The sequence below is a fragment of the Cavia porcellus genome, unplaced genomic scaffold (assembly GCF_034190915.1).
Source record: "Cavia porcellus strain 051 isolate PalLab524CR breed Dunkin Hartley unplaced genomic scaffold, mCavPor4.1 scaffold_17, whole genome shotgun sequence".
Lineage (NCBI taxonomy): Eukaryota > Metazoa > Chordata > Mammalia > Rodentia > Caviidae > Cavia > Cavia porcellus.
In genome coordinates, this window is record NW_026947500.1 from 55,068,368 (window position 1) to 55,140,456 (window position 72,089).

The 72,089-nt window shown below is 38.0% G+C and overlaps 2 protein-coding genes across 5 annotated transcripts in view; both read right to left on the minus strand.

The window, feature by feature from the left end:
- Window positions 1–28,998: 28,998 nt before the first annotated feature.
- On the minus strand, window positions 28,999–41,334 carry LOC100716146 (membrane-spanning 4-domains subfamily A member 6D-like). 4 transcript variants are annotated; one of them, XM_063228171.1, is made up of 8 exons: window positions 41,138–41,296; window positions 40,555–40,645; window positions 40,291–40,459; window positions 38,986–39,120; window positions 33,304–33,360; window positions 30,724–30,930; window positions 29,975–30,076; window positions 28,999–29,233 (listed from the first exon to the last, which is right to left on the minus strand). In XM_063228171.1, exons 3-8 carry the CDS (start codon window positions 40,438–40,440, stop codon window positions 29,138–29,140), a joined length of 747 nt encoding a protein of 248 aa, XP_063084241.1. In that variant the 5' UTR covers window positions 40,441–40,459; window positions 40,555–40,645; window positions 41,138–41,296; the 3' UTR covers window positions 28,999–29,137. The 4 variants fall into 4 exon arrangements, with proteins under 4 accessions (XP_063084241.1, XP_013003856.1, XP_013003855.1 ...); XM_013148402.3 differs by lacking the exon at window positions 41,138–41,296 and adding an exon at window positions 40,767–40,920; XM_013148401.3 differs by lacking the exon at window positions 40,555–40,645 and having other exon boundaries at window positions 41,138–41,334.
- Window positions 41,335–60,266: 18,932 nt separating this feature from the next.
- The window catches only part of LOC100716433 (membrane-spanning 4-domains subfamily A member 4A), a 20,930-nt gene continuing 9,107 nt past the window's right edge, over window positions 60,267–72,089 (minus strand). Inside the window, exons 4-9 of the mRNA XM_063229095.1 lie at window positions 70,560–70,688; window positions 67,936–67,991; window positions 67,764–67,782; window positions 66,586–66,741; window positions 62,403–62,504; window positions 60,267–60,918 (exon numbers count right to left, since the gene is read on the minus strand). Of these exons, the coding sequence (XP_063085165.1) occupies window positions 60,823–60,918; window positions 62,403–62,504; window positions 66,586–66,741; window positions 67,764–67,782; window positions 67,936–67,991; window positions 70,560–70,688 (558 nt within the window). The 3' untranslated portion in view covers window positions 60,267–60,822. The remainder of the gene's footprint in view (window positions 60,919–62,402; window positions 62,505–66,585; window positions 66,742–67,763; window positions 67,783–67,935; window positions 67,992–70,559; window positions 70,689–72,089) is intronic.

Consider the following 72,089-nt stretch of genomic DNA (forward strand, 5'->3'; position numbering starts at 1 on the left):
GAGTGCCACTTCCCCCCTGACCTCAGACCCTGCTCTTCTGCTGTCCTGACTCCAGAGCAGAAATTCAGTATGCAGCATTCATGAGCTGGAGATGGTTTCAGGCTGCATTGGTAGTGAGTCTCTCTCTCTCTCTCTCTCTCTGTCTCTCTCTCTCTGTCTCTCTCTCTCTCTCTCTCTCTCTCTCTCTCTCTCTCTCTATATATATATATATATATATATATATATATATATATCTTTCATTATTATTATTTTTGCTATTGTTGTGGTACCAGGAATAGAATTCTGAAACTTCTGCTTAGCAGGCAGGTGCTGCTCTGTCGAGCTATGTCTCCCACAGTCTTCTGTATTGAAAGACATGGACCTTCATGTATAAACCCTGAGTTAATGTTACCTTTTCTAACCTCATGGTGATGGAGAGAGTTTTCATGTCACCTTCAGTTCTCTTTTTACCTCAACTGCCAAAACTCAGATATTGTTCTTCATACTTCATTTTTGCTTCATTTCAAAGTTCATTGTATTTTCCAGATGTTTGTCATAGCATTACAATATAGCTTAGTAACAAAATAGACAGATATAAAATTGATAATATTTCCATACATCCACTAAATATTAATCTTCTTTTAGAGAAATTCATGCTTTTTATTCTGAGTTAAGTGATCAGAATAGAAAATATCATTTTTGTTTTTGTCAATCAGCGTAATAAATTCAGGAAGAAAAGTCATGCACATATATGGCCTGGGTTTATATTATGAAATGAACTGCATGCAAATCCAGAAAAATGCATTTACTTTGAAATATTCCTCCACACAGAATCACCCTGGATGTTCTTTTCTTGTCCTCATCACTGACAGTCTCCCACTCTGTGCTCCCATCCCCTACATTCCCAGTTTTCTCTCCTGAAGAGCATAGGTGCTATTAATTTTTAAAATGTAGCTTTGTTGCACATGTTTCTATAACATTACAATTAGGAACTTCCTGTTAAGAATAATAAAGTTGTGAAAAATATAATTCCAGAGCACAATCATTGTACTCTTTGATCGAAATTCCTGTTGTGAGATAAAAGTGGAAAGTAAATTTGTGATAAAATGGGTGTAGAATATGAAACGCACTTGCTAACAGACATGGGGACCATTGGAAAGGTACTCTGAGTTTTTGCACATTCAGGACAGAATAAAATACTTAGGCAGAACTTTTTAAAAATAACTTTTGGGAATGCTGATGTGATGCAAGTTGGTATTTTTGTTTGTTACACTGTATAGTAGATGTAATAAGAATAACATTAATATATGATAATTAGGTTCTTTCTTGAGTCAGTAATACACATATCATGTTTTAATCATGTTTATTTGTCCATCTTCCCTTTGCCTTTCCTTTTCCTCAAACTCCAGATCCACTTTCAATTTCTGCGAAGTTTACATTCTAGTTTTCTATCAGCTATATTTTATATAGTGCATTTTATACAGCTTTACCATTTCGCATTATTATAATATTTAGTCTGAAAGTGGAAAGTCAGGTAAATAAAAATGATGCAATACCCAGAGAAAATGATGACTTTCTCAAATAACAATACCTAGAGTTTTTATGGCACTAATCTAGTCACAAAATTTCTTGCCAGTTAACAACTCCAGAAAATGTAAATGTGTAAATGTTTGGCATGGAGGAACATGGACTCTTATGGTGTAACAAAATGCCATGAATATAAACAACAGGAGAGACACATACCTCTGTCTACAAACATCACTCTCTCTTAACCGATCTGTCCAGGGCCAGGAAACTTCACTGCACTGTTGTCCACTTAAGACCCTGTCTGAAGGAGCTACCCAAAAACACCATCTCACCTGGTCCTCATTTGGGCCCCATATAAACTGTGGGAAGTGGATCTTCAATGCAAATTACTTTTACTTTGTAAGAGGAGTCTACAGCTGTTTAAGGAGATAAGGACACTTTATCTAAAGTGATACCTTCTCAGCCCAGAATTCTTACACATGGGTTCCTGTGATGTGGAAAGGCTGATCCCACTGGCAGAAATACCTTTTTTAATCTCTACTTCTCAGATGGCTACATTTTTAAACAAAATTGTCAAAACACTTACATACACATTTCTTTCTTTAAGGAAAAATTTCATTTCTTGTTTTCATAGTGCCATGGAACAGTATAAAAGGCACAGGCCTTGCGTTCTTGGACTTATTTTGAATGACAGATTCAAGCTTCATTAGTTCATATGGAAGCCTCATTTAGAGACAATACGTTGTATTATTCTGATAGATAGAAGGGATGTCTGTATTCTTTCTTTTTTCATCTTTCTTCTTTAATTCTAATTTGTGTATTTTCTTATAACTAGTCTTCAGTGCTTTTACTCTTTTCTTGCCAAGTTCTATTTGAAAAATGATCACATAAAAGCAATACATAGTATTTCTGATGTTACCCAGGAAATACCGAGCACCGAAGTGATCTGCTATTTGCTCTTTTATATCTAAAAGTCTGCCATCTAAAATCATAAATCAGGGCTGAGGATTTAGCTCAGTGGCGTAAGTGTTTGCCTGCCAAGCAAGAGGTCATGAGTTCAATTCCGGGTACAAAAAACAAAACAAAAAACAACCAAAAATCTTAAGAGTAAAAATCACAAATGTGTTTTAGAGGCTCTTCAATTGTTATTGATTTAAACTCTAACCTGCAAAGGAATAGAAACATGTCTTCCCTATTCTGAATTTTCTACAATACTACAATCCAGGGTTGGCATGGTAAAAACAACTGTAAGTGCTTTTAATTATCATTCTATGAGTCATAATAATTTTATAAAGGGCTTTTTCACAGGGATAAATGTATTATTCAATCATGGTTTCTCTCTAGTTCTGTACTAGTTCTGTCACTAAGTAGTGATACTGTCTATCCATTTCCTACTTCAAACCTATCAAAGGGAGTCATCTTCCCTTTTCAAGTTGCATAATTTTTAGTGTCTTCTTATTTAATGTACAGGTTACCTGTGAAAGAATCTGTTTTGTCAGTTGGTTCTTTGTATGCATAATCATGAAGGCTGTGTTTTTCTTCTTTCTTCCATTAATGCATAGCCTAGAGAGATTTTCTTTTTATATTTTCAAAAAGTAAAATACTCTGTTGCATCTATAAGATTTATAGATATGTCTTATTGTTGTGTGTATCCTGAGAGAAAGTTATTGGCTCACATTTGCTCAGGTAAATGTTTTCCCTTTTCTGAAGGTCCATCTTTATGGTTTATATATTTTGCTTATAAGGTATATTATCTTTGAAAGCTATAATCCTACTTAGAAAGTCACAGTTTTGAATGCCAAATTATTTTGAACTCCTTTCTCATTCTTAGGAGAAACCTAAGTTCTTTTTTCTGCTGTGCCCATAGAACTTTTCAATCAAGCTTTCATTTATGAAAATGTGTGATATAAATAAATGCTTCATCAGTTTAAAATAAACCCTAATTTAGGGAGAATAAATTGGATTATTGTTATAAATATTGGTTTCTGTATTGTTACTTTATCCATAATAATGTCCCACATTATTCTCAAATGAAAACAGAAGTGATCTGCTCTGTAGCCCTACTTCTAAAACTATACTCTGGTAGCATTAGGGGAAACTTACAAACACTACATCTTCTCCTCTGGAGTGAATGCAGAAATATATTAAACTCTTCACTATGATGTTTTTTTGTTATTCTTCATAGTTACACAGGGCTACCATCATAAGTGATGGGGGATTTTATGACCTTTTTTTTGGCATTTTTCCTCTTTTTTGCAAGGTATAATAATTTGAAAAAGGGCTTTATCTTAGGTAAAAAACAAGATACTCTTAACCTCTCTTTTTGTATTTATGAGACAAGTTCTATTTCCACCTTGTTTAGTTAGGTCTAAAATTACCCCAATGCCTCACGTGTTTGGAAGGTGCATGGTTTTGGACTGCTGTATTCATCAACAGACTCACATGTGAATGGGTTCCTAGCCCAGTGTGTGGTTAGTATGCACGGCCTGATTGGAGGTGGTCCCCAGGTTGTCAGCTGACCAGGTGTCCTGCTGTTTACAGCTCCTGCTATCTCTACTTCAGGCAGCCATGAGTTGAGGCATGCTTCTGTGTTGTGCCTTTTTTGCCATGCTATTTCTGCCTATTTCTGCTATTTCTGCCAGGACACTGTCCATGGCAGCAAATTGTGAGCCCCCCCCCCAAAAAAAAACCCAACTTCTCCTTTGAGTTGCCCCTGTTGTGTATTTTGTCTGAGCAATCGGAAAGTAGGTCATAAACCATGTCTAATCCAAATGTATCAAGACAAATAATCTGACATTGACCATTGTAGAAGTTTCAGGATATTTTTAATTTGGTGATATGTATTTAATAAAAAAAACACTAAATTATTTCAAATCTTCCTTTCTCTTCCTTAGTATATTGACACAATGCATACTTGAGTTTCCATGGAATAATGTGATCTTATTCAATTTAGCAGGAATATAATATTTGTTTAATGAAATAAACATAAATTAATTTAAAATATAACGCATAGAGAATTTCTTAAGGGTAACCAATGCAAATAAACTTGTAGGCTTATAGACAGTAAGACCTGAAGAACTGACTCAGAAAGAATCTCATGTTTCTTTTCTTAAACAAGCTCTATATTAAAAGTTTTTACTCCTGACTTATTAACTAAATCCATAGTATTAGCTATTATAACTCAGTGCTCATTCCACTCAGAATCCCATTTAAATTGGATATTTGTATGAATAATGTAATATGAAAGAAAATGTATCACAATAGTGAATGAATAACTGGAACATGAGGAATAATTGTAGATATGAGAATCTTAACCCTAAGTACATTGTAACCTAATCTATTATGGAGAAGTTCTCTATAAATTAAAAATGAATAAATTCATATAGCATATTTTCTTGCATGCCTAAGGAATAATTTATAAATAAACTATTGGGAAAAGGCAATTATCAAATATGTGGAAATTAATGAGAAATTCTGCAAGAAAAGACATGGAATAAAGAAAGGTTCCTGGAAAATTAAGAAATTTCTTGATAAAATAAAAAAAAAGAAAACAGGATAAATAACATTTTGTGATTGTGCTATCAATTTATAGTTACCAGTAAGTATTTACTTGTAAAAGAATTACTGAAATAAATGACCCTTACCTTTAAGAATTTAGAAAAATTAACTAGTTAATTCAATGTAATTTAAAAAGGACATTATGAGGGTAAAGTCATAAGTAATATAATAAATTAACAAGAGAGTTCTACGTAAATACAAGACTGGGAAATTATCCTAAAAATGTTTATAACAGGACCTTAGTTCACAAAATAAGCTAAACCTTTTCTTGTGTTCATTTTTCAAGTTTCATTTGGTGGCTATCATAATTTTTCTGTAATACACAAATGTTATAACTTGCACTACATTATGTTTCTATTGTATTTTATAAATAGATAACACTGGTTCTTTTTCACATATTCACATATGTTTTAACTTATATTCATAGTTTGGGTTTTAAAAATATTTAAACTTTTATCCTTTTACAGTGTAATTCTGCAATTGTATATTACTCCTTTAAAAAGTATTCAATGGCTTCCCATTTCTCTTACTTAGTTCTGCCTATAATTAGAAATTATTTTTTATCTCTTTATTCTTAGAAAGTGTTGTTTTCATGGAGTTCTTCACCAGTGGATCATCATTTATTCACAGAAAAGAAATGACTGAATAAGCTCAACACATGTAGGGGAACTTCATTGTATACACTCATGCACATTGATTCCCCAATAACAGCATCTACTATGGTGAATTAAGATGAATAGCAGATCAATACATGGTATTTCAAATACCCAGGTTGCTGTGTCTCCTTATACTGTAAGATCCCTAACTTTTCCATTTCTTTCTCTTTCTTATAAAATTTAAACTCAGTCCTTGAGCTGCTCATCTACTGTCCAATGTAAACTCATATACGTGACTCCCAAGCAATAGGGAATCCTCACATCAATTAACAACATGAAACAGTAATTTGAAGGCATGTTCTTCATCTCTTCAATAAACACAAAAGGTATCTGTGAAGTGGCAAAGAACATTTCTTGCCCTCTACATAAAATACACATACTCAAGGCAAGATTATTACCTATTTAGAGAAAAAACAAAATAGCAAAGCAGAGTGAAGATGCCTCAAACAGCATGAGGGCAAACTTCAGGAGCATGGGAAATGCCACTGTGAGTCACGAGGTAGAGAAAAACTAGAGAGCTGTGAAGAGATGCTTTCAGCCACAGAAACACTGTTTATGTGATAAGATAGATAAAACATATCTATGCTTTACTCATGGACCAACACTGTGGTAGTGAATATTCCACTCTGTCCTATACATGTCACTTCTCTATGGCTACATTGTAATATGCAGTCCTACCCTCTTGAAATATCAGAACAGTGAAATGATTATCTCATTATCCAGCTTGTTTCCTGTTATAACCATTATCACAGATGGCTGCTTAGCTCCAAAGTCAGCATCACTGAGGCTTCTGAATCCGAGACTATGTGAGAATCCATTTATAATATATAGTAGTAAATTCCCATCCTGGGGCAGTGTACCTACTCAAATTGGAACAAAAAATAATCACTGTGAAAAGCAGCTGGATTTTCCAAATAATTGATCTGAATGGAACTGAAGCCTTGAATTGTCTTCTTACTTTAAGGTAGAGTAGAATAAAAAATTATTAAATACATTACTGAGTACCAATTTTTTTTTACCTATATAGAGGTTTTATTTAGCTTCATATGATGTGCTCAAAAATTAAAATTTTGTCAGGAATTGAGATGCTTCCTGCTTTGCCTTTGTTACTGAGAAATGCTTTTTCTATTCTAGCTTTCTTCTGTTTCCAAATGAATTTTATGAATGTTTTCCCTTGATCTGTAAGGCATGTCAATGGTATTTTGATTGAAATTGCATTAAATCTGTTTAACAGTTTTGGAAGTATGGTCATTTTCACAATGTTGGTTCTTCCTAATCAAAAGCAAAGGATATTTTTTCATTTTCAGCTTCATTCTGCTTTGCTATTTTGTTTTTTCTCTAGATAGGTAAGAATATTGCCCTGAGTAAGTATATTTTATCTAGAGGGAAAAGAATGATCTCAAAGTTATCAATATGTTATCAACTAGTGATAATTACTTTATATTTTTTAATGTTATTTTTTGAAATTCTGTATCATTTCTACCCTTTTATCTGTTTTGCTTTTTTAAATAAAAAATTAAAATCTTGTTTTATAAGTGAATTTATTCATCCAGTATTTGGCCATTTTTATATGCAAGTCATATAGTTACTATATATATATGAATAAATGTCAAGAAATTGCATATGTGGATCTGGAAATCCTTGCAGATATGATACATGCAGGGAGTAAACTTATCATTCCTGCAAATTCAAATGAAATTGAACTATGCATTATTGTGAATCTCAATGCACCAGAATGCTTGCAGTTTATGGTAGAAGGGATGCAGTCTGCAAGAGAAAAGAGAACTGAATCCTGACTCGTGCATTCTGGCAACTGGGACATTGCTGCACTGATATGGATGTGCATGCAGCCTCTTAAAACAGAAATAGAATTGAAATTTGTAAAAAAATGAAGGCAAAAATTCTATAAACTATGTGCATATGTACACTTGTAAGCTTAAAACAGACAAATGATATGTGCGTGCTGGAAAGAAATAATTTTGGGATCTAACAACAGAGTCAAACCTGAGAAGTGTGTCATTTGTTTAGGATATTCAGGGTGATGCGTGTCTTATCTTTTTGATTTTTAAATTACAGGAAAACTTATCAGTTTGTTGTGCCATGTGTATGCAATCACAATGGTCAGAGTTCTTGGTGTGACATACTGTATAAAAATAAAAGGCAATTAATTTCCCTGGAAATACATTGTCGGTACTCATGTTTACTAAGATCAAAAGTTTCCCAATGTTCTTCCTCACACTCTGTGCTCATAAGCAATGTGTGAAAGCCTTTCTTAGGATTACATTCACGTTTAAAGTAGTAGAGGAGCAAATATTATTTATATTTACTTAAAATGAGTGCTATGCAAAACTATATGTAGGGCAATACAGGGTGAAATTGTATTATAGAAAGCTCATAATAAGATCGACTTGGAAATAACTATCGCTCACAGAACAGTCGGCCTCATGCCACATATCATGTGGAGCATCTAGAGTAGGATAAAGTGTCTCTCAGGTAAGAAGCATAAGTGTAAATCTTACATAAATTTACTGTGCTGAATGAGGTGCTTCTGGTAATTCAGAGATCCCTTGTAAGGGAAATTCTCTTCAGATTAATGCCTAAATTAATCTTTTGCATTACCAAAATGACAATGTTCAGAAATCACACACACACGTGTGTGTATGTGTGTGTGCATATATATATATATATATATATATATATATATATAATTTTTGTATGTATGTATAAAGCATCAGTAGACTATCACAAGTGAGTTTCCTTGACCACGGAACACTATCAGTTCATCCCTTGAGCTAACCCAGAAACAGTTTAGGGGAATAGAAAACCACCTCATAAAAATGGTCTGTAAAATGCTTACCCCTATGATATACATTGCTGATTACTCATGGTATTTTGCACAGGACATAGCTCAGAAGGATGACTGGGGTCTAGGTCTTGAATGTCCACAGTGATATCACTCATAGTATTGCTTTGCACAACCTGCAATTTGTTTGAAGCCTGAAGATATGTTTTCCTGGAAAATCAGATCAAAGGACGAGTCTCTAATTCAATGCAATATTTCCATGCATGAAAATACCAAAGTAAATTTAGGTTCTACAAGTGCTAGAAAATAGGCAGCACACATTTTTTTCTGTAATGATTGTGGAAATTCAGAGATTAGTAAGTATTCATCATTGTCCCTTGCCCACTTAACAACTTTACACCCATTATGCTATCACAAAATCTAAGCAAGAAATATCTTATTACCCTAATACAAATCCAGTGATTCTATTGTGAATTCAAGAGTCCTGCATATACAGTGTCCTGAAATGATGATGAGAATTAGCAGGATGGAGCTGAAAATGAAAAATTCCAATCATTAATCCTAGTATTCCAGGGAACCCCGGCCTAGGCCGGCTTCCTGTGGGTCAAGCAAGTCCAGCAGAGGTGGGGAACTCTCTTTTTCACCTGGGGGGGGCAGGCTCCAACTCCCTGTTGGTCCAGTAAGACCAGCAGAGGCAGGGAACACCACCCTAGGCCAGTGAACTGTTTTCTTTGCCTGGGGCCCAGGATCCAGCTTCCTGTGGAAATCAGTGAGTAAGGAGGGGGCAGGGAATTCTGTCCCAGCCTGGCTGACCTCTCTACCTCAATTTGAACAAAACTTGAAATTCAAAAATATAGGAAAATGACAAAACGAAACACCAAAATGCAGTCTCAAACAGCCAACCCATCCCAAGAAAGCCTAGGAGCCATGTGCATAGAAGAAAATATATGCCACATACCTGAAATACCTGAAATAATAGTAACTGAAATAAAGAAGCGACTATGGGAAGCCTTAAAGGAAATCAAACTATAAATAATCTCTCAGGTAAAAGAAGAAACGATAAAAGAAATGAAGGAGATGCTGAACATATCTAAAGAATACACAGTTAAAAAATTTGAGGAGGTAAACAAAAAGATAGAACCCCTGGATGAACAATATAAGAAACAAACAGAATATATAAAGCAGATGCAAAGAGATATACAGGCAATCAAAAACTCCATTGAAAGTTGTAAAAACTGACTCAATGAATGTGAAGATAGAATTTCAGACCTTGAAGGCAAGATTGCCGTGAGCAAACAGGAAAGGAAAGATCTTTTAAAAATCACAAGAAATCAGGAAATAACAATTCAACACCTGTAAAATGACACAAAGAGGAACAACATAAGGTTAATAGGGATAAATGAAAAAGAAGGGAACAACATAAAGGATGTCAAGAGGATATTTAGAGAAGTAATAGCTGAAAATTTCCCAAACATGAGATTGGAAACTGATATCAAGATCAATGAAGTATATAGAACTCCAAATAGCCATAACCAAAATAAAACTACATACACACACATAGGAATCGCCATCCCAGAAACTGAACAAAAGAATAGAATATTAAAAGCTGTCAGAGAGAAAAGACAGATCACCTATAAAGGAAAACCTATTAGAATCACAGCAGACTTCTCAGCACAAACAATAAAGTCAAGAAGAGCATGGAGTGAAGTATTTTAGATCCTAAGGAAAATGATTTCCAACCTAGGCTGATGAATCCTGCAAAACTGTCCTTCAAAATGGATGGAGAAATAAGATACTTCCATGACAAAGAACAGATGAAAAACTACATGATCACCAAGGCAGCCCTGCAAAGAATACTGAAAGACAGCTTAGATGCATCTAGGAAAAAACCACTAATCAAAGCAGACAATTAAATGGAACTGAAGGACAAAGATGCAACAGCAGAAAGATAACGTGTTAACAATAAACCAATATATAACAGTTATAACCATTAATGTAAATGGTCTCAATACACCAATTAAAAGAAACAAACTGGCAGAATGGATCAAGAAACAAAATCCAACCATATGTTCTCTACAAGCAACCCATCTAACCCAAAAGGATACCCATAGACTGAAAGTCAAAGGATGGAAAACAATACTTCATGAAACAGGAACACCCCCCCCAAAAAAAAAAGCTGGGGTGGCTATTCTGTTTGCAGACAATGTGAACTTCAAGTCAGTACTGATCAGAAGAGATAAAGAAGGTCACTGCATACTGGTAAGGGGAAAACTCCAAGAGGAAGAGATAACTATCTTAAATATATATATACACCAAATTCCAGAGCACCCAGTTATAAAAAACAAGTACTAACAGAAATGAAAAATCAAGTTAACAGTGACACAGTTATCACAGGTGATCTTAACACACCATTGACACCAATAGACAGATTAACCACACAGAAAATCAGCAAAGAAATAAAAGAACTGAATTGCACCTGTGAACAAATGGACTTAACAGACATATACAGAGTATTCCACCCAACAACAACAGAATATACATTCTTCTCAGCAGTGCATGGGTCATTTTCTAAAGTAGACCATATATTAATTCACAAAATATACTTAAATAGGTGCAAAAGTGTTGAAATCGTCCCTTGCATGCTATCGGACCATAGCGCTATGAAATCAGAAATGAATGATAAAAGATACTACAAAATTCCCACCAACACATGGAAACTGAATAACACACTTTTGAGTAATCAGTGGGTAACAGAGAAATTCAAAGAAGAAATTAAACACTACCTACAAGAAAATGAAAACACAAATACAACTTACCGGAATCTGTGGGATGCAATGAAAGCTGTCCTCAGAGGAAAATTTATTGCACTGAGTTCACACATCAGGAAAACAGAACGAATACAAATAAACAACCTGATGTTACACCTCAAACATCTAGAAAAAGAAGAGCAAGTCAATCCCAAAGCCAAAAGAAGAGATTATAAAAATCAGAGCAGAAATCAAGGCAATAGAGACCAAAAAACCAAAAAAATCAATGAATCAAAGAGTTGGTTCTTTGAAAGAATAAATAAAACTGATAAGCCCCTAGCCAACCTTATTTAAAAGGGAAGAAAAAGCTCAAATTCATGCAATACAGAATGAAAGAGGAGAAATTACTATGGACCCTACAGAAATACAGAAGATCATCAACACCTATTTCGAAAACCTCTACTCTCAAAGGTTTGATAACTCAGAGGAAATGGAAAGATTCCTAGAAGCATACAAAGTACCAAAGCTAGGTCATGAAGATGTAAAACTACTGAATAACCCAATTTCTATTAATGAAATGAAAAATGTAATTAAATCCTTACCTACAAAGAAGAGCCCAGTCCCAGATGGATTCACTGCAGAATTCTACAAGAAATACAAAGAAGACCTAATGCTGACATTCCTCAAACTATTCAATGAAATTGAAAGGGAAGCAATCCTTCCTAAGTCATTCCTGGAAGCAAATATTACTCTAGTACCAAAACCTGAGAAAGACCCAACTAAAAAAGAGATGGCCCCTCATGAACACAGACACAAAAATCCTCAATAAAATATTGGCAAATAGGATGCAGCAAATCATCAAGAATATCATACACCATGACCAAATGGAATTCATCCCATGCATGCAGGGATGGTTCAATATACATAAATCAATAAATGTAATACACCTTATCAATAGAGCCAAAAGTAAGAAGCACATTATCATTTCTTTAGATGCAGAAAAAGCTTTTGATAAGATCCAACATTCGTTCATGATAAGAACCCTGCAGAAAATTGGAATAGATGGTCTTTACCTCAATATAATAAAGGCCATTTATGACAGACAAACAGCCAATATCATACTAAATGGCCAAAAATTGAAGGCCTTTACTTTAAAATCAGGCACAAGACAAGGATGTCCCTTATCACCACTCCTGTTTAATATAGTACTGGAAATACTAGCCAGAGCAATTAGACAAGAGAGAGAAATATAAGGCCAAAAGAAAAGAAAAAAGTTAAGCTATCATTATTTGCAGATGACATGATACTCTATATAGAAGATCTGCAAAACTCCATTGAAAGACTGCTAGATATAATCAATAAATTTAGTAATGTAGCTGGCTATAAAATCAATACTCAAAAATCAATAGCATTCCTATACACTAACAACAAAGTCACAGAAAGAGAAACAAGAGAGCCACAACCTTCACACTAGCAACCAAAAAAATGAAATATCTAGGAATTCCTCTCACGAAAGAAGTAAAACACCTTTACAGGGAAAATTATAATACACTGAAAATGAAATTGAAGATGATCTCAGAAAATAGAAACACATGCCTGGCTCATGGATAGGAAGAATAAATATTGTGAAAATGGCCAGTCTCCCAAAGCTTTTTTACAGATTCAATGCAATCCCGATAAAAATACCATCAGCATACCTCAGAGAACTCGAGAAATCCCTCCTAAATTCATCTGGAGTGAGAAGAGACTTAGAATAGCAAGGACAGTTCTAAGCAGCAAAGGCAAGGCAGGAGGTATCACAATCCCTGACTTGAAATTATACTACAAAACAACCGTAGTAAAATCAACATGGTACTGGAATCAAAACAGAGCTGAAGATCAGTGGAATCGATTAGAAGATTCAGCCACAACTACAAACACACTCAACCACCTTATCTTTGATAAAGAGGCCAACCATTTCCACTGGGAGAATGACAGTCTCTTTAATAAATAGTGTTGGAAAAACTGGCTCTCCATATGTTGAAAACTAAAAGTAGACCCATGCCTATAACCAAGTACTAAAATAAAATCTAAATGGGTCAAATATATAAATATTAAAACAGAAACAATAAATCTATTGAAAGAGAAATTGGGTAAAAACCTTGAAGATATAGCAGTAGGTAGAGAATTCATTAACAGGACTCAAACCGCATGGAAATACTTCCCAGAATCAATAACTGGGATCACCTCTTATCAAAAAGTTTCCTCACATCAAAAGAAGTCTCCAGCATGGTGAGAAGAAAACCCACAAACTGGGAAAAAATTTTAGTGAACTGCCCCCCACACAAAGGACTTCTGTCTAAAACATATAAGAATTTAAAAAAAATCAGAACCCCAAAATTCAAAGACCAATCCAAAAATGGGCATCTGAGATGAATAAACAATTCTCAGATGAAGAAATACAAATGGCAAATAAATATATGAAAAAATGTTCATCATCATTGGTCATTAGAGAAATGCAAATTAAAACCACACTGAGATTTCATCTCACTCCTGAAAGAATAGCCAAGATCAAGAAAACCACCAACAACAAATGCTGGAGAGGCTGTGGAGAAAAAGGAACTCTCCTGCACTGTTGGTGGCAGTGTAGACTAGTGCAACCATTGTGGAGGTCGGTCTGGAGATTTCTCAGAAAAGTAGGACTAGAAGCCCCATTTGACCCAGCTATACCACTTTTAGGCATACTCCCAGAAGAACTGAAAGCATCATACCACAGTGATATATGTGCACCCATATTTATAGCACCACAATTTGTAATAGCCAGATCTTGGAAACAACCTAAGTGTCCATCAACTGAAGAATGGATAAAAAGTTGTGGTATTTTTATACAATGGAGTACTACTCAGCTATAAAGAATGACTGCATTAAGACATTTATAAATAAATGGATGCAGCCTGAGACCATACTCATAAGTGAAATAAATCAAACTCACATGTATAAATACTGAATAGTTTCCCTAGTGTAAGAAATGATAAGAATACATAGAAGTATGTGGTAATCATGATTCCCAGTCATATTGGCCTGAAGCCATTATAATGTTTTCACTCATTAACCGCAATATTTTAACCTGGGTTGTTCAATTTTAGTATCTATGATAGCACGAATAGCTATTTTATAGAAAGCAACACAACATAAAAGCTAGTGCTGATTTAATATTATATTGTTTTGAAGTTCCATCAAGCTGTAGTACATCTGTTTCCACTGATTTTAACATGTTGTATCTTACTATATTTCACTATATGCTATAGTATAAACAAAATTCTTTATAGGCAAAGTGATAATATAGAAACCATTGTTTGTTTTCTGTTAGCAGGTTCTAAATACCCTGTAATTCTTGCATTCTCTTGAAAGGCTGTCTAGATATGCTTGATGTATGGCATGCAAAGTTACACTCAAATAATTTAAGGAAAGAGGCACTATGGTGACTACTATTATGTTAGATTATCCGGTGGTGAAACACAATGATGCTTGAATTGCCCGGTTCTGCCCTGCATTGTTCTATTACAATATCCTCTCTTATCTCAATCTCCTCCTTTTTAAATTAATTTATTTTCTTTCATTTTTAATTAAGAGAAAACTAAGTTAAAATAACGGGAAATATTATAGTAACATTTGTTGTCCTATTAACCTGACTTGAACCCCAGTATTGATCTCCCCATCTTATTCTGTCTGATTATTATATATTCTATTTTGTTTGATAGTATCAAGTTTGAGGGTTTAGGCAATCACTTTGAAGGCAATAAGATATACTATGATGCCCAATATGGATTGATTATTATCCTTTTTTTTTTTTGACATCCTGTAAGGTCCTCAGTATAGGTTTTATTGGTTTTGTTTCGTACTGCTTTGATCCATTCTATTATACCTAATGATATGGAAAACTCAATTTAAAAATAGCAAGAGGCACAATGGTAACCACTTTTGATCACCTGGTATTCTATTTTTGCAGCATGTGCTATGCCAACCCTTCTGTTCTAACTGACTCTGTTCTGCTTAGTCACATTTGGTTTTATTCTCTTCAAAAAAGTAGTAAGAACCATGAGAGTAATAAACCTTAAAAGTCTAATTGTTACTGTAAAAAAGAGAGGAAAGTAAGGTGGACTAAGGGATATAACCGCAGTTATGTTCGAGTGTGTAGGATGGAAAACCATATAACTGAGTTTTTGTTGGATCATTGAATGGAACTGTCTCCAGTTCCACTGTATGAGTGTCCACTTTATATGCTTTAATTTAGTGATATGGACAACTGTTTCTGGGCAGATAGTATGTAACCTATAAACTGTATTAACTGTGATTTCATACTGTATATATTTTTTTCTTGAAATACTGTATTATTTGTACCCTTTTACTGCATTATTTTTATGTCCTTTCTTTTTTTCTTCTCTCTTTAAATAAAAAAATCCTAGTATTCATGCAGCAGAGAGACACGAGGTGAAATAATTCATTGGATTTTGAGATATTAGACCTCTTTGATTCATCCTCACATTTAATTAAGTTCTTCCATTGTGATTTGTTTTGTTCCAGGGCTTATGCCTCTTGGGGAATTGAGGAGATGACAGTGTCATCCTCAGTCAGCTGCCCTGTGACCTGAAGGCTCCCTCACTCTGGTTTGTCCTGCTCTATGACTCCCCAACACACGTGCTGTGCACAGCCACTTAAACTCATGAGCAGCCATCTCTGCATGGGTGGGTGCCATTCCTCCCTGACCCCAGACCCTGCTCTTTGTCCTTGTGATTCCAAGCAGAAATTAAATGTGCAGTGTTCATGGGCTGGAGGTGGTTTTAGTCTCCATCGATAATGAGTCTTGTGCATTAAGAGACATGGACCTCCATGGAATTAAATGTGTGCTAGTGTTACATTTTTAAAAAAAATTTTTATTTAAAGAAAAAAACCAAAACAGTAAAATGGTACAAGTAATACAGAATTTCAAAAAAATAAGTAAGAAAATAATTAATGTAATACTTATGTATTTTTTTATTAAAGTAAGAAAATAAGTAAGAAATCACTAGTCAATATATTACATATTGTAATCTTAGAAATAGTTGTTCAAGTTACAAAATTAAAGCATACAAGGTGGACATTCAAACAATGAAATTACACACAGTTGTGTTCAATGATCCAACAAAAACTTAGTAATATGGTAATCTGTCTTACACACCTAAACACACTTGTAGTTGTATTTTTTAGAGTACTTTATTTTCCTTTCTTATTTACAATAACATTTACACATTTTGGCTTTTGTTACTCCCATAGTTCTTATTATTTTTCTTTGGAAGAGAATAAAACCAAATATGACAAAACAAAGCAGTCAGTCAAAACAAAGGATGGACATAGTACATGATGTAAAAACAGAATACAAGGTAATCAACAATGGTTACCATAATGTCTCTTGCTACCTTAAAAAGAATTGCCTATATCAGTAGGTATAATAAAATTGCACAAACCAGTACAGAACAAGACCAATAAAACCGAAACTTTGGAGATATTACAGGACTTCAGAAGAAGATAATAGTCAAAGCAGAAGGGGTGTCATAGTGAATCTTATTGCCTTCAAAATAGTTGCCTATACCCTCAAACATGATATTATCAAACAGAACAGAATAGAGTAAAATAATACAAAACAAGATGGTGGGAGCAATACAGAGCATTAAATCAAGTTAATAGGAAATCAAAAAAGTTAGTATAATATATCCTGCTAATTTTTTTGATATTTTCCTTAACTAAAAAATAATAAAAAATAAATACATAAATAATTTTTTAAATTTTAAGGAGAAAAAGAAAAAAAACAGAAAAAGGGTACAAGTTATACAGAATTTCAGAAAAAATAAACAGTAGGAGATCACTAGTTGATTACATATTGTCATCTTAGAAATAGTTGTTGAAGTTACAAAATTAAATCATATAGAGGGTACTTTCAAACAGTGAGACTGCAAACAGTTTTGTTTAATGATCCAACAAAACTCAGTAATATGGTTATCTATCTTATACACTTAAATATATATGCAGTTATATCTTTTAGAGAACTTTTTTTCCTTTATTTTGTACAATGACAATTACACATTTTAGGTTTTATTACTCCCACAGTCCTTATTACTTTCTTTTTTGAAGAAAGTAAAACCAAATGTGACATACCAGGACTGAGTCAGTCAAATCAAAAGGATGGACATAATACATAATGTAAAAACAAAATTCAAGGTGATCAACAGTGGTTACCATAATGCCTATATCATCAGTTATAATAAAATTGAACAAAATAATGAAGAATAAGACCAATAAAACCAAAACATTGGAGACATTAGAGGACTTCAAAAGAAGATAATAGTCAACCAGAATGGGAGTCACAATGAATCTTATTGTCTTCATAGTTGTTACCTATACTTTCAAACTTGGTACTATCAAGCATAACAGAATAGAGGAAAATCAGTCAAAACAAGACAGTGAGAGCAATACAGAGTTTCAAATCAAGTTAATAGGAAATCAAAGTGGGTTACTATAATATATTCTGCTATTCTTTATTTTTCCCTTAATTAAAAGGATAAAAATGAAAAAGTAGATAATAAAAAGGAGATTGAGATAAAAAAGAGGGCATAACAACAAAACAGCGCATGTCAAAACATAGCCATTTAAGCAAAATAGTGTTCACCACAAAATAATCTCGACATAATAGTAGTTACCATAGTGTCTCTTCCCTTAAAATCTTTGGGTATAACTTCGTATACTGTAGCGTCAAACATATCAAGACAATGTAAAACCATTCAAAAGAATGACAGTATTACAGGGTACTTAGAATCAACTCACAGAAAATGAACAATGGTTTCTGTATAATATCCTTGTCTATAAATTTTTGGTTTATATTATCACATATAATAAAATACAATAAGATACAATACGTTAAAACCGATGGAGACAGAAGAACAAAAGCTTGATGGGACTTCAAAACAAGAGTGTATTAAATCAGCACTATCTATTATGATGTCTTGTTTTCTCCAAAATGGCTGTTCCTACCATCCAACCTTCTCTGCCTCATTTCTGTTGAGCTCTTTTTCTGTCATTAGTTGTCAGTTTGTCCTCTTCATTTGGAGCAATGAAGCTTTCTGCTCCATTCATTGTGGCCTCTCTGCCACTGTTTCTGGAATCTTGGTATTTTTCATTTTTAGAATATCCTGCAGTAATCTCTGTAGAGTTGAATTGGTGGTTGCAAATTCCCCTAGTTCCTCTTTATCCTGGAAGCACCTTGTTTTTCCATCAATTTCTAGGGAGAGTTGTGCAGAATATATCAATCTTGGCTGGAGGTAATTGTCTTTCAATGCTTGAATTATATCACCACACGCTCTTCGTGATTTGATGGTTTGTGCGGAAAAGTCTGCTGTAATTCTGATGGGTGTTCCCTTGTAAGTGATCTGTTTCTTGTCTTTGACGGCTTTTAATATTCTGTTCTTTTATTGGAATTCTGGAACTTTGATTATTATATGCCTGGGTGTAGCTCTGTTTGGGTTGTAGGTGGCTGGGGTCCTGTATGCCTCATACATCTGAGTATCTTAACCTTTTGCTAAATTAGGAAAATTCCCCTGGATTATTTCTGTGAATAGCTTTTGTAGTCCATTTGTTTGAGTCCCTACTTCTTCTTTTATGTTCTTAATTCTTAAGTTATAGATCCTCTTATCATCTTCTAGTCTTTGTATTATTGCTGTTTGTTTTCTTGCTATTTTAAAGAAGTTTTTCCTTTCATGCTCCCACCTTACAAATCTGCCCTCCAATTCAGATAATCTATCCTTAGTTTCTTTCAAGCTGTTAGGCCAGCTTTCAATAGAGTTTTTAGTTTCCTGGTAATCTCTTTGAACCTGCTTCATGTATTCTATGTTTTCTCTATTTTCTCCATCAAACAATTCTCCCCTTTTTTCTGTTCTTCCATTCCACCATCTGTTTTTTCTTGGGTGGTACTTAGCATTTCTCTAACTTTCTACTTATTTCTTGCTTTATTTCATTAAATACTTCATTTTTGAACTCGTCTATGAGGCTCTGGGGATACTGTTTTATATCTATAGGTGCCGTGTCTGATATTGCATGTTTTTTGTCTTCATTCTCTTTTTGCATTTACCTTTCCTGGATCAGTGTTCTCAGGATTGGGGCCTGAGGACCCTTTCTTGTTGCTTCCTCTTCCCACACTTTTTGTTCCTTCCACACGTCTGTAGGAGGCCCAGTTTTTTTTTCTCTTTGTCTGTTACTGTTTGTTTGAATCCGCCAGCTAGGTGTTCCTGCCCACTGCAGTGTACTAGGGAGACACAGACCTGGGCAGCCTCTGCTGGGCCTGCCCCTCCAGGTCAACCTACTGAATGCTTCACTGCTAGGGTGCACTGCCAGGCGCAGGGACCTGATTTGGGCTTGCCTACTGCATCTTAGTCTGCGGCATCACCAGGCCAAGTGCTCCCCACCACTCCCACTTGAGAGGGGAATATGTGACTAAAGTCACTGCAGGGCCCTGTTCCGGCTAGTCTGCTCATTCCCAGAATGTCCTCTGTGGGAGCCTCCTGGTCTATGAAAGGGTCTCCATTTCTCTCACTCACCATAGGTCGATGCAGGGCTCCCTGCCAGTCCCGCTCTCAATGCCTTTTGTTTCACTGGTTCCCACTCTCAGAGCTTTCGCATGTCTCTCTCCCTGCTGTGTGGACTGGGACACATTATCGGCAGCGGGAAATTCAAATCGCGGCTTCCAATGGCGCGGGATCCAGCTTCCACACTGAGATTTTATCTGTTCCTGTTATAGCATCAGGATTGCATTTCCAGTTGGTTTCTCTCAGCTTAGTTTGTTCCTGGGTCAGCAGGGTACATCTCCCCTCATGTAGGAGGACTCCTCACACGGCACCGCTCCTGGATTCTAACCTGGTAATCTCAGAGAGCCTCTCTGGCTGCTGTTATTTGTCCGCCATGTTCTCCCGGAAGTCCCCATAAATAATTTTTTTTAAAAAGGGGGAGATTGAGATAAAAGCAGACATAACAACATAACAATACAGATCAGAATGGAACAATTTAAGCAAAATAGTGCTTCACCACAAGATAACCCGGCTTAATAGTAGTTACCATAGTGTCTCTTTCCTTGAAATATTTGAGTATAACTTCGTATACTATAGCATCAAACTTATCAAGACAGTGTAAAACTATTCAAGAGGACGAAAGTATTACAGGGTATTTAGAACCAGCTAACAGAAAATGAACAATGGTTTCTGTATTATCTCTTTGCCTATAAAATATTTTTGTTTATACTATCACATATAATAAAATCCAATAAGATATACCATGATAAAAGCAATGGAGACAGCAGAACAGTTTGGTGGGACATCAAAACAAGATGATATTAAATCAGCACTAGGTATTATGATGTGTTGTTTTCTTCAAAATAGCTGTTCATATCATCACAGACAATAATATCAAACAGCGCAGAACAAAACCATTCTAATTAATGAGTTAAAACTATGTAAGGCTTCAAAGCCACATAATGGGGAATCATGCTTACCACATACTTTTATGTACTTGAATCATTTCTTACAATACAGAAACTATTTGGTATTCATATATGTGACTTTGATTTATTTCACTTATGAGTATGGTCTCAAGCTGCATCCATTTATTTATAAATATCTCAATGTGATCATTCTTTATAGCTGAGTAATACTCCATTGTCTAAAAATACCACAACTTTTTTTTATCTGTTCCTCAGTTGATGGAAACTTATATTGTTTCCAAGATCTGGCAATTACAAATGGTGCTGCTATAAACATGGTGCACAGATATCACTATAGTATGATGCTTTCAGTTCTTCTAGGAATATGCCTGGATGTGGAATAGCTGGAACAAATGGGACTTCCCATCCCAGCTTTTTGAGAAATCTCCAGACTTACGTCCACAATGGTTGCACCAGTCTACACTCCCACCAACAGTGCAGAAGAGTTTCTTTTTCCACACAGACACTCCAGCATTTGTTGTTGGTGGTTTTCTTGATCCTGGCCATTCTTTCAGGAGTGAGATGGAATCTCAGTAAGGTTTTAATTTGCATTTCTCTAACGAGTAATGATGAGGAATCTTTTTCATGTATTTATTTGCCATTTGTATTTCTTCATCTGAGAAGTGTGTATTCATCTCAGCTGCCCGTTTTTGGGTTGGATCTTTGAATTTGGGGGGTCTTATTTTTTTAATTCTTTCTATGTTTTAGACAGAAGTCCTTTTTTTGTCTTTTTCTTTTTTATCGGTACTGGGGATCAAACTCACGACTGCCTGCTTGCAAGGAAGGCGCATATGCTGCTGAGCTAAATCCCCAGCCCCTTCGTTTGAGGGACAGTTCACCTAGATTTTTTGCCAGTTTGTGGGTTTTCTTTTCACTATGCTGGAGATTTCTTTTAAGATGCAGAAACTTTTTAGTAAGAAGTGGTCCCAGTTATTGATTCTGGGAAGTATTTCCCATGTGGTTTGAGTCCTGTTCATGAAATCTCTAACTACCCCTATGTCTTTAAGGCTTTTACCCATTTTGTCTTCCAATAGGTTTAGTGTTTTTGTTTCAATATTTGGATCTTTGGTTCATTGAGATTTTAATTCAGTACATGGTGATAGGCATGAGTCTAGTTTTAGTTTTTGGCATATGGAGGTCCAGTGTGTCCAACACCACTTATTAAAGAGACTGTCATACTTCCAGTAAACCTGTTTGGGTCCTTGATCACAGAGAAGGTGGTTGAGTGTGTTTGTAGTTGTGGTTGTATCTTCTGATCTATTCTATTGATGTTAAGCTCTGTTTTGATTCCAGTACATGTTGATTTTCCTATGGTTGATTGGTAGTATAGCTTCAAGCCAGGGATTGTGATGCCTCCTGACTTGCCTTTGTTGCTCAGAACTGTCTTTGCTATTCTAGGTCTCTTCTCTCTCCAGATGAATTTTAGGAGTGATTTCTCTAGATCTATGAGGTATGTTGATGGTATTTTTATTGGGATTGCATTGAATCTGTATAAGAGTTTTGGGAGAATGGCCATTTTCACAATAATGATTCTTCCTATCCATGAGCAAGGGATGTCTTTCCATTTTCTGAGATCATTTTCAGTTTCTGTTTTCAGTATATTATACTTTACCCTGTACAAGTCTTTCACTTCTTTCATGAGAGTAATTCCTAAATATTTAATTTATTTGGTTGCTCCTGTGGTGGGTGTGGCTTCTCTTATTTCTCTGTCAGTGACCTTGTTGTTAGTGTAAAAGAATGCTATTGATTTTTGAGTATTGCTTTTGTATCCTGCTACATTATTGAATTGATTCATTATATGTAAAAGTCTTTCAAAGGAGTTTTGAAGGTCTTCTATGTAGAGCTTCATGTAATCTTCAAACAATTATAATTTAACTTCTTCTTTTCCTATCTTTACCCCTTTTATTTCTCTCTCTTGTCTAATTGCTCTGGCTAGTATTTCCAGTACTATATTAAATTGGAGCAGTGATAAAGCACATCCCTGTCTTGTGAGATGCAGAATAGTGCTCTCCACTTACAGCTACTAACCATGTGCACAAAAGAAGAAAGTAAAATAAACATTTCATGTTTAAACATGAGGGATGCAGAAAAAATAGCAAATTAAGTTAATGTAATTCAAGTTGGCTTTCCATCTGATCCTGTCTAAATTTGGAGCCACACATTTGGAGCCTCCTGTCTCTGTGTACTTGGTTATACTCCAATCTCCTGCTGCATAGGTGGTTCTCACTCGGTCTCTCTGTCTGCCTGTCTGTGTCTGTGTCTGTGTCTGTGTCTGTGTCTGTGTCTGTGTCTGTGTCTGTGTCTCTGTTTCTCTGTTTCTCTGCTTCTCTCTCTCTCTCTCTCTCTCCCTCTTTCTGTATATATCTGTGTTACATCACAATGATGTACACTTTGGGTTGTTAAAATTTGCACATATCACCTCTTGCCATTTACCCTGCCTGGATAAACAACTGTACATACCCATCTATACCTCTATGGCTCAACACCTAGGCTGGATCCCTGCTCATAGCACATGAGAACTGGAGAGAGCTGTGTTTTAGAGACACAACACAAAGCATAAGCCTCCCCAGTACTCCTCTGAAAAGCTGAATAAGATAAAACACAGGAAACAAGGGGCTGGCACAGGACTCTGAAAGGGTTGGTGTCACAACTTCCAAATCCGAGAGGGTCACTCACTTTGGAGAGTGGGAATCAGCATCCATAGTGCAAAAGGGACAACTATTCCTGTATGTGCTTCTTGGGAAGATGCAAAGGTAGGAAGATCTGTCTGCCCCTCAGCTCTTGCTTTGTCTCCAGAAGGTGAACCTCTGTGGGACATTGCGGGCCTCGTCTATGGGAAGGAGGCCATAAAATAATCTCAGGGAAACTGAGAAATGAAGAATACCCTACCTGACACCTTGCTGTGTGTGACCTTCGTGCTCTTCTGGATCCTAGGGTGAAAGCTCCCCGTCTTATGCAGGGAGATTGTTTGTTTCAGGATCCGTAATGCTGTGTGCACACTGACTGGAAGAGGTGCAACCATTCCAGATGGATGTGCCTGGACTCTTTGGAAAGGCATGGAAATGAAAATGAAGGGAAATCTCAGCCTGCCCTGAAAAAGACAGGGAAAAATTAAATCTGAGCCAAATCCCAAAGCTCACAGTTGCCCTGTAGTTAGGTTTGAGCCTGATCATGAAGACATTTAAAGATGGTCCTGAAATCCTCCTGGAATGACCCTATGAAAAGCAGTGTTAGGGTGAGGATGGGAAGTGACCTCCAGGCACCAGGAGGATGAAAGAACGTGACCAGTGACAGCACAGAGGAAATGCTGGAGCCTGGGGCTCTTTCTCTGCTAATGCTGTGATGTAAAGAACCCACTGTCCTGATTTCTTCACAGGTGGTCACTTAGTTTTCAAGCAGTGACCCCAGGCACTCTGCAGTGTCTCCTGAGTATCTCTATGAAGAGCTGGGATTTCAGTAGAAGCTGAAATATCCACTTCCCCTTATCATCCTACTGGCTTTTACCCTGCAGAGTTCATGTAAGATTGTGATGCACATATTGCACTGTCCCTGGGTTTCTGCAGCAGATTGCTGCCAAGACAAACAAAGTGTAGGAAACAGTTCTTATTAGTTGACTTTTTTGATTACCCACCATTGTATTATCTAAATTATCTATGGACCAGAGTGTCGTTTTAAGGTCCCCAAAACTGCAAGAAAACAAAGTAATGTACTTCTTGGATTGGACTGTTCAACTTTTGCCCAGGTCTGAGCAAATCTTCTCAGGAGGAAAGAACTCCATCTTGATAAGCACTCATTGCACCAGCCCTGTCTGCCTCTGCTTTCTCTTACACTGGTGTTCTAGCACATGTGTTTCATGAAAATAAACACTAACCAGGGTCCACCATAGCCTAATATATATTTCATTTTCCATCATTCTGTTATATTATCTTAATCAAAAAGATCCCTTTCAGGCACAGACACATTCCCAGCTCTGACACATAAAAAGGACTGAGAAACTAGTACCCACAAGGATGGTATTTTCCTCCTTTGAGGCTCCAGGAAGAAGGCAGTCCTGTGGGTGCTGGCTCTCAGCCTAGTGACCCCAGCATGGGATCATAAGGTGCAGAATTCCAAAATACACACCTCGTTGCTTGCATCGCTTGATGCCACTTCCTTTATGATTACTTGTCACAAATTCAAGTAAGAATGAACAGAGATACATGAAGATGTCAAGTTACAGTCCACAATTCTTCAAGAGTATGGACACACACAGTTTACAGATGTGCTATGTAAAACAGGAGGGTGTGTTGAATGTTTGAAGACCCATCACTCCTGGTTGGACTTATTCAATCTAATCACATATCACATATCACATGGAATAGGACTATTTTAAATTTAAAACATTAAAAATATTTGAAGAACAGTTTGAAAATTTATTACATAGGTAAATATGCATTCATCTAATCAGGTTATTTGCCGTGTTTGTTCAAGAGATGCAAACATACAGCGCATACACACGGCAAGGTGCATATTTATAATCTTGTAATTACTGTGGCTTTGCTCACAATTCTAAAACACCTCATATACCCATCAAAAGCAAAGCTCATGCAATGCTGTTCAGCAGTGTAATGGAGTGAGCTATGGGCAGACACAACAACAGAGAAGCATTTAACAGCTGTTCTGTGTACTATCAGAAATCAGATCCAAGAATGGTCTGATCACAAAATGTTTTAATGATTGTTTCTTTTGTTGATGTTTAACTATTGTTTCTTTGTCTTTAGGCTTATTACTAGCAGATGTGGAATCATCTCAAGGTATTTTGCTGTCATTCTTGCAGCAATGCTGAAGCACACTGAATAATCCTAGTACCTGGTGGTGAAGTGTGGGTGGAGGTACTCAACAGTTTATTCTAACTCACAAGCATTATGTATGGATCACACTTGGGTGACTGATTTGCATGGGGTCTCAGTGAGATGCACAGAATGACATGCTGTGGTGGTTGATGATGTAGCAAGAAATCTTCCCACAAACAAATCATCTGTCAGAGGCCCTACCTGGTTCACCATTGAGGGAATTTCTGGTTCTGAGGAATCCTACTGTGGCTCCATCACAAACAGAACAAGCATCACAGAAGGAAGCCAAGACCATTGGAGCTCATGGCCTCTCAAGATCCATCAGAGGAGGCAGTCTTAAGGTAGGGAGGCTCACCTTACCTGAACGCTGTTGCTATATCATCTATTCCTGTGACAAAGCTTGTATATGTAAGCACATTTCACACGGTCCTGTGGGCAAACACAAGAACCCTAACCACAACTGTTAGAACATTTGTCACCCGAAATGAAATTGCAGATGTCGCACTGAAAATAAGAAACATCTTTAACAAAAATGTTACCGAGAATGTTCTCATGAATTTAAAAGACATTGCAGCAGAAGGCAGTAGAAGCAAGCTGTTAGGCCTAGAATCATAAGTAATGATGTTCATAAGAGCACAAACTTTGAATCACTTCCTGAAGATTACTAATCCTTGGATTTAGCAAAATGGACCGGTAGGAAACTGCATCAAAAGAAAAGCAAAGTGGCAAATCAGTTAACGATTGCACTGTGTAAGTCTACCTAGTAGAAAATGTGAACGTTGCCATTATGGCCAGAAGGGGGCGCTCCAGCCTAACCACTTGGGCGACCTTAATAAACTGCCTAAATATGTGAAAGGGATCCTTAGACCTTACCAGAGTGGATTAAAGGAAGGGCAATCCTGGGTGCCAGGAAGGGGCAAAGGCTCTGCTCCGCAATCCTCGGCGAGGGAGACGACAGACCTTCCTGGAGCTCCGGAAACGCGCAGGTGCTGGTGGGATTGAAAGGGTCTCTTTGGCTACAGAAAGATAGAGACAAGATCCTGAATGGTTTGCTTGTGGGTCACCAGAGTGTGAGAGACACGGGGAGAAAAGACACTCCACAAGGCTGCTCATCCTACACGACCTCAGTGAGATCACAAAGTTTCTCCAAAATGTTATTTCTTCTAACAGCTCCTTCTGCCTTTGACATCCAGACACTCAGGCCATAGGATAAGTTGGGAATGTGTTTTATGCTACTTTATTATGAATGACTTTATGAATTATTATTTTCTTTAAGTCTCGAAATTAATCACGAGTGAAGCTAGTGAAACATAAGATACACTGGCCTAGAAGGTGTTAAATACTGTTCCTTTCTTTATAAAACCACTCAAATTTTCTAATTCTTTTTTTCCTAATTATATTTGAGATCCTTTGGACAATATATATCTTCTCATGATTCTTTCTTGTAGGGAGCAGCTGAAGCTGGAGACCAATCACACATGTGGGGCTAAAGGAAGGCCAGCCCTGGAAACATGGAGAGCCCAAAGTGATCCAGGTAAACAAGCTGTTTCTGCTGGGAAAACGCAAGATGCCAGGCCAGGCAGACAAACCAGTTGCTAGGCAGTGGGGTTGAAATTGACTCCTCCTCCTGAGTGGATAAATAAAGGTGCTATGGTGGTGAGATGTTCCTTCTCTTCTATAAGGAGAGAGGGCTCCACCTGACCTCAGCTTTCCTCTTTTTTTTATTGCATCCCACGACAATGCCTCATATAAATCTGTTTCATGGATCTGTGCTGGGAAAACCCAAAGGTCAGCAGTGCAAGCCAGGAAGTCTGTGCCAGCGGAATGAAGGATCTGTGCCAGCAGGATGAGCTATCTGCACTGGAGCCAGAAAGCGATGCTCACAATTAGAACCACAGCTCCCCTGAAAAGTGCCACAGCCATTCTCACTGACAACAAGGTCCTAAGATGAGAACAGCGGAGTTCATATCAGGAAGCCAGTGTGACCAGCTTCCCACGTCCTCCCTCCTGCCCTAGAGCTAGGAAGCAATGCTCATAGTAAGCATCAGAGCTCCCCCAAAGTGAACTGCAGCCATTCTCAGGAACAACACGGTCCCAAACTCCTCCAATGATGAGAATGGTAAAGTTCTATCAGGAAAAAAATAAGCTCCTCCAGGAGAAGCAGTGGCAACAAGAGAACCAGCAACACCCAGGAAAACCAGGAATACTGCTTCCTCCCTGGCTCCCCTGTTTATGTTGGCAACAAACCTCAGGTGGGCAATCCACATCCAGCACTATGCTGATGCAGTTCAGCTGGTTTTCACAAGCGGACCACCAGCTGTTAATCCACCACAGTGACATTCTTCCCTGGTGACAGGAAGTAGAACTATTTGATGGACACTATGAAGTGGGGTCCACTGGGAAGTACTCTCTGTGTCTCTGTCTCTTTCTTCTCTCTCTCTCTCTCTCTCTCTCTCTCTCTCTCTCTCTCTCTCTCTCTCTCTCTCTCTCTCTCTCTCTCTCGTTTGTCCACCACCTTCTTAAGCAGAAAAGTGAACTTTAATTTGTGCTGAAACAGAAATGAGTGTCCTAAACAATATGACTTTAATTTTACTGCTGCCTTCACTTCCTCTATTAGAGCACACATTTCTTGAAGCCAGGGAGGGTATCGTATTCATTTGGAACCCTGGGATCAAACATGGTGTCTTTTATAACAAGCATTTTGCTAAACACTGAATATACACTTAGATTCATCTTAGTATATTCCTTTATCCTGATGTCTTGCCCTGCAAAAGTAGAGGTAAATTAAACAACAGGGGAAGCAACAGTTGAAATGATGCGTACAGTGTGTGTTTGCTTGTTTGTGAATGCAGAGGAGTAATACAATTTGCAATTATCTTTATTTATTTTGGAAATCAGAAAAACTTCTGAGAGATGAATACCTCTGATTAGCTTTGGTTTATTTTATTGGTTGAATGGTCATTGGGGAGCGAAGGGACTCACGTATACATTTGTATTTATCATTATTGACTTATTCTGTGCCTCAAGGAAAAATAACAAAGTGAATTTTCAAATAAAATTTGCTACCACATGAAGACTTTATTTTGATTTCAACTACTTTCCTAAAAGTTCCTGTCTCTGCAAGGTAGGAGATCATTTCTCTGAATGCTAGATGAATGCTAGAGCCACCTACAGAGTCATGGCACCATAACAATTGGTGGAGTCCATGCCTGCCAAAATTAAGGGATACAGGGAAAAGCTGTGATCTTTGTGCTCATAAGGACCATCGAATTGCTATCGTGGCAGTGGACTGAGTTTCCATGGCACTGCTTTTCCTAAGGACAATGTCAGGCAAATCAAGAGAATATCACTGAACACACACATTAATCAAGACCTTTAATGCTCATTGTATGAGAGAGCTCACATCAAGGGACCTCAAACTTTGCTATCTTCTGAAGGTATATCTTCTGTATTACTTTAAAGACCAACTTGCTTTTGAATGTTTTCTATCTCTTTTCTTAAGGAGTTACTAGCTCTTCATATCCAGGGTTAACATGTGTTTTTGGAATTATGCTGGAATTATTCTTGTAAGTTTGAGGTTGGAACAGGACAGTCTAAAAGGAAGAAAATACATCAGGTTACTGACTTCATCAAATAAGTCTGATGCCATTTCTCCATCTATATATAGAATTTTAAGTATTGCAGGATAAGGGCAGCACATCATTAGGTTCTCTGAATAACTGTTGGTTATCAGTATAAGATTCTCTCTATGATTAAGAGTTTGAATGAATCACAGAATTTTAATTCAGTTAAATGAAGCCATGTATTCATAAGAGCAGTTGGAAAATGGCCCATATAATTTGATCCAATAGTATTTCTTTAGTAACTTTTTAAGGAAAAAAAGAAAGAGTTCTATGGTCCCAAGGAGGGACAAAAAAACATAAGAGAGAGCATGAGCCCATTCATGTGGCAAGTCCTCCTCAGAAAGTCACTCTTCAGAGAGAGTCCTTGCTGTGGAAGAAATTGCTTCCACTCAGGAGGGAAGCAGCCAGGGCCCAGGACCCTGAGCACCAGCACAAACTCACAGCAATGCCAGGGAAGACATGGGACTTCCCAGAGCCGCTGTTCCTGGCTGAAGAACAGGAGGACGGGAGCAGCTGCACTCAGGCCGCACTCTCTCCACTGCAGTGAGGCTCAGCTGGTCAGCACCTCTGTCATCATCTGCCTCCGTCACCCACCTGTCTTCCATCCCCACCCAACCCACCACCCCTGCCATCTCAAGACCCATGGCAAGGGCTCCATCTCCCATGCCTGGTGACCAATGAGGACCAGGGTGGCCCCACTCACTCACTCACCCCAGAGAAGTTAGACAGAGTCTGTTTCCACCACAGTACAGCCATGAGTACAGCTAGGCAGAGCTCGAGTGTCATGCAGATCAGCATCAAAAGCATGGTGCCCTACCAAGCAGGATGACAGAAGTTAGTGGTGCTTGAGTTGCCCAAGGCTTCCTACCAGGGTGAAGGTGGCTTCACCATCAGAGAACAAGCGAGGCTCCGTGGGGAGGGACAGTGCTCATACCAGCCCACTGGTTAGTTTAGCAATCAATTTGAGATCAGTTTTCATATTTCCTGCTCTCTGATCCTCATTTCTGGGTCTGAAAACTGCCCTGACCAAGTTCACCCGTGCGCGCGCGCACACGCACGCGCGTACACACACACACACACACACACACTTCCTTTAGTGTCTCCTGATCAACTGAGTCTTTCTGCTAAGTTTTGTTTTTTGAATTCATCATTCCACGTATCAAAGCTCCTGGTTTATGGACTCATATGTTTTGCTTCTCAATTTGATTTTTATTGCTATCTAGACCTTCTTTTTATCAACCTTATTTTCCATTTATTCCTCAGCTCCACCCTATTTGTATGTAGCTCCCCCTGCCCACCGGCCCAGTCCTTTACTGTCCTCATCACTCCCTTCTGATCCCTGGGCTTCCCCTGGGGGATCTCACAGGGGAAGGTAGAGAGACTGTCCAGAGGAAGGATTATGACACATCGAGGCTGTCACAATGCTCATTGCATGGCAGCACCTGTTTAGAAACACGCACCATTAGACTGATTTTGGCAGAGAGGCAGCCACTGCTGTACTTGTCTTGGTAATAGTAAGAATAATCTGTGGTGTTTGGCTGTGACGTTCTGCTCAACTCACAATGCTGAAAGGCAGATTCCAAAGCATCCAGGGTATAAGACAGCAAAGTGATTCCTCCCAGGGCGAATATAGTGCTCAAGAAGCTGCAGGCCAGGCTGCTGCAAACCTGGAAGGAAATACAGTGGGAGTCACATCATGAAAGCATGATCACCTCTTAGACCTCTTCACCAAGGCATCACAGACTTTGACTCTCTCTGTCCCCACTAGGAAGTCCAGAGAGAGTAGTGTATCTCCACATGTGGCCTTAGAGCCTACAAAGTTCTCTTACTCTAGAGGGGGAGCTGGTGCTGAGGGTCCGAATACATTTTTGCCTCCTTATCCATCTCCCAACAGGTCTTGCAGTGCAGTGCACAGAATACTCCCCTTGTTCTTGGCCTGAGGGCACAGAGGGGACCTTTGAAGCTTGACCCTTTAGAGCCCCAACAGTGTAGTGAAAGACAGAGATCAGTGTTATGGTTTGGCTGCTGCATGTTCCCTAGGGCTGAGTCTGCGCCTTGTATAATTGGTTAGTGGTGGAGACTTTATTGCTGGGGATGAGTCCTGATCCCCAGAGTGTATATACTTAAGAGTGCTCCAGGCTTCTTCTGGGTTAGAACTCTTATTCAACTTGGCAGAGGTAACAAGGATGGATGACAAGGGTCAAAATCACCCTGATGGAAATTGGTTGTGAGTGCCAGCCCGTCCTGAGGCTGCATTCTGTATCACTGAGATCCCTGCATGTTTGCAGTGGGCCTTGAAATCCCATTAGACTCCCCCAGACTCTGGAAGTATGCAAACATTATTTGTGTAACATGTTATTCAACAGGGCTGTCACCAGCCACATGGACCACTTGCATTTAAATACAATTAAATTAGTATTTAGGTTTAGTATATCATTTTCACCAGGCACATTTCAGTGTATCATTGGCCACTGTAATAAACAGCACAGCGGTACCACATTGTAGTCATCACAGGAGATCTGCCAGATGCTCTATCTAGTGGCTTAGGATCTGCAGCGAATTCTCAAAAATGGCCTCTAATTTCTGATGAGAGAAAGACAGAGACAGAGATGCAGACAGGGGGGCGAGGAGGGAGAGAGAAAGGAAGAGAAGAGGAGAAAGAGAGAGAGAGAGAGAGAGAGAGAGAGAGAGAGAGAGAGACACCCCAACAGAGAGACACATACACAAGGAGGGAGGAAGAGAGAGAGAGGGAGAGAGAGAGAGAGAGAGAGAGAGAGAGAGAGAGAGAGAGAGAGAGACAGAGAGAGAGAGAGACAGAGAGAGAGACAGAGAGAGAGAGAGAGAGAGAGACAGAGAGAGAGAGAGAGAGAGAGAGAGAGAGAGAGAGAGAGAGAGAGATCACATTGAACATTGTTTTTCACATTCCTTGCTGCATGGGAGAGACTTTCAGAATCATCTTTCCACTTGAGTCTCTGTGCTATTGCACTTGTGTGGCATTCTCTCAGACTATGTGAACCCTTTGAGGGACACAGATTGAGTGACGTCTAGGCAAAGCTTTGTAGGTGTCATGGTTTATGTCAGTGGCCCTCAAGTTTAGGGAATTATGGACTGGACAATAACTCATGGATTATGGAATCTAGCATTTGTGATTGGTTCATGGTCTCATGCTTGGATTGATGGTGTGAGTGCTACACCTGCCTAGAGGTGAAGTCAGCATATTATGCAACTTCAGGAGGAAGGTGTGTCTCTCTCTTTTTCTGGTTCACCCCTTGCTGCTTGTAGCCAACCATGAATGGTGGCCCACCATGCCACCCTGCAGCCCGGAGCCAACTATGTATAGACTGAAACCTCCAAGAAATGTAAGAAATAAACCTTTTCTTCCATAATTTTGGGTGTTAGGTATTTTGTCTCAACAACAAGTAAAAAGTAACTAAGACAGTAGGTTACAAAATCTTCTCCAGCTTTCCTCTCCCTGTCACTTCCAACTTGAGTTTCTCCTGGAAAGATTTACAAGGAGGCAAACTTGATCCTTTGACCAATAGGAGTGACTAATAAGAACTTTGTGACTGAGGAGTTTGCATTCAAACCAATAACACTGTCAGCTTTCTGGTGGGATAGATGAACGAATGAGAATGAACCCCTCACATGAACAGCATTCTAATGGGGGGTGTTCCCCTTAATTTGATGCATATGATTGTACACGGATCCCACAGCAAATGTACCTTTTTCTAGCACTGTGTAGTGTCTTCATCATTAAGGAGGCAATAATGTGAACAAATTTATCAATAAAACTGGTCCATAAGAATTTTCAGGTGAGATTACTGAACACTGGCTCAGATCACAGAATTTGGTTTAGACCACCATGGTTGGGGGAAAGGTGTCATGAGGACAGAAAGGTGGTGGACCCAGAGATATATGCTAAATGCAACAATATAGGGTTCTGGGATTGAGGTCCTGCACTTCACAATGGGCAAACAACCTGAAGACTCCAGTGTTTCGTTTTGATCCTTCATGCTGCGGGTTATGGTTTCCAAACTCACCAAAGATTTAGTTCGCTTCTTCTCTATGACAACGGAGAGAGATCCAGAGACGATAAACTATTCAGGAAAGAGGAGAAAGTTGTTAGGTCAGTGCCTGTGTACAGAGAAGGTACAAAGTTGCCATCGGTCTTCATGAAAAACTATCATGGAAAAGCACGAGGATGAATGGCCAGTGATAAAAGATACATTTAAAAACAAAAATGTGTCCCTTAACATACAGTACTGTTATAGTTTGTGACTATATGTCACCTCAGACCCTTAAGTGGTCTAGATGGGGCTTTTTCAAAGGTGGCTGAAACTAGAGTGTACGATCCTGGGATTGGCAATGTGTGATTACTAAATCAGTTCTCTGATTGGTTTGGCACTGCCCTGGTAGGCTAGATACAACATAAATGGGGCTGAAGGATGCTTTTTTAAGATTCCCCTTGCTTGCTTTGCTACTGTCTTCCTGCCATAAACTTTTTCCTCTGCAATGTTTATCTGCCATGCCATTCTGCCTTAGAGCCAGCTGACTATGGACTGAAACTTCTATAAACTTGAAGTGAAACAAACCTTTACTCTCTTAAATTGGGACATCAGGTGATCTTACCAATAAGAAAAGTAACTCCAATAGTACTTGGAACCTGAGAAGTGAGGTTGTTTCTGTGATTATACCTGGCCATAAGACTCAGGAGCCTTTGGGGCTGCTTGTGGGAAGAGTTAGGAAAGGTTTGAAGATTCCAGCTGAAAAAGTAGAGGCTTTACTTGATGGGATAGTCTGGTTAAAGCTCAGAAGACCAGAAGGTTGAAAGAAATCCTGCTAATAAAGACCAGGCTTGGCCAGTTTCTCCAGGGAAGAAGGACTGCATTGGTTGTTGCACTCCAGTTGATGTGTGTTATGCATTGGCAGAAAGTTTGTCTACACTTTATTCATATCCAGAGACTTTGCCTGAGATGGAGATTAAGGATAGAAAATTAACCTGACAGAAGAAATTTCAAGGCACTCTAATGTTGAGGTGGTGACCCGGGTACCATTGGGGGTGTTATCTAGATTCATGTTAAGACTCAAAGAGCCAGCAGAATGATTAAAAATGTTTTGAGTTTTGCCAAAAAAAGGAAGCTCCAGTAAAGCTGTGGACTCTAAAAATGGAACAGAGGAGAAACAGTTCTTTGAAAAGACTAGCAAGGAGAAAACATGTATTCAAGAAAAAGACAAGAGAAAAAATTGCCTGAGCATCACAAGAACAGTAGAAGTCATCAGAGTTGCAAAGATGAAAGACTTCTTTGAGAAGAGAGCCTCAGAGCACCACGTTCCAGCATGGTCATGTCCTAGAGAAGTAGTTCCTCAGGATTTGGTTCATAAACAATTGACAATTACAGCCAAGAGAGAAGGAATCCTGGCTACTGCTTTGGATGGCAGCAGACCTTGGCATCATCCACCTGGTGTTGGCTGTAGTTACATGTAAAATGCATGTTCTGTAGAATCATTAAGACTTCTACTCAAGTTTCAGAAGAAAGCCTAGGAGGCCAGGCAGTGTACCTCTGAGAGGGCAGTGTGTAAAGTTGAGTGCAAAGCCAAAGGTGAAGTGGAGATACCAGGAGGCTGAAAGACCTAGGAATATGGTTTGAGTAAGAAAGACTGAAAATAGTGAGCAAAGCCAGACAAAGAAGAAACTATGGGAGCTACAACCACCAGAAGTGCCATAGAGGCAGAGCCACTCTAATCCTTTGAGCTCCTGTCTTACTGCAGACTGCCAGGGATGTTAGAAAAAGAACTGTGGGATTTAATGTTTATGCTGCTGGACTCTGGACTTGCTTTGTTCCCAAAGATTTGGCTCTTTGTATTGTTTAGTCTTTTTCCTCTCCCTTTTGTACATTTTGGAATGGTTGTGTTTATTTTACATTGGAAGTGTTTAACTTTTCATTTGTACAGGATCTCACAGCTAAGAGTTTGCCTTAAATCTCAGTAGAGACTTTGGACTTGAACTTTTTAGCAATGCTGAACTATTGGGAATTTGGTAACTCTTAGGGATGGAGTAAATACCCCTTTTTTTAAAAGAATGTGCATGAATCTTTAGGGATCAGGGGTGATGGTTTGTGTCTAGATTTCCCCTCAAAGCCTCACGGTGCCAGAGGTGAAGCTTTTTTTTTTTCAGAGGTGGCTGAATCTAGAGTTTGTGATGCTGGGATTAATAGTTTGAGATGATTAAATCAGTTCACTGATTGGTTTGGTACCACCTTAGCTCCAATAGCCTAGATACAATATAAAAGGGACTGAAAGATGCTGTCAAGGTTCACCTTGTTTGATTCACTCCATTCTGCCTGCCATAGACAGTTTTTCCTCTGCAATAATTATGTCATGCAATCCTGCCTTGGAGCCAGCTAATTATAGACTGAAACTTCTACAAATTGTGAGCCAAAAATACATCTCCTCCCTTAACTTTGGGCATTAGGAAATTTTTTTCGCAGTGAGAAAAGTAACTACAACAAGTATTCAGTAACTTTGAAAACATGCAGATAAGAAAAGAACTCTATTCTAGTAAGCAAAATGAGGAACTTAAAGATCAGGAAGTAAGGAACTTTTTATTGACAGAAAAAATAATTTAGAGCTCAATGTTATTTGTAGATGAACATCTGCAGATGATCTCAACAAAGAACTAGGGACTATCTTGTGGCTTCTGTTTTTCCTGTCATGAACATAATATATCATAGTGAGTGATTAATAAATGCAATCATACTGATATCCTTGAGATAAATTCCCCCAAAATAAAAAGTGAGCGAATGAACTGAATATATTCTTTTCAAAAGAAGTAGTTCAAATGTCCAAAAATTATATGAAAATAACTTCAACATCTCCAACTGCCTAAGAAACACAAATTAAAATTGCATTAAAATTGCATCTAACTCAGAATGACTATCATCAACAGTACAAAATAATGAATCCTGAAGAAGATGTGGGAGAAAGGAGCCTTCCTGTATTGCTGTGGTTCTAAATTAGTAAAAACAGTATGGAAATCATTATGGAGATTCCTCAAAACAGTAAAATATAAATATAATTTGATCCAGCTATATCATTCTTAGCTCTAGTCCTGAAAGAATGAAGGACCATTTACCATAGTGATACATACATAGCCATGTCTATAGTGGGCAATTTACAATAGCTAAGTTTAAGAAAAGCCTACCTATGTGTCAGCAAATAAAGGTAGAAAGCAAAGGTAGCCTTTGCATCCACAAAGGAAAATTAAGCATCCATAAAGATGAATGCAATCCTGTTGTTTGCAGGAAAATGAGTCATTAGATTAATGGAAATTAGCCAGATTAATTAAGGTAAATGGATTTTTCTCGTGTGAGAAACCTAAATATAGATAGATACATAAATAGATAGATAGATAGATAGATAGATAGATAGATAGATAGATAGATAGATAAACTGAAATAAAATAAGAGATAGAACAGGAAAACAGGTGCTATACTTTAAGGTATAAAGAAATAATGAATAAGAGGGGAGAATAAAAGGATGAAGGAGTGATGCTGGATTGACATTGATTAAGATATATTGAATGCATGGACCGACTTCTCAAAATAAACCTCATCATTATGGGACAGTAACATGCATTCACACAATATAATGAAAACATAATTCCCCCCTGCATTATGGGGAATTATGTTTCTAATGTGAAGCTGCATTCACTTTGCTAGAATTTTGTGGAACAGTTCACATCTGTTTGCTCATGGATATCAGGCTGTAGATCCCTTTCCTTCTATTATTCTTGTGTGGCTTTGGTATCAGAATAATGCTGGCCTGAAAGGAATTTGAAAAATGACCCTGCTATTCATTTCTTTGTTGGGGATGTTTTATTGCAGGGTGTGACCATGGTGGCACAGAGCATGAAAGATTACTTGGAGTCAAGTCTTTGGTCCAGCTGCTGAGGGGACCCAGAGGGACTGCTACTTCAGCATCAGAAGCTTCAGAGAACAGCAGTGAGCTGAGACCTCTGAGGTTATTTACTTGTAACTCAAGGACATGACCATGGCAGAGGGCTCACAACAATCAAAACAAACATCTCTGAAAACAAACTGCTTCTAGTTCTGCTGACTTCTGCCTACAGATTCTGCTCTAACCTCTAACCATGTACTCCAGGAGTTCTGAATTCATGTCCAGGAAATCCCTGCCTTTTTAACATTCAGTTCAAACACTCCTTTCACCAGATTCTCCCTCCAGAGTTTGAGGAGGAATTGAATTTTTTAAAGCTATGAGAAAGAGTGTTTAACAGATATGAAAAAACCAGATCAAAACTTTAAAGTTAGTGGTTCCACAGGCAAAAACAAAGGTAAAATGATGAAAGAAAGCACGAAATAGAATGAGTCTGGGTGATAGAAAAATGTTAAGAATGTGTTTAGAAATTCAGGGGAATTCATTTTCCCTCCCAGGGATCTTCATGATCTAATACATTAAGGAAGGCTACAAGACACAATATCCACTGAAAATAAAACAAAATGGAAGAAAATCTTTGGTTCTATTTATCCCAGGATTAAGTAGTTTGTTTACAGAAATGAATGCAGAGCCTTTAAAAAATAATTAGATGCCTCTTCAAATGTGAACTCTGCTTAGTGGTCACTTGCAAAGAGTAGAGAATATATCAGGTGGACTTTGCCAGAGATGTGACATTGATAATCTGCACCCTTTTAGTGACCAGGTGAGAAAGGCACATCACCTCTCTCCTCTTCATCTGAAAATTCTTTACCTTCACCTACACATGACAGGAGTGTCAGACAAACTCAAACTTAGAAAGTCAACAAAAATCCTGGCTAGTGCTCCCTGAAAGCCATCCAAGTCAATGAGAATGTTGCAGGCTTGAGGAGCCTTGGAAACAAAATAATTAATCACTGTATAGAGCTCTTAGATGCATCATGGATAAGAGCAGGGCCTCTGGGGAGGACTAGAGATATCAAATAAAATGAAGACTGTTATTAATAAAATAAGAAAAGTGAACCAGATTTTTAAAAGGTTGAAAAATAGTTGTAATCAAAAGAACACTCTAGAAAGGGCAAATGATAGTTTCTGCATTGTTGGATGCCAGTAGAAAAGCACTATGACATTGCAAAGCTTACTTGTAAGGAAGACTGACCCACACTAAACCTACAAGGAAGTTGTCCATGGAGAAAGGACCACTGGGTCAATCTGACCCCAAGCCAGGAAGCTGTTTCTGAGGAATTTCCAGCCCTTCAACAAAGAGTAGATGATTCCTCAGTTTACCTTGGGTGTCTCTAATTGCTTAGATATTGAAGTCTTCCTCCCTTTATGATTCTCATAGGTGTCTGGGAAATCTTTGTGCATATGTGAAGACTTTTCTTGGTGCTAGGTAGAAAGACACTTTTTCAGACCTTATCCTATTTTGAGAACATTTGGAAAACTTTGGCATGATGCCACTTATCTGAGAGAGCTCAACATGATAAGGGGAAAAATAAGATGATCTTCAAAAGTAATGCTTGTTTGAATGAGGCAGAAAATAGATTCAAAAGAAAGCAATATCTGTCCTCCTATAGCTCAGACCTTCCCTACTAGACACCCACAGGAGAGGACATGGTGCTGTTGTATCCTTGCTTCCTGGAAACGGAAATGCATCAGGTGTTTCATGAAGAATCTAAAGCCTTGCCCTTCACTCCCCTCCCATCCCCACACCCCTCGCCCTCTGTACTTACACACAGGGCTCCTAAGAATGGGCATGCAGAATCTATCAGTAGAGAAAAGTGGGCAGTAAAATAGGGGGAAGCCGGAGCAGCTGCCAGAATAACCCCCAAGCTCAACACCATCACGCCACACAGGATCTGGATGACCTGTGGGAGGGAGAAGAGAGGTTGAAGATTAATACCAGCCTGTGTGGACATGGCACCTGTGTGCCTCTCCTGTGGTCCTCCTGTGTCATGTCTTGGTACAAGGCTCCTGTCAAGATGTACAACTATAAGCTGTGCAGTGAGAAACAGCAGAAGATGCTACTTCTCACAGGGAACGAAGGCCTTTCCTGGAGCCTCTGCCACTGCTATGCATTGGGTCCTGGCCTCTCAGTGACCCTGGTCCCGGCCTCTGTCTGTGCACCTGCAGATATTCTTTTCCACCTCTCTCATGGGAAAGGGGTCACCTGAACACCTCACTCTGTCTGGTGCGTTGGTGATATAGAAGGTGCTCCCCAGGTCTCCCCAGCCCCTTCAGACACAGATCTGGGAGCTGGATCTCTGGGCCTCCACAGCCTCTTCCCTCCATGCAGCTTCCCTGGGGATCCCAAGGCTCTGCCCAAAGAGGCAGAATTGAGCTGCTTCTCCCAAGACCTGTGGCTCTGTGGATACTGATCTGCAATGTCCTGAGCCTTGTGTCCAGGGAGCCTCATGGAACACATGCGAGTGTCAGTCAGAGGTGCAAAAAAAGTCTGGAGACCAGGCCCCTTGTTTTCCCTGCCAGGAGTGGATAGAGTCCTGCTCACGTCCTCCCTTCAGCCCATGGAGGTGCTCCATACACATCCATTGGGAGGAGGGAGGCCGACCGAAAACACATCTTCCTTTCCTCAAAAGAGGGGAAAGAGGAGGAGGGAACTTGCCTTTCCTGTGATTTGCAGTGAAAGAAAAAGTCCCTTCGATAAATCAGTACACTTGTGAGACATGCATTAAAAAAACAAGTAGAAAATGATCCATAAGATATGTATTTCTTTACCATTAGTTTCATAGAGGACAATCTAAAGAACTGTCCTACAGAACATGAAATCACTTAGCAAAACAACAAACACTCAGATGATTGCATGCATTATAAGGAAAGCACTGCTTTGCTCCAGAGGGTGCACCCCAGGGAGAACCAAGCAGCTCTCCAGCCAAGGTGAGCCCTGCTGCTGGGTAAGTAGCCTGCACTGGGTCTGGCCCAAGAAAGTCTCTGCCTCCTTCCAGTGGCACCCTAGTCCCTGGACAAAGGGACTGTTCCCTGCCCTCTGCCCAGACACATGTGGCCTGAGCTGGATTTACCCCAAACACGTTACTCTCTGCCTGCAGCCGCTTCTTCAGGCTTTCCTGCGCTGGGACGGTGGTAGGAGGTTTCTTTGTTTGGGGCAAATGGAGATGGATGCCATGACCCTCAAGCACTGCTATCGTCTCATTGGTTATGGGATGGGACATCTTGCTGGTGCTGCCAACACTGGAAGAGAAAACAATTCAGCTGTTATAAAGCACTGAGCATCCATGCTCAGCCTTCCCAGCAGTGGGGTATTTGCTCTACAGTGCAGACTGGACCTTTCTCTCAGGGAAACAGCCTCAAAGGATGGAGCAGATGAGACCGGAGAGCTTAGGTTCCTGGAGATTTCCCAGTGATACTTGACACTGACTGTAGGTGACACACACACACATGAGGGACGCAGCATGAGTCTCAATAGGTCCCGAATTTCAGAAGCAAAGGTTCATACAGGGAATGCACTGTGCAGCCATCTCCCTTTCCCCCGTCCTACCTAGGAGCACCTCACTGCTCTGTGTGGGGTGAATTTCACCCTCTGCCCATTGTGAGATGTGATTAGGTTCCAGCTGTCCACCTCCCCAGCACTCTCTTAGCCAGGGGCTGCCCACTTGCAAGTGGCCTGGGAGAACGCAGAGCTGAGTGCACTGTTGCCTTTAACCAGGAGGAGGCCTGAGGTGAATGAGGATGAGGACCCATGCAGTGAGGACATGGAAGAAAGGGAGAGGAGCAAGCAGTGCTTCGCTTCTGCATTCTCCTTCCAAGGCATTTCAGGGTCCCAAGAGCTTCAGGGAGTTTGTGTTAGACTCACCTCACAGCCTGGTCACAGCAGGGTGCTGTCAGAGAAAGTCTTCCAGCACCACCTACCTGTGTCTATGGTCCAGCCTGCTGGTCCAGCTTACTGATCCAGCTGAGCTCTCAGAATCTCCAGGAGGCTGTGGTTCCGGGTTCTCTGGTTCTGATCAATAGTTTCTGCTTTTCATCTTCCTGCAAGCCACCAGCCCTGTGGTCTAGTGTTGGCAGCTGCACAGGATGCACGGAGTACAGCTTGTGGATTTGTGAAATCCAGACTTCCTTTTTACAGTTACTTAGTAACTTTTCAAAATTACTCATGGAAACAACTAATGCTGAGAGAATGTGGAGATCACTTAGCCCTATGTCCATGTCAACACCAACACTTGTTAAATTTGTGTCACTGGACAAGTCTGTGTTCTCAAAGCGCCAGCTTTTAATCTGATAGAGAGCATACCCACAGTGGAAAATCGCCTCAGTAATAAGAAAAAATGTTCATGAAAAGCTTACTGTATTCTTCTGAGAACTTACTAAAATATAACTAATAATAACATTTCTGGGAACAGGGGAATTGATGAACAATGGCATTTCAGAATCTATATTTTACCATATTTGTAATGGAAATAATGGCTATGAACTTTCAAGAAGCATTCACTATTACACAACCAACAACAGTAGTGATGAACATAATATTTTGCACTCTAGGAGGCTAAGGCAGGAGGATCATAAGCTCAACACAGCCTGGATAACTTCGTGGCTTAGTGAGACTGTCTCAAAATAATAATAATAATAATAATAATAATAATAATAATAATAAAAACATAAAACAAGCTGGAGATGTACCTCAGTGTGAAGGCCTTTGCTTTGGAACCCAGAATCCCATAGAGATTACTAAATAGATTCTTTTCATGGTATGTCCAGAGATGAATCAGAGAGACATTCTGGATTTACTCTGAAATTTGTGGCAAGTGGCGGATAAACCTCCCCCCTGTCTGCTGCCCCTTCTCCTTCCTTGCTGGGAATCCTGCTACCATTTCCCATCATTCCTTGAGCCCTCATTCCTATCACAGAATCCAGTGAGTGGGGGGCAGCTCTACCCAAGGCCCCAGGTAGGGAGCTTGGTCCCTGTGTGGACAGAACATCCTTTTCCCCTCCAGAACCATTGCGTACTGAACCACTTCTGTCCGAATAACCAAGCAGTGACTGTTTTTCCAATCAGCTTTCCTCTTTTGCTATCATCAGGTTAGTGACTTTAGAGAAGTTTAAAGGCCGCATGTGATAACAGATCTACAGAGTGGCCCAAATTGGTTTCCTCAGGGTCTTCTCTTCCCTATTATCAGAACTCATTGTCAGGATCAGTCACTTTTAGCCTACTCCTCCTTCTTGTTTTCCTTTATAGCTTCAATAATTTTTGCACAAAACACTCCACTCTGCTTCCTCAGCTCAGTCTCACCACACCCTCAGCTGCTTCCAGAGTCTGAGCTCCATCACCCTAACCAGGAGGGAAAGGCTGGTGTCACAATGACTTGCCCTGACTGCTAACCCCGGAAGGGGCCTCAAAAGGCTGTACGGATGGCATTTTGTGTAGCACATTCCTTGGTATGGGGAACCATCCTGGCAGTCTCAGGTGCTTAACATACCCCCAGCCTCTGCTCACTAGAGGTGTGATGAGCAGGACTGCCACCAGATTTAACCAGAATCCATGAATGGGGAAGGAGCAAAATCTCCCTCCAAGGAGGAGAACTACTAATCTGACATCTGGCTTCTATAAAGGCAGATGGCAAAAACCACAACAACAACAAAATAAAAATCTGTATTATTTTATTTAAACAAATGTTTTTATGGTTTTAATTTTTAAAAAATTTAACAATCTGAAAAGCATATAATCCAGCAGATCAATCACTTTATGTGAACAGCTCAGTACTATTATAATCATATTTCCTGTTTAACAGATCTCTAGAAGCTTTTCATCTTGGAAAACCAATAACTCTTTCCTCACTTGTGTCTGGTCTGGATGTCTCACTGTGCCCTGAAACTCCTCATCTACTTTCTGCTCCTCTGAATTTTGTGACCACTCATGATTGTGTGCCCCATATGATTGGAATCACATTGTATTTGTTGAATGTCTGTGTGTTGCTGTGTTTCCCAAGCTCTCATCCATTTTGTACCCCTGGATGGTATTTTTTTATTATGTAAGACTGAATGCAGTGTTACATTGTCTTTATTGACCTAAGCCTACAAACTGAGTTATTGCTGCTACTTGGTTTTTGTTAATGATTTTGCAAAGAGCAACAGACTGGATATGTCTTTTAAAGATCACATAATTTGTAGACCAGATACTGTTTCCACTGGCCCTGGGTTTCTCACAAAGGTGCTCAAACATTAGCTAAAGCTGCCACCCTCTCCAGGATTGCTGGAGGTGGAAGAGTGCCCTTGTCATTCATGTGACAATTGGTGTATTTCAGTTTTTTTGTGGGAGGATGGTCACAGACTACTTGCTCTTTCTGGCCACATGGGTCTGTTTTTATTTGGCAGTAACCAAAGCAAGCATGGCAGCTAACACAGTGATACAGAAGGAGCCCAAACAAGAAAAGTAACAGACTGTTGTAATCTAGCCATGAACATAAAATCTCCATGTGTTAGTCATGCTCTGCTTTTCAAAAGTATTTTAATAGGTTCAGCCTATATTCAAAGAGAAAGAGACAAAAGCATAAACACTAGGTACTAGAGTGACGTGGGGATCTTCTCAAAAGCAGCCTACTGTAGGATTTTCATATTTACATCAATTGAATAACTTTACAGCCGCAATGTCAGAAGTTATGGTTTTAAAGAAATAACTTGAAAGTGACCTCAGAGAAATTCTACCTGTTGTGAAAATAAGATGTTCACACCAGAAAAAAATGTATAGTAATATGAAAGCAATAGCATAATGGAAATAATTGGGCCCTCATGACAGATTTTCTGTAAAATCTGTAAGTTCCTATGACCCGTTAGTTTTATTGTGCCAAACTGATTGCCTTGAGTGGTTCCCATTGGCTAGGAAGAGCACACTCTTGAGTATGTCAGGATGTCATGGACTTGTGGTCTACATCTGAAACCTGGCACCTTCCTCTTTGGCACTACTTCCTGATCTACTTCTTGGGCACCACAGTGTTGTTCTACTGCCCTATTTCTCTAGGATTGGTTTCTGGAGGTTTAGCTTTTCCCTTTGTGTGCACCATGTTTTTTCTGTTTATTTGCATGCCATATGATCTTTTGTTGAGATGTGCAATAACTTTCTCAGTTATTGCAGATTAGCTTTGTACAGTGTGAGATGTTTAGAGACTAGCAGAGCTGTACTTACTGGAGCCCTAAAATCCTTGCGAATGTGTCTCTTCTGAGCTATGTGTGCAGTCTTATGGGAAGATGTTTCTCTCCACGCTCTCCAGGTACAGTCACTTCTGCCTCCCCTGGTACTGTCTGCTGTCGCTCAGTCTCTCGAGGCCTGAAGTAGGGGTGCTCATCTTTGTTCTCAGTCTCTAGCACTACAAATGGTGTGCAAATTGTGCTGGTTGCAGTAGCCCTCTAGGTCAAAGGAGACAAAATTCAGCTTCCCAGAAAGTTCCCCCAAATCCATAGACCACTTATATTGCTCTCTTGTATATTTTCTTTCAATCACAGTGTCAGGAGGGAGAGACTGGGATTTGTAAAATGACATGAATACTTCCATTCACTCTGATGCATGTCTTCCTGGCCTTACACTTTACCTAAGGTGCTGTGTTATCTTAGTAGCTTCTGCAGTTCCCACAAACAAAATTTGGTGCTGAGGTTTCCTTTTGTACCATCTTCCTGATTGTATTCAAATTATTATACTTTTTTTTTTGTTACGAGATCCACTGGAGCTAGAAAGTTTTCCCAGCCATTGTGGTCTATGTCAGTATGTCCTCCCAAAGCCTCACATGGTCCTGCAGGGTGGACTTTTCAGAGTTGCCTGAATCTAAAGTTTGTGATTGTTTTATCTTGTAATTCTGGGACTAAGAGTGTGAGTAATATATCCACCCTAAAACAGGTAGTCTGCATGCAATGTAAGGGAAGGTAATATGCTTGCTGTCTCCCTCCTCCCTTGTTGATTTTGCTGTCTTCTGCATCCACGATACTGTTGGCCCTCTGTTATGTGCCACTCTGCCTTGGATCCAGTAGATTATGGGTTGAAACTTCCACAAACAGTGAGATAAATATTTAACTTTGGGTGGCAGGTATTTTGCTTAAGCAATGAGAAAAGTCACTAAGAGAGAATTTAGTATCAGATGTGGGGTCATTGTGTGACTCTACATGATCATAAGGCTCAGGAGCTTTTGAGAATGGCTTATGGAAAGGATTCAGTCAGCATACAGAGATGCTGACTGAAAAAGTAGGGCTGGAATTCCTTACATTGTTCTGTATAGCAAATTGTGTCCAGAGCTCAGAAAATCAGAAGGCTGATAAAAATCCTGCCAGTAAACGTAAGGCTCTGGAGGTTTCTTCTGGGAAGGAGGACTGTATTGGCTTTTGGCTAGTACAGTGTTATGGCGTGGCAGAAAGTTTGTCTGCATTTTTCTTGTATCCAAAAACTTTGTCTGAGATTGAGATTACTGATAATAGACTAACTAATCTTGTAGAAGGAATATCATGACAGTTGAATGTTGAGATGTTGGCATGGCTACTGTTGCGGCTTTTAGCCAGATCTATGTTGAGAATCAAAAGTAGTGTCCAACAGAATGATTTAAAATTTTGTGACTTTTGGATGGAAATTTCCAATATAAGTACGTACTAAAAAGATAGAACTAATGAGATCTTGATTGCTAAAAATAAACAGTAGAATAGAAAAGATGGCCTAAGGGTATCACAAGAAGCATCAGGACTCAATCCTTTGCATCCTCAAAACTGCAAATATGAGAGACTTTATGTTGAGAAGAAAACCCTAGCACACCATATTCCAGAATGGTGGTGGCCACATCATGTTCCAGAGTGGCTGTGCTAGAAAATGTGCTCCTTGGAATTAGATTTAGATTTCTCAACAATCCAGGCACTCAACACCTACTGGCTAGACAGAGGGAAGCTTGGCTACAGTTTCAGCTGGCAATAGACCTTGGACTCATCCACATGGTGGTGGTTTTAAGCACAAGCAAAATACAAGACTTGTACAGTTAGGAAGGCTTCCAGCCAGATTTTGGAAGGGCTGTGAGGCCAGTAAATATTCCACTGTGAAAGCAGTGTGTGAAGCTGTGAGTGAGGTAAAAGATGCAATGGAAATCCGAAGAATTTGGAGAAACCAGAAACATAGATCATATGAAGAAAACTGCAAGAAGGGTACACAGTGGGCTCAATAGAGGATCCATGGGACCTGCAACCACTGAAAGTGCCATAGATGTGGAGTTGCTCAAACCCCTTAGAGCTCACCTCTTGCCACCGATTGTCTTGGATGATATATCTTGAATGATACACATAGAACTACAGGACTTAATGTTTGCTCTGTTGAATTTTGGACTTTCTTTGGTCCCACTCCTTTGTATCCCTCTGTTTTTAACTTTCAGAATAGAAATGTCTCTCTTGTTCCATTAAATGTTGGAAGTGTTTAACTTTGTTTTGATTTGTACTCAGTCTCACAGCTAAAAGTTTCCCTTAAATCTCAGAGGAGACTTGGGATTTGGATTTTTCAGCAATGCTAAAACTCTATGGATTTTGGCAACTCTTACAGATGGACAGAAAATGCTTTTTGCATAAAAATTATACATGAGTATTTGAGGGGTTAGGAGAAGAATGTTATGATTTGTATCTGGATGTATCCCCAAGCCATCATGTGGTCATGGGAGTAGGATTTTCAGAAGCAGCTGAGTTTATAGTTTGTGATTGATTTATGGTTCAATGCTGGGATTAAAGATGTGAGCACTACCCACTCTAGGGCAGGTACCCTGCATATACTATGAGGGAAAGAAAGAGATTTTTTTCTCTCCTTCACCATTGTTAGTTTTGCTGTCTGCTACAGCCATGAACTGTTTTCTCTCCGAATGTGTTGATATAACTTGGAGCCAGTAGATTATGAACTAAAACTTCTACAAACTGTGAACTAAATAAACCTCTTGTCCTTTAATTCTGGGTGTCAGATATTTTATCTCAGCAACAAAAATGTAAGTACGACACCATCTATATGTTGTCAAATCCTGAGAGTAGGGCTTGACAGATGATAATAAGGAAACTAGAACCAACTTTTATAGTCATCTAACTTTACCTCCACTTCCTGGTGTGCACTCTCCATAAAACATTCTACATTATTGCAAGTCTGTAGGATGTTCTCTTTCTGTTCTTTCTTGTTCCATGCATCTCTCCTTGGAAGATAAGAGAACCCTAACTTTTTGGAATCAAAGTAATCATCTTGGCTTTATTTCTCAGCTAGGCCCTTTTTCTCAGGTCCAACTTCATCTGAGCTTTCATGGCCTACCCTTTAGTCAATCTTTCTTAACATGAGGCATCCTCTTGTGTTATTTAAGGGTACCTGGTGCTTAGTTCTCATGATTAGGCCCTCTACTCCAAGGCGCTCTTATATTATACAAGAGAAACTCCTCTCTATTGATTTATGTTTCTTCATTTTTGAATAGGCTCTATTGAAGTCACTGCCTCTGTACTGAAACAGAAGATTGTGTCTACATAAGAACAAGTTGCAACATTTCACAGCTTCTAAAAGGAATGTCAACAATTACAACAATCATGCAAGCTATGGTCAATAATCAAGTATTAGAAGTAACCATTTCTAAACAAATGCTTGTAACATTGTTATATATAGAACTACTTTCAAAAAATGCAAAATATTGATCAACTTTTCCAATATAAGATAGGGTCAGCACAAGAAGGAGGCTTGATATATGTTTCTGAAGCATCTCATGTAAGCTCCCATGTGGGGCATTGTTCTTTAGAGTTTGGGAAACAAAAACTAAGTGGTGATAAGCAACACCTACATCTTTTTCTTTCCTCCACTTATATTTGTCTTTCCACACCCATATATCTTCAATTTGCTAATGTAATTTGAAGGAAAGAACTCCTAAATCCTAAGTGCTTGGGATGCAGAACATAAGTTTGCAAGCAGCTTGTTTTACTTGTAATGTCTTGTGGATAGTGACAAGAGGAAGTGGTCAGGAACATGCAGCTCAGCCACCTGCTCGAGCATTTATTGAATTCCAAGGAAGGTCAAGATCACCATAACTAGTTTCATAAATCTGCGGGAACTTCCCATATGTTATGAGAAGTTTCTTCTTGTAAAGGGAAATAAAAGGGAAGTGTAACCCAAATAAAGCTGAAATTTTTTTTCTGAAAATGGATATTTAATCAAAACAAACAGGAACTAAGTAGAAAAATTTAAGATTTAGAGAAGCATTTCTGATCCTTTTTTTTACCTCTTTGGCCTTTTTTGGGCAATTCCAATAATAAAAAAAATTCGTATATCAAAGTAATACTTTGAGACAACTCTGAAATATTATTGATATTTTTATTTAATATCTTATATCTTCACACTATGTTGAAACGTCTGTTACAATAATTAATTTGGACCTATCATTAGAGAGATACCTGTTTTCTAGTATTGACAATTATCATGGCTCAGGGCACAAATCTTTACCTGCAGTTATTACCCCAGGTACCGTACTTTCTATCCCCATTTTGGGGAAGCACAAATCATTGAAACTATGCATCTCAAACTAACATAAGATGTAGGACAACTCTCTCAGGGAGAGTAAACTTTCACACATAGAGTTAACTTATCTAAAAATTTAACTACAATTATATCTTTTAAGAAATGTACATGTACAGCTTATAGCAAAAGTTTTGTTATTTGTTACCTAAGTGATAAAAAGTGGCATAATGTAAGCTGAGAACATAAAATACAATGGTAAGTTGAATAGATGCTAAAACTAGTGAAAACTCATTTGAGGACATAATGGTCACATTGTCTTAAAGAATCAGCCTGTTGATTATTTTTAGAGTGATATTGAAAATATATCTTCATGATGATGGCAGCTGATGGATATTTTCTTAGCTTTTATCAAAGAATGTGACAAAAGTAACAGAGACCATGTGACTTAAATGACATTCACGTGTTTCTTAGTTTAGGTGGCTGAAAGCCCTGGTACATCCTTATGTACCACGAGAGTACACATTTGGTTCTCACACTGCTGTCTTTATGCTGTGCCCTCACATAGTATAAAGGAGTGAAGGAGTTGTCAGAGACCTCTTTTTAGGGGCACTGATGCCAATGTCAGGGACTCACTACACCCCAAAAGTAGTTTCCTAACCTAGTATACCCAGGGTTGAGTCTTCAACCTACAAACTTCAGAGTACAATAAAAATCAGTCCACAATAATTCAGTAATCAAGTAGTAAACAAAGCATCACCAAATGTGGAATGAAGTCACATTATTTGCTTCCTTACCTGATATAATAGATAATTATTAGTGTACATTACTGAGGTTGTGTTCTTGCTAAATAGTCTTGCTAAATAGAAAAAAAAAGGAAGAAATTTCTAGAATATATGGCAATCTTCAAAACAACTTATCCATAGGAAAAAAAAGTCAACATAAAGAAATAGTAAAACAACTGCCAACACAAAACTGGGTGGTACATGTTCTAAGACTCTAGGTTATAAGAATATTTATAGACACTACAGTCCAACGTGCAAGTCGTATAAGTGAACTAGTGATATATATATATCTATATCTATATATATAGATATAGATAGATAGATAGATATAGATATAGATGTGTGTGTGTGTGTGTGTGTGTGTGTGTGTGTGTGTGTGTGAATTCAGGTATTCTGTGTTTAATGGTCTACATATTCAATGGCTGTTCAGATTTACGATCTATGTTTTTGTAATTACAGTTCTGTACATCTTGTTTATTGAGCCTCAGTATCTTTTTTGGTACCGTATAACTTGCTTTGCTGACTGCACTATAGTTTTATTTTCTGTTAGACATTTCAATATTGCATGTAAAAGTTTGCAAATAAAAACAAAGTCATTGATCTGTGGTTTCCTTATGCCATTTCTTTGTTAGTAATATCATAATGCACATACTACATAAAATTCCTAAATTATCCATCAATCATTTGACCTGGTCACAGGAATGGAATAGGTCATTGAATGAGAATGCCTGTATATGTATAACTTGTATATAATATTACATAAAATTATATATGATTTGTTCACATATAAATTTTACCCGGGGCCCATACTACGACCGCTGGGGACTGGAAGGTGCGCATCCAGCTTAGCGGAGGTCAGCCCTGCTGCCGCCTCTCCCGCCGGGGGCCCATACTACGACCACTGGGGACTGGAAAGTGCGCATCCAGCTGAGCGGAGGTTGGCCCTGCTGACGCCTATCCCACCCAGGACCCAACTACCACCGCTGGGGACTGGAAGGTGCGCATCCAGCTGAGCGGAGGCGACTCCAGTCTGGCCCTGAAACTGTGAAAATTGAGGAAGCTTTAGGTCTACCTGAGAGGAGCCTGGCAAGCCTCTTTTAATCCAGGGCCTCCGCTGCCCAAGGAGGGAGCTACTACAAGAGGAGTCCCAAGAGCCCAGACATAAGAGTCAATTTACAACACAACCAGGGGAAACTACACTTGAAACACAGTAACATAGGAAAATGACAAAACGAAAGACCAATCTCAAACACCCAACCCATCCCCCCAAGAAAGCCTAGGAGCCATATACATAGAAGAAACTACATGTCATATACCTGAAATACCTGAAACAATAGTAACAGAAATAAAGAAGCAGCTCCAGGAAGCTTTGAAGGAATTGAAACTAGAAATAATATATCAGGTAAAAGAAGAAATAATAAAAGAAACGAAGAAGATGCTGAACATATCTAAAGAAGACACAGATAAAAAAATTGGAGGAACTAAACAAAAGGATAGAATCTCTGGATGAACACTATAAGAAACAAACAGAATATATAAAACAGATGCAAAGAGATATACAGGAAATCAAAAGCAGCATTGAAAGTTGTAAAAACTGCCTGAATGAATGCAAAGGTAGAATTTCGGACCTTGAAGACAAGATTGCAGCCAGTGAACAGGAAAGGAAAGATCTTTTAAAAATAACAAGAAATCAAGAAATAACAATACAACACCTGCAAGATGAAGCAAAGAAAAACAACATCAGGTTGATAGGGATAAATGAAAAAGAAGGAGACAATACAAAGAATGTCAAGAGGATATTTAGAGAAGTAAGTGCTGAAAACTTCCCAAACATGAAATTGGAAACTGATACCAGGATCAATGAGGCATATAGAACTCCAAATAGCCACAACCAAAATAAAACTACACCCAGACATACAATAATCACCATTCCAAAAATAAAACAAAAGAATAGAATATTAAAAGCTGTCAGAGATAAAAGACAGATCACCTGTAAAGGAAAACCTATCAGAATCACAGCAGACTTCTCAACACAAACAATAAAGGCAAGAAGAGCATGGAGTGAAGTATGTCAGACCCTAAAGGAAAATGATTTACAACCTAGACTGATGTACTCTGCAAAACTGTCCTTCAAAAAAGATGGAGAAATAAGATACTCCCATGACAAAGAACAGCTGAAGAAATTCATGATCACCAAGCCAATCCTGCAAAGAATACTGAAAGACAGTCTAGATACACTTAAGAAAAAACCACTTAACAAAGCAGACAATTAAATAGAACAGAATGATAAAGATGCAACAGCAGAAATATAACATGTCACTAATAAACCAATATATAACACTTATAACCATTAACATAAATGGTCTCAATGCACTAATTAAAAGAAATAGCCTGGCAGAATGAATCAAGAAACAAAATCCAACCATATGCTGTCTATAAGAAACCCATCTAACACAAAAGGATACTCAAAGACTGAAAGTCAAAGGATGGAAAACAATACTTCATGCAACAGGAAACCCCGCCCCCCCAAAAAAAGCGGGGATGGCTATTCTGTTTGGAGACAATGTGAACTTCAAACCAAAAATGATCAGAAGAGACAAAGCAGGTCACTACATACTGGTTACGGGAAAACTTCAAGAGGAAGAGATAACTATCTTAAATATATATGAACCAAATTCCAAAGCACCCAGTTATATAAAACAAGTAATATCAGAAATGAAAAACCAAATTAGCAGTAATACAATTATAACAGGAGATTTTAACACACCATTGACACCAAAGGACAGATCAACAGGACAGAAAATCAGCAAAGAGATAAAAGAACTGAATCACACCTGTGAACAAATGGAATTGATAGACATATACAGAGTATTCTGCCCAACAACAACAGAATACACATTTTTCTCAGCAGTACATGGGTCATTCTTTAAAATAGACCATATATTAACTCATAGAACATATTTAAAGAAATGCAAAAGAGTTGAAATCATCCCCTGCATGTTATCAGATCATAGCGCTATGAAATTAGTAATTAATGATAAAAGATACTGCAAAAATCCCATAAACACATGGAAACTGAATAACACACTCTTGAGTAATCAGTGGGTCACAGAAGAAATTAAAGAGGAAATTAAACAATACCTATAAACAAATGAAAACACAAATACAACTTACCGGAATCTGTGGGATGCAATGAAACCTGTCCTCAGAGGGGAATTTATTGCACTGAGTTCCCACATCAGGAAAACAGAACAAATACAAATAAATAACTTGATGCTACACCTCAAACAGCTAGAAAAAGAAGAGCTAGTCAGACCAAAAGCCAGAATAAGAGAGGAAATTATAAAAATCAGAGCAGAAATCAATGCAATAGAGACTAAGAAAACAACACAAAGTATCAATGAATCAAAGAGTTGGTTCTTTGAAAGAATAAATAAAATTGATAAGCCCCTGGCCAACCTTATTAAAAAAAGGGGAAGAAAAAGCTCAAATTCATGCAATAAGAAATTAAAAAGGTGAAATCACTACAGACCCAATAGAAATACAGAAGATCATCAACACCTATATCAAAAACATCTACTCTCAAAGGTTAGATAACACAGAAAAAATAGACAGATTTCTAGAAGCCTATGAAGTACCAAAGTGTCGATGTCCGCTCCCGGCCGGCAGGAAGGACACACGACAAAGTCTGGCAGTGGACAACCTTTTCTTTTTATTTTCCTTCTCCGTACAGCCTGCCCTGGGATCGCTCCCAGCCGAAGCCTCTTCTGGTCCGCTCCCCGCGGCTCCTTCTGGGCTTCACTCCGAAGCCTCTACCAGTCCGCTCTCCGCGGCTCCTTCTGGGCTTCTACTTCCGGGCTTCTTCTTCCCCCCCAGGGGTGGCACCAGTATATATACGGATACAGTGTCCAATCATGTTAAAGTAAGCAAGGCAAGCTGATTGGCTAACATCATCAGTTGCCAGGCAGACTATATTGTTGAGCGGGTTGTTTACGCGGTAAGCAGGAAACTAACGTGCTCGATGGGAGGGGCAATCTACCTCAGGCTTCACTCTTTACTACAGGCCTCACGTCCGCCAAGTGAGGCGACCGGGCTCGGGGCTGCGGCTCCCAACACCAAAGCTAGGTCTAGAAGAAGTAAAACTGCTGAATAACCCAATTTATATTCATGAAATCTAAAATGTAATTAAGTCATTACCTACAAAGAAGAGCCCAGGCCCAGATGGATTCGCTGCAGAATTCTACAAGAAATACAAAGAGGACCTAATGCCGGCACTCCTCAAACTATTCAATGAAATTGAAAGGGAAGCAATCCTTCCTAAGTCATTCCTGGAAACAAATATTACTCTAGTACCAAAACCTGAGAAGGACTCAACTGAAAAAGGGAACTACAGACCAATCTCCCTAATGAACACAGATGCAAAGATCCTCAATAAAATATTGGCAAATAGGATGCAGCAAGTCATCAAGAAGATTATACACCACGACCAAGTGGGATTCATTCCAGATATGCAGGGATGGTTCAATATACGTAAATCAATAAATGTAATCCACCATATCAATAGAGTCAAAAGTAAGAATCACATGATCATTTCTATAGATGCAGAAAAAGCTTTTGATAAGGTACAACATTCATTTATGATAAGAACCTTACAGAAAATTGGAATAGATGGTCTTTACCTCAACATAATAAAGGCCATCTATGACAAACCAATAGCCAGTATCACACTAAATGGCCAAAAATTGAAGGCCTTTACTTTAAAATCAGGCATAAGACAAGTATGTCCCCTGTCACCCCTCCTATTTAATATAGTACTGGAAATACTATCCAGAGCAATTAGACATTTAAGAAAAATAAAAGGCACAAAGATAGGAAAATAAGAAGTTAATTTATCACTATTTGCAGATGATATGATACTCTACATAGAAGACCCCCAAAACTCCATTGAAAGACTGCTAGATATGATAAATAAATTCAGCAATGTGGCTGGATACAAAATCAATACTCAAAAATCAATAGCATTCTTATATACTAACATCAAAATCACCAAGAGAGAAATAAGAGAAGCCACACCCTTCACACTAGCAACCAAGAAAATGAAATATTTAGGAATTACTCTCACGAAAGAAGTGAAAGACCTATACAGGGAAAATTATAATACATTGAAAAATGAAATTGAAGATGATCTCAGGAAATGGAAAGACATCCCTTGCTCATGGATAGGAAGAATAAATATTGTGAAAATGGCCATTCTCCAAAAACTGTTATACAGATTCAATGCAATCCCAATAAAAATACCATCAACATACCTCATAGATCTTGAGAAATCAATTCTAAAATTCATCTGGAACCAGAAGAGACCTGGAATAGCAAGGACAGTTCTAAGCAGCAAAGGCAAGGCAGGAGGCATCACAAACCCTGACATGAAGTTATACTACAAAGCAACTGTAGTAAAATCAACATGGGACTGGAATCAAAACAGAGCCGAAGACCAATGCAATAGATTAGAAGATACAACCACAACTACAAACATACTCAACCACCTCATCTTTGATAAAGAGGCCAAAGAGGTTCACCGGAATAATGACAGTCTCTTTAATAAATGGTGTTGGAAAAACTGGCTCTTCATATGCCGAAAACTAAAACTAGACCCATGCCTGTCACCATATACTAAATTAAAATCTAAATGGATCAAATATCTAAATATTAAAACAGAAACACTAAATCTATTGGAAGACAAATTGGGTAAAAACCTTGAAGACATAGGGGTAGGTAGAGAATTAATGAACAAGACTCAAACCGCACGGGAAATACTTCCCAGAGTCAATAACTGGGATCACATCTTATTAAATAGTTTCTGCACATCGAAAGAAATCTCTAACATAGTAAAAAGAAAACCCACAAACTGGGAAAAAAATCCTAGTGAACTGTCCCTCAGACAAAGGACTTCTGTCTAAAACGTACAAAGAATTAAAAAAAAAATCAGACCCCCAAAATTCAAAGACCCCATCCAAAAATGGGCATCTGAGATGAATAAACAATTTTCAGATGAAGAAATACAAATGGCAAATAAATATATGAAAAAATGTTCAGCATCACTAGTCATTAGAGAAATGCAAATTAAAACCACACTGAGATTTCATCTCACTCCTTAAAGAATGGCCAAGTTTAAGAAAACCACCCATAACAAATGCTGGAGAGGCTGTGGGGAAAAAGGAACTCTCCTGCACTGTTCGTGGGAGTGTAGACTGGTGCAACCATTGTGGAGGTCAGTCTGGAGATTTCTCAGAAAGCTGGGACTGGAAGCACCATTTGACCCAGCTATTCCACTCCTAGGCATATTCCCAGAAGAACTGAAAGCATCATACCACAGTGATATATGTGCACCCATGTTTATAGCATCACAATTTGTAATAACCAGATCTTGGAAACAAACTAACTGTCCATCAACTGAGGAATGGATAAAAAAGTTGTGGTATTTTTATACAATGGAGTACTATTCAGCTATAAAGAATGATCACATTGAGACATTTATAAATAAATGGACGCAGCTCGAGACCATACTTATTAGTGAAATAAATCAAACTCACCTGTGTAAATACCAAATAGTTTCCCTAGTGTAAGAAACGATAAGAATACATGAAAGTACGTGGTAATCATGATTCCCAGTCACACTGGTTTGAAGCCATATAATGTTTTCACTCATTACTTAGAATGGTTTTTATTTGGGTGTTTTTATTTTATTGTCTGTGATACTACAAATGACTATTTCAAAGAGAATAAGAGCGTAATAGCTAGCACTGATTTAATATCATCCTGTTTTGAAGCCCCATCAAGTTTTTGTTCATTTGTTTCCATTGGTTCTAACATGTGGTATCTTATTATATCTTAATGTATGCGATATTATAAGCAAGTTTTTTATAGATAAAGAGATAATATAGAAATTGACGTTTGCTTTCTGCTAGCTGGTTTTAAATTCCCTGCAAAAATTTCATGCTCTTGAATGGTCTCACCTGTCTTGATAAATTTGATGCTATAGTATACGAAATTAGACTCAAATATTTCAAGGAAAGTCACTATGTTAACTACTATTAATGTCAAGCTATCTGGGGGTGAAACACAATGATGGTTAAATTTTCAATTCTGACCGGTGTTGTTATATTGATGCTGTTTTTTTTTTTTAATCTCAGTCTCCCCCCCTTTTTCTTTCCTTTTTTTAAAAAAAAATAATTTATTTCTTAGTATCTTTTAACTAAGGGAAAATTAAATTAAAAATAGTGCGATAGATTATAGTAATTTTTTGTTTCCCTATTAACCTGATTTGAACCCCTGTAGTGTTCTCCATATCTTGTTCTGACTGATTTTATGATATTCTGTTTCACTTAATAGTATCAAGTTTGAGGGTATAGGCAACATTTGGAAGGCAACCAGATATTCTATGATGCCCGTTATTATTTGACTATTATCTTCTTTGGAATCCTGTAAGCTCTCCAACGTGGTTTTATTGGTCTTATGTACAGTTTTGTTCAATTCTTTTATACTAGCTGATACAGGCTACTCTTTTTAGGATAACAAGAGGCATAATGGTAACCATTGTTGATCACCTAGTAATCCCCCCTTTATTTTATTTATTTATTTATTTATTTATTTATTTATTTATTTTCATTTTATGCTATGTCCATCCTCCTGATCTAAATGACTCTGTTTTGCTTTGTCACATTGGGTTTTTCTTTGGTCCATCTTGTTTTGTTTTTTGTTTTTTGGCCTTTTTTTCAATCTTTTATCTTTCCCTCTTCAAAGAAAAAGTTAAAAAAACTGTGGAAGTAATGGAAACTAAAATGCGCAATTGTTAGTGTAAAAAAGAGAGGAAGGAAAGTGATCTCAAGGATATAACTGCAAGTTTATTTAAATGTGTAGGAAAGAGATCCATATTGCTGAGTTTTTCTTGGATCATAGAACAGAACTGACTGCAATCTCACTGTATTAATCTCCACTTTGTATGCTTTAATTTTGTAATCTGGACAGCTGTTTGTAAATTGACAATGTGTGATCTATTAACTGGTGAACTCTTACTATATGTTTTTTCTCTTGAAATTCTGTATTGCTTCTAGCCTTTTACTGTCTTGCTTGGTCTAGTTTTGTTTTTCTTTTTAAATAAAAAACAATATATATATATATATATGTATATATATATATATATATGTATATATATATATATATATATATATATATATATATATATAAAACTTGGGACTGTAGGAGGAAATTATAGTATGTATTATAGATTATATCAGGTTATTGTAAGATTGGAAATATAATAGCAGTGTTAAGTCAATATGGGAGAAAATTTTACTTAGGAGTAATGTACTATTTGCAAACCAAGTACCATGACATCATTCACTTTCTTCTTTTACAGAATTTGCAGTGTATATTGAGGATATGATGTGATATTATCAGATGCATATAGATAATAAAATCATTAATGCAGTGAATCAGATTAACATAACTACTGTGTCACAGTGGCTCAACTGGGTGTGTCAGAAATATCTAGAGTCTACACATTTAGCACAACCCCCCCAAAAGTTTAGTCCTCATGTTGTACTGCAGATCTTTCAATTTGCTCAGCTGCACACCCACTATGCTGTGTCTTTCAACCTACCGATTCCCATTGACCCCCCCACCCTTGCCTGCACCTTTAGTAATCACTGTTTTATTCTGTATGCTTCAATTTTTTTCCTTTTAGATTCCACATATCTGTGAGATTATGGGATGATTTCCTGCCTTTGTTCAGGTAATTTCACTGTGCTGAATGCTTTCTAGTCTCATTCATATTGTGGAAAGTGACAGATGCTCTTCTTTCAGGCTGATCCTTATAGACACACACTGTTTTCATCATGCATCTCAGTGGACACTCTTGGGTCATTTCTACCTCTTTGCTTTTGTTCATTATGCTTCAGTGACATCAGGAGGCCAGAATTCTTAATGAGTGTGCGTTTAATTTCCATTGGTCACATACCAAGAAGAGGAAAAACTAGGTCATATTTCATTTTATGAGGAAACTTAGTATAGGATAAGAATACCAATGAACACAGTGAGTGTATACGTCTTCTCATTTGTCCATAATCTGCCCAGCACTGCCCTTTCATTTTTTGATAACAATTATTCCTTCTGCAGTGAGGGTGAACCTATTGCTTTGGTTTGAATCTCCTTGATGATTAGTGATCTCCAGATGTTTTGATAAATTTCTTTGCTACTTAGCTGTGCAAGTCTTTTTCCTGTCTTTAAGTTGGCTTGTTATTTTCCAAAATTAAATTTTATGTACATGCTCCAAATTTTGGATATTAACCAAATCAGATATATGGTTTATAAACATCTTTCCCAGCTCATATGTTGCCTTTTTGATTTTTTTTCATGATTTGCTTTTATGTACAGAAATTTTAGTTTGATATAATTGCATTTAATTATTTTTACTTTTGTAGCCGAGATTTGATGTGATTTCCAAAATCATCATTGCCAAGTCCAAGGTCAAAGGATTTCCCCGTTTTAATTCTAATGAGTTCTACAATTTCAGGACTTATATTTAGGTTTCTTACACATTTTCAATTGCTTTGTGTAAGGTATAAGATGAGCATCCAGTTTTGCATGTATGAATCCAGTTTTCCTGATCAGTTTGGAAGAGACTACCCTTCCCTTTCTTATTTCCTCTTGATATTATTGCTGGAAATCAGTCAACTATCGGCTTAGGTATGTGCCACTGTAACAACATGTTTGATAACTGGATAAAATAAATGAAATTTATTTCTGCATATAATTGAAATTTATTTCAATTCTGGATTCTAGTTATGGATTTCTGGATATAAATGAAATTTATTTTTCATAATGTGAGAGGTTGAAAGTCCAAAGAGAGATCAATAAAATAGGTTTTCGTTGAGGTCCTAGCCTTTGTATTCATTTTATTTTTGTGAATGCTGAATCCTTGCATGACAGGAGGAAGAGAGACAATAGGGGCCAAGTCCTGAGAGGCCAAGGTCACAGTCTCATTAGTGAGGGAGGAGCTATCAGAGCGTGACTCCCTCCTGACAGCATCACCTCCCTCGGCAGACTGCCCTGGAGATTGAGCACCGGTGGGATTACAGACTTTCCACTTAGCTTGAAACAACACGCAAAATATTTTGATGGTTTATGTGTTCATATATATATCCACTCCCTAAAATTATACCCTACAGCAGTGGAAGGACATTGGCTTTCCTGGACAGCAGTATTGTCTCATTTGCTTAGAATAATATCTGCCTCATTATAGACACTTTATAAACATGTGTTGGGTAAAATGATAAATGAGGGTACTTAGTATATACATGTGTGCATATATTCATGTGTGTGTTTAATGTAAAATTTTCAAGGATCATAGATGATCATGTACTGATGTTACTCATGTAACAGCAAGTTGTCTCTATAGCTCTATAAACCTGATGGTATCTTTTTCTCCCTTGTACACAGTAGAAATATGATGTATAGGGAAATTTTGTATTATATTCACCTTATACAAGAAGCAAATAACAGAGATGTGATTTTCAATATAAAAATGCAGGACAGACGGAAAACCCATGTTCTTCAGTAAGTTTCTATATTTCCTGTTACCATTATCTTTTCTATGATATTCCACCAGGAAGAGAATTAGGTCACACATGAATATACCACTTCTGAATTTATTTGTTTCAGCATTGTAGGACAAAAACTGACACATTTAATGTATAACTAATGACTATCACACATTATGCCATCTTGTATATTTGGCTCTGGATGTATATTTTATTAAGATATAATCCTGCCAAGTAGTTTACAAAAATTCATCCATATTCAAAGGCTGCCTACATTCTTCCATATACTTTGTATGAGAAAAAGGAAGCAAAATAAAGGGAGACATATTTAATTTTCTGGAAGGCAAAATTCTCCAACTGTGGGTTAAAAATAAAGAAATCAGACAAGCAGGGCTGTTAAACAGAGAAGCGGATATAGAGCTTGCAAGGAGGCCTCATTTCAGAAACATCTCACCCATTTGTTGCCTAAGGTTCTGCAAACTAATTCCCTTACATTGAGTCCAGCACATGAATAAAAGTCATTCAAGTGCTGTTGTCCAATTAAATAAATGCATAGTTTTAATTCAGTATCTGGTATTCTGTTTAAGGCAATTGAAAAAGATTTGTCAAGTTCCTGGGAAGACAAGATAACATAGTTCTGAACCTACATACACACAGACACACACACCACAGTTGGATTCAGGTGGTTTTCTACATATAGTTTTAGCATTGAAGTCAGGGAACATTTCCAGGGACACTTTACCCTGGATATTTTGGAGGCATCGAATCTCTTTCCAGTGATGCTGAGGATGCTGTTTCTGTGGTGGGAGGATATGATGGTAGAACTAGCACAACCTGTGAAACCAATCACAGTGTCATAGGTGAGTGACCAAATAACCTCAAGGTTTCTGCTCCCTACTCAACATCTTTACGATTTCTTCCTGAATTCAATCTCAGGACCTATGAGGTGGGCTTCTCAGGTTTCCCTTAGTTTAGACTATGTTACAGCTTGTGTTTCGATGCGCCTCTCACCCCAAGCCTCATTCAGTCATGGAGGCTGTTGAGTCTAGCATTTGTGACTGGTTTGCTGCCTAGCACTGTGATTGGTAGTGTGAGTGCCGCACCCTCCCAGGGGTGGATAGCAGGAATACAACTTAAGTGATGGAAATAGGGGTACTCTTCACTTTTTGCTTTTTTTGCTCTTGTTGCTTGCTGCCACCATGAATGGCTGTCAATCAGTCACACCACCCTGCCTTGTAGCCACCTGAGTATCAACTAAAACCTCAAAGAACCAGCAATCAGGTCCTGTTCATTTGCTTTTTATCATATGCAGACTACTCACCTGGGGTAGGGTTAGCACTCACACCATATGTGTGCCCTCCTCTTTTACAGGATGAAAATATTACAAAATAGCAACCATCACCCCCTGCTGAATCACTTAGTTAAACTTCTGACCTCAAATTGACACAATGAACAATATCCTAGAACAGTAATGGTTTGTTCTTTACACCCTAGGATATAATGTAAAGCTGCTGAATCACTTAGCATATAGAAGCTCTATATGAAGCATATAGATTTCTCAAGTTGACACAATGTTTAAACCATAATAGGCTGTCTAGATCACACTTTCAGTGATAGATGTCAGCCTGAGAACCTGGTGGCTGAAGCTGAGTCTCTGAGGATCAGTCTAACTTGTGACATTGATGCCTGGCAGTTCTCCAGGAACCAGAAATGGTTTCTGTAATAGGGTAAGGGAGTCACAGGTGGCTCAGTCTGAGAACCTCTCTGCATGAGGGGTGCATTGATCTGGACTCAGAGGGATGATCTTCATGTAGTGAAGATAGGAAAAGAGCTTTCTTTGGCTATTCCAATAGGCATAATTTTAATTACTCTCAAGGTATCAGACTCTTGGGACTGCCTCCGCATGAGTGTGGATGGATGCATGGATGTGGTGGGTTTTCTCTCCATCAGCTGATGTTGAGTATACCAAAGGGACATTATCCTGGGTGAACCTGACAGTTGTGTGACCACTGTAAAAGCACCCTAAAAAGTTTAAGATGTTTGATGTCCTTCTGTCCTCAAAAGTTGTTTATTGGCTTTTGTTCAATATGTGAAAAGGGTTCTTTAGGCTGAACATGGAAGAAGACAAGGAAGTCCAATGGGAACCTAGCCTGGCCAGCTCCATGGGTACAGCCTGGTAATTCCCTGAGCAGGGAGCTGAGCTGACTGTGTTCATACCTTTGTGCATAAACAGGGATAATAATCATGCATTTTGTGTGCCTGATGACACAGGAATAGGAAACTACTACTAACATCAGAAAGCAAAGGTCAGTACTCACCCCACCAACATAACAACAGACCGCTTGGCACCCAAATGAAGAGACGGAGAGAGCCACACATAATTCCAGTGTACTTAGCAGGAGCACCACGCCCTCTAGTGCCTTAAAATCAATTCAAAACACAGAAATGAGTGGAGATCACAGTCTCAAATATTCTGTACTCATTATACTGGCCAGAGACAAACAACTCTATTTGGTAGTCTGGGCCCTGGTTCCTTATACCTCTCTTGAACCATGGCAAATTCTTTACATACTGGATGTCAGTTATTCTCTTATTATTTGCACTGATAAAATGATCAATATTTTCTCACTACTTTTAATTCTCATTATGGAAATAAAATATGAAAGTGCTTTAGAGTGGCATTTGTAGCTGCTTTAAATATTGCTATCATGTTAGTCCTTTTAGCACTAGAAATTCTATATCGTTGGCATAATCATATGATCCTATCATGCAGTTACCATTGAAGATAATAGTTCTCTAATCTTTAAACACTGAAGCTGTTATAAGGCAAAAGTAACTGTCTTGCAAACAGAATTGTTTACAGTTGAAATTAGAGGGATTAGATAGCATTATTCATCTGGGTTGAAATAAGTGAAAGTGATGACACAATTATTAAAGTACAAGAGGGTAAAAGATGCTGCTGTTTGATTTGAAGATAGGGGACAGTGCAATAGGCAACAGAATTTAGGAAGTAGGCCTAAAACCTAGAAAATGGATTTTCCCTAAAGCACCCAGAAAGAACTATAGTGCTGACGGGACTTTGACGCTAACTTAAAGAGACCTATTTTGAACTTTTGAACTTCAGAACTCCACAATATAATGATAATAAATTTTAGGTATCTACTAAATTAGTAGGAATTGGTCTAACCTACAATAATAAAAATAAGCTATAATGAACACCTGTTTAATTCACATGCAAAGGCAATTGCTTTAAGCTTATTTTCATCCAGAATATTGGCTCAATCTTGAGGGATGCAGGCATAAAGTTTATTCCTAATATATTAACCTGGATGGATTGGAGTTCCTTGGGCTTAAATATTCTGTATTTTCCTCTCGATGTTTAGAGACACTCTCTCTACTGTGGAAGAAACCATGGCCATGAACTCAGCTCCTGAGAGACAGAGACTCATTAGACTGTAGGAACATCTTCATGCTTTGCCTTAGTCACTCATGCCTTCAGTAGACTCAGCAGCCTCTGCATGCCAGGCATGGATGTCGGCTTAGATATGGAAAGCAAAATAGAAAAGATGATTCCCTGACCCCAAGGACCTTGCCATCTAGTAGGGGAGACTAGGAATTAGAAAAACATGGGGTGTATGTATTTTAGGTTTGCAGCTCCTATGTTTTGTTGTGGGGACCCAACTCTAAGCCTGGAACACAGGAGCAACATCACTCAGGAGGTCAACCATTGGACTTGGTTATATAGATCAATTTGATTTTACTTACAAAATCAAGTGACAGGCTAGACTTCCAAAAAACTGGTAAATATCTACATCTGTATCTCTATCATCTGTATCTGTACCTATAATCTCTGTCTCTGTTGTAGCTGAATCTCCACGTCAATCCTATACCCTCTTCCAAAGTCATCATCCACTTATGAATTAAACAAATATAACTTTCTGTCTGTCCATATAAGAAGGCAGCCATAAAACCCACATACATACCATAACATTATGATATATATAGGAGCTATATATAATATTACAGGGCAGGGAAGTTAGCTCAGTGTCATATGCCCCTGTCTGGCAGGCACATGGTTGTTAATTCAATCCTTGGTAACAAACAAAAAATAAATATTACCTACACATGATACAGAATATATTGTTCTGAGCCTTATGATACTGCTATCTTTGTCTTAAAAGTAGAGCTAGTGGACCACTGGAAATTTATATTGTTAAGTCTAGAGATTATTTTTTGTACAAAGGATTCATATTTTGTATGCTCTTTTTATGATTACAAGATTCTACCAAAATATACTGCCAGTCATCCCCATCAAAATATACCACTCACTTCAGACATACTTAGCTCACTGTTTTTGTCACTTTCTGAAGTAGCACTGGAAGTCCCCTTTCATGAGTGTCTTCGCGAAGCAGGATCAAAAGTATAGTGGATGGACTGGGGCTATGGCTCAGTGAAACAGCACCTGCCTGGCAAATGCAAGGTTGTGAGTTCAATCCCCAGTGCCAAAAAAAAAAAAGCCAGTGAACACTGTTGCTCAGTGCCATCCCACAGAAAGACGGGTGAGTGAAGACATGATGCTGTGTCCTCATCCATCTTATTCACCAGATCTGGCACTGTGTGACTTTTGAGACTTTCTCAGAGTCAAAATGACAATGAAAGATAAACATTTGGAATGACTTTAAGGAAGCCACAACAGTACAACTAAGGACCCAAAATAGGAGTTTCAGGACTGCTTTGGAAAGTGGCCAGAAAGATGGAATGAATATGTGAGTCTGGTTTATTTCACTTAATGTAGTGATCTCCAGTTTCATCCATTTCTTGCAAAAGACACAGATTTGTGCCCCTCCCTCTGTGTGTATACCATACTTGTCCATGTAGCTACTAGGGGCACCTGGGGTGTTTCCATACCATAGCTATTGCGAGTTGTGCCACAAGAAACATATGGGTGCAGGTGTCCCTGCAGTATGCTGACTTCAGTTCCTTCATGGGTATTCCTTATGTTAACCTGAGTCATATGGCAGCTTTAGTCTTGGTTTTCAATGAAACTTTATGCTAATTTCCATAGTGGCTATATTAACTTATATTTCCTGCAGCATGGGGAAGAATTCCTTCTCCCCTTACATTTTTTCATCTTTCTTTTCTTTTGTATTCTCAGTGACAAGCACTCTGAGGGCCATGAGATGGAATCTCAATGTAAATTTGCTTTATATTTGCCTAGTGGCTAAAGATCATGAACTTTTTGCCATCTGGTTATTGATCATTTTACCAATTTATTCTGAGAAATGTCTGTTTAATTTATTGTCTATTTATTTATTAGGTTATATGATATTTTGGTGTTAATTTTTTTGTCTTTTTCCTTTTTATCGGTACCAGGGATCGAACTCATAACTTCCTGCTTGCAAGGCAGGCACTTATGCTGCTGAGCTAAATCCCCAGCCCCTTTGGTGTTAATTTTTAAAAAAATTCTTTATGATTGTTGATATTGATCCTTCATCAGGAAAGAAGTAGAAGGCAAAGATTTCTTCTACTGTTTATTGGAGGACATTATTTTGGTGTGAATAAACAAGGCTCAAGACCTGTAGAGAATTAATAAGCAATAAAAATAAACACTATAGTTAATCTTGCAGAATATGATGCTGAAAGGGTGAGTTTCTACACTGAGGTGAGAGAAGAGGAGGAAAGATGCAACTAACCTGCTAGCTGAATCTGGAATTTCACATGGACAGAAGATAATAGGAAACATAAAAATGTTGATGGCCAGCCAACATTTCAGTAGTAAAGATGTGACAGCATGTGTTGAAATGGCTCCCCTCCCTGCACTCACTCCAGGGCAATATCTCCAAGAGCTTTTACTACTTGAAAGAGTTTGTGTAAGTGTTAATTTGGAAGAAAGCAATGAGAATATCATCTACATAAGGGCAAATGATGCAAAATGAAATGACAAAACACAAACAGAAGTTTGAGAGTTTTCCAGGAGCTGAATGTTGAGGCTAAAATAGTAAATGTTGTAAGAACACCCAAGCATGTGCAGTGTGATACTCCCAGCATGTAGCATAGCATTCAAGACAATTCTCTTTTATCATGAGAGAACCATATAACTCCACTGGGCTGCATCAGGAAGCACTGGTGGCATTTGAGGACAGGCATTGCCTTCTAGGTTAGATGAGATAACAAGATATGGACCAGTGAATTGGAACTAAACAGTAAAAATGTTGCCAACGTGCCATGCACAAGGACTGCTACAGAACATGTGTTGTGTCCTTATGTGCTTTCTTTTCTCTTGACTTTGCTTTCTTTCTTTCCCCATGACTTTAGAGGATGAAGAGAGATGCTGTATGAGCATGAAGCATGACTCTTATATAAGAGTTCGTTGTATTTCTTACTGGATTCTTCATTTCCCCAAAAGATCCAGCATTAGCCAGTACTGATCTCTGGTTCTGCCAGAACCAGTGCTCTGCACTACTGCTACATTAGTATTTTGTGAGAAGAGGAAGCACTCACTATTAAAATAGTTGTTGTCAGTGGACAGTTTTCATGTGACTGATGATAGCAGATGAAGGGGATGTGTGCAAATATCCTGAAGCTGACCATAGTGGTTATCATTCCTACTCCAGCAAGCACAGAGCTGGTGATGTTCAAGCTTAGACTGGCTTGGACCTGCAAAAGAGTAAGTCAATTAAGTAACCCAGAGGAGTGCTTAGCCATGTCTCCACTACCCATGTGAGCCTCCTCCATTTGTTTCCCAGCATATTTCATACTGTCTTCAGTATTTCAGTGACCTCTTTCCCTAAATTTGAAATGATTAATCCCTTGCCAAGAAAAAAAAAAACATGACCCTGTTATTTCTTAGTTTTACTCTTTCAGATGATATCTACGAGTTCAAGAGATCAACTCCAAGTTTCATTGCTGATATTTTTAAGTCCTCTGTACCTGGGCTGCACAGCCCTTCTTTGCACCTCCTGTCAAGCCCTACTTCAGGGCTGAGTGCTCACCATTTCCTAAATGAAGCCTGTTCCTTGTGGCTCTCTACATTTCACACATTATGCCTTACATTGTACCTTTTTTTCTGTCCAATCTCTTTTTAAGTTGGAATAAATGTTCTATGAGAATGAAAATATCTCAGAAAATGCTGAGAGGTTCAGCATGAATGTTGTATGAGGTACCCTTCAGTGGTTGTAGCCAGAGGAAATGTTAGAGGCCATATTTTGGAAAGCTAATATTGATCACAGTACAGTTTTATATTTACATTTTCAGTAAGTAATCCATCTATCTGTCTGTCTATGTATCTATGTATCTGTGTATGTATGTATGTATGTATGTATGTATGTATGTATCTATCTATCTATCTATCTATCTATAATCTAGATACAGATAGATGGAGATATGAATATAGACAGAGACATACTGTCTGAAACTAGCATTGTGAAAAGCACATTGGCATGAGTAATAATTTAAATTTTTTTCTTGAGGAAAAGTTCATGGAGAAATGGAAAACTCAAAACTCTTTCTGGGTGCAGTTGAAATAGACTTTTAATTAATGAACATTATTTGGTGCTTCTGTCCTGGATTCAATCTTGAGTTCAAGCTACTCTAGCTGACTCTCCTTCACTTTGCTTCTCTAGAGCCTCTGCATTTCCATGCTACTCCCTCAGCGACAATCTCCCCAAAACATTTAGTACCTGATAAACAGTGATTATCCTAGCATTTGAATATAATTATTGAACAATACTTCAAGGTAAAGCTCATGCCTCTTGAATTTTAAGAAACAATCTTCAGTTTACTTCTAGCCAGAATGCATATTTAATTAAATCGTTCCCTTTTTACATTGAAATAAAATAAAGTAGAACTCACAAAATTTTTGTAGTTCTTCTTGCTGTTGCAATTGAGAAAGACCCTGAAACAATAAACTAGGAATGGAAGGAAAAAGTCAGGTAAAAACTTCAAAAAGTTATTACAAATCATAATTTATAAAAACTGACTTCTAAAATCTGTCAACATGTTAAATAGAACAACAGTTTAAAAGAAACACCAACATTTGCTGATTATGGTTTCAATCTTCCAATGAATAACACAAGAATTTTATGAGATAGATTCATGGTAGAATTTATCAAGTTTTTCAAAATACAGTTAACAGCGATGTTCTTAAAACTGTTAAAATCCCTGAGAAATATGGCATTCAAATTCCTGAAAGGAAGTAATACTAATACAATACCTATGATAATATGTTAGCCAAATAAAAATAAAAGCAGTTAGTTAGTACTATTGTCATTTAAAGTATCTATTAAATGTTATGAATACAATAATGGCAAAGAAAATTTTAGATTCCTCATTTGATGATGACTGGAATAAACTAGTTTATTTGACTCCATGAACTGTAAAACAGTTTTCCATTTTCTAAAGTGCCTGGAGTTGATTTTGAATTCTCTGCCTTATATAATTCAACTTTTTTAAGTTTCTGAATTAGTATTCCACATTTGATTTTAGAAAATTAAAAATGACAAATTAATTTCAAAGTGAATGAAATAATGAAATAGCTTGATAAATGTATTCTTTCATGAAATTGTAAGTTAAAATTAAAAAAGATATCATGAACATCACCTTCAAAAAAAAACCACAGAGTACTGTCCATTCTTTTATCTGAAATAAATCATGAATGTGGGACATTTTCTTTCAAACTGTGCTGTAGGTTGGGTCATGAGTGTCTCCAAAAGTATGTGTGTTAAAAGTCTCCAGACTGGTGACATTGTATGTTAAAAACTGGATTTATTAATACAATCTCTTGTGTCATACTAACAAACATATACAAAAATCTTGAAGAAAATGAAACAATGAGTGTGAGAGATTGGCATGAATAAAAATTTGCAATATTCCAAAAGTACTTATAAGAAAACTTGAAAAAAATAGATTAATGTGGCAATAATTTGTGGGAGTGTCATAAAAGACACACAGCTGGACTAGAGATGGAAGAGCCTAAGAGACATTTGCAATCAAGCAGGTCCACTATTTGTGCATGTGCTGTGGGATGGAACAAAGGGGGACACTGCACAGGTGAGCTGGGAATTACAATTAAAAAGATGTGTGAAGGTGCCATTGAAATGTTTGCACAAAAAATCAGAAGGTGAAGTTAGAAATGCCTTGGCAGTGGCTCACTTGTGAGAACTTAGCTGCTGCCCTTCGTGGGGATCCATCAAACGTGCAGAAGTCAGAATCTATGTAAGGGGGATTCCAAAGTGGTCTTGCGAGGGAAATGAAAGTGGAAATTGAAATCTGGACTAGTTGGCATGCTGTTCTGGAAACAGACTAACTGTTTTGAGTCCTGATTCCTAAACCTAGTAGACTTGGACAAGTTAGTAACTTTTCTAACTTTGAATTTCCTTTCTCATACAATAATTCTGACAACAAATATTACCATAGAAGATTGTGATGTTTGACATCAAAATGGATGCATGCATATAAAAGCTTAATAGACTGCCTGTGTCATAGTAAAAGTTCAATACAAATTGATTTATTTAGATTGTTATAATGCAGCTTCCAGATGTAGACAAGAATTTTCCCTTCTGCAAATCTTAAACTTCTATATTCTGAAGAGAAGCAGGAAGTCAGGCCTATCATAAAACTCTAATCTTTTTTATTTTCAACTTCATAGGAAAAAGGACACCGTAAAACACCAGAATAGTGTTCCTAATGGTTATATCAGCACAGTTCAAAAATTAATTAAATATTCCTCAGCTCAGTAGAAAAACATGATATATAGTATTCAGAGTATCCTCTAATGTTCAAAATAATCCTCTTGCATTTCAACTTGAGCAAAGATTTTTAAACTTTCTTAAATTGTTATCTTGATTAAATTTTAATTGAAGTTAGTTTTAGTAAATTTCTGAAATAAAGTTCATCTTAAAGTAATTATGTTTTTCTAAGATAACCATAAGCAGAGTTGACAAACTGCCAATGTTCTTATTTTCTGCAGTTGTCCGTGATCTTCTGAGCCATGGGAAACCTTCCCAGCTACAGAAGTGAGTTGTGTTAGGGAACATTCATAATAAAAAGACAGGTGCTTTTGCTGACCCTTGTTTTGAGAATTTATGTGTAAGATACTAACGAGCAATGACATGTGCCTGCTAAATTGGTGTGCTCTGCCAGTTGTGTTCCATGAGGTTCTCACGCTGAGCTTACCAAGCCTGCAGGGGACCTGCCCCTGGGCTGCTTGCTGGAAGAAACCAAGATTTCAATTTTTAAATCATTCTGCTTTGTGTCCATAGCTGCACTCTGCTGTAATACATCTTCCTTAATAGATATGAAATAATTATGTCTAATGTAGTCTGTTATGTTCTTTGTGCTATGTTAAGGGAGAAAGTGAAACAAAATAGGGTTAAACACACTTGTCTCCAAGTGATAGCACATACGCTACAGTTAGGAGAGGTTTTCCTGGAAAACTGACAATAGTAGAAATAATACTGTAAAAAGAGGCCACTCACCATCACCGATCCCCAAAATGAGTACCCTATGTACACTGACAGGGGTTTTGGTCCACGAAAGGACAGTGTGCCACACAGAGTTATTATTCCTATGCTGAAGATCATCAAGCCAGTCATAATCTGCATAGCCTGCAAAGGACAAAGGAAAGAAAACACTGTCTTGCTTTTAAAATGGAGTTTATGTCACCTTCTAGCCAACTACACAATATTCTCCATATTTTGGTGCAATCTATTACCCTTTAGCTATTCTCTTGTCACTTTTTACTTAAAGTGTTTTGCATACGCTAACTGACTGAAATTATCCCTCTAACTATTTGTCATTCCCCTAGTAATTTTACCATTGGAAAAATTTTGTTAAAATCTGCCCAAAGGCACTTATGTGACACCCAAAATACAACGTGTACTTCATCTGCTGTTGCCCTTTATCACATGCTTGGACTAGGGTGACACATAAATTAGGATGTAATTACTCCAGTGAGCAGACCTCACATAGAAAAGAAAATTAGATATAAGGTCAAGAAAACAAATAAAGGAGCAATTGTGACATTCTCTTAGGACCTTGAGTCTTAAGACTGAAAGTACAGTGAATTAAAAATTGAGAATTGGAAAGGATCAAAAGCTATGAATTATCAAATCTAGTGAGACATAAAGGTATGAAGGGAAGGAAATTAACAGCATAAGTGTCACATGATAGAAAATGTAGGATTTAAAATCCTTTACCTAAGCTTCTGCCTAAGAAACTGGAAATGGCAGAGCAATTAAATCCAAATGAAACAGAAAAGAAATTAGACCTTAGAGTAGAAATCAATAAAATTGAAAACAAGAAACTGCCAGACAAGAACAACAACATTTAATGGAAAAAATTAGAGACAAATTAAGTCAATTACTATCTAGCCAGGCTGAGCAAGACACAGAATATCAGTTAATAATACCAGACTACATTTAAGTCTTCACTGTAGAACACAGGACATCAAAAGGTTAACAAAATAATAATATGATAAACTGCATACAAATTTGATAACCAATATGAAATGAGTAACTCTTTAGATGCACACAGCACCAAACCCATAATAAGTAAAAATGAATATGTAGAGATATGTTATTAAATAAAATTTATGAATATTTAGTAGTGATAAAAATACACCAGTCCTAGAAGATTTCAAGGAGTAAATTACACCAAATGCATAAAGAAAAAATTATGGCAAATCTCTCCAAGCTTTAGTTCAAAATACATGTTAATTCACTGTATGAAGCTAAAAATACCAAAAATAACTAAACCAGATGGACATTACAAAAAAGAAAACCACTGACCAACATTACATATCTCATGAATATAGATAATGTAATCGTCAACAAATTTAATCTAACAGTTTATAAAAAGGACTAAGAATCATGAGTGATTGGTATTTATCTAAGACATGCAAGACTAAATTATCACTTAAGAATCAATTAATTTAATCTATCTCATCAGTAGCCTGAAAAAAATCATATGATAATATCAATAGATGGCAAAAAGGACTGAGAAAAAAA

Coding starts and splice junctions, on each gene's coding strand:
- LOC100716146 (XM_013148401.3), bottom strand. CDS start 40,440: ATGTCCCATCCCATAACCAATGAGACGATAGCAGTGCTTGAGGGTCAT. Junction 33,361..38,985: donor CATTCTTAGGAGCCCTGTGT/GTAAGTACAGAG, acceptor TTTCCTGAATAG/TTTATCGTCTCTGGATCTCT. Junction 29,234..29,974: donor CTCTGTCTAACTTCTCTGGG/GTGAGTGAGTGA, acceptor TCTTCCTTTTAG/ACTGTCCTGTTCCAACCTCA.